General features: G+C 38.3%; 3 protein-coding genes across 9 annotated transcripts; 2 read left to right on the plus strand and 1 right to left on the minus strand.

Annotated features, from left to right (window-relative positions):
* LOC109833190 lies at window positions 2941-21196 on the plus strand. Its single transcript, XM_020400772.1, has 7 exons — window positions 2941-3221; window positions 14233-14274; window positions 14898-15020; window positions 16674-16906; window positions 18715-18751; window positions 20126-20183; window positions 20449-21196. The coding sequence occupies exons 1-7, from the start codon at window positions 3111-3113 to the stop codon at window positions 20526-20528; spliced, it is 684 nt and encodes a 227-aa protein (XP_020256361.1). The 5' UTR covers window positions 2941-3110; the 3' UTR covers window positions 20529-21196.
* LOC109833188 (squalene epoxidase 3-like) lies at window positions 22017-27476 on the minus strand. 2 transcript variants are annotated; one of them, XM_020400770.1, is made up of 8 exons: window positions 26949-27476; window positions 25669-25780; window positions 25356-25530; window positions 24657-24825; window positions 24266-24484; window positions 23505-23780; window positions 22767-23045; window positions 22017-22263 (listed from the first exon to the last, which is right to left on the minus strand). In XM_020400770.1, the coding sequence occupies exons 1-8, from the start codon at window positions 27363-27365 to the stop codon at window positions 22150-22152; spliced, it is 1761 nt and encodes a 586-aa protein (XP_020256359.1). In that variant the 5' UTR covers window positions 27366-27476; the 3' UTR covers window positions 22017-22149. The 2 variants fall into 2 exon arrangements, with proteins under 2 accessions (XP_020256359.1, XP_020256360.1); XM_020400771.1 differs by lacking the exon at window positions 22017-22263 and having other exon boundaries at window positions 22818-23014.
* On the plus strand, window positions 46453-49396 carry LOC109833191 (probable replication factor C subunit 1). Of its 6 annotated transcripts, none has more exons than XM_020400773.1 (11): window positions 46455-46711; window positions 46877-46938; window positions 47028-47089; window positions 47198-47872; window positions 47951-48026; window positions 48114-48212; window positions 48314-48415; window positions 48493-48561; window positions 48637-48708; window positions 48796-48881; window positions 48986-49396. In XM_020400773.1, the coding sequence occupies exons 1-11, from the start codon at window positions 46555-46557 to the stop codon at window positions 49188-49190; spliced, it is 1665 nt and encodes a 554-aa protein (XP_020256362.1). In that variant the 5' UTR covers window positions 46455-46554; the 3' UTR covers window positions 49191-49396. The 6 variants fall into 6 exon arrangements, with proteins under 6 accessions (XP_020256367.1, XP_020256362.1, XP_020256368.1 ...); XM_020400775.1 differs by having other exon boundaries at window positions 46457-46711; window positions 48496-48561; XM_020400774.1 differs by having other exon boundaries at window positions 46457-46711; window positions 47954-48026.

The following is a 61187-nucleotide window of genomic DNA, read 5'->3' on the forward strand; positions in this document are numbered from 1 at the left end:
CAAGTCGTGAGTGTGGGCCGTAATTGGTTTCAGGGTCTACTGCCATTATACTGTCAACTCAACAACTCAGTGGGGTAACAAAATTTTGATGGATATGAGAAAATTGTCATTCATTTCAACACGACGACAATTTCGGTTATTTCATACAAATGTTCTTTTATTACAGTGTACATTATAAGAAGATATAAACATGAAGTGATAAAGTTCTTTTTTCAATATAAATAAATATAAAAAAAACCTAATAAATAATACAAAAAACAATAATTAGCATTTCCACATATTTCAATGTAAATATTATGAAAAGTGTATATCTAAACATTTAGCTTAAACATAATTAAATAAAATAGTTTGAATATGAAATATGGAAAAGACTCTTCTTTATGGCATATCTAGGTAACTCACATCATTACACAAATTAAAACACGTGTTATTGCCAATTTCGAATAAGATAAGATAAAATACCACATATTAAATGAACAAATATCATAAAAAATATCTTAGACATATCTATATCTATGATGATACTATAATGTATTAAAATGACCCTTCTAAATAAAGATTATAATAATTAAGTTTTAATGTCGATTGCATGTGCATTTGCACGTGCAATAGTGCTAGTTATATAAATTTTTTTAAAAAAACTTAGTGATGGTAGTGAAATTTTTTTAGGAATGGAAGACATTTAGCCATCCTTAATGTAATCATGATGATAGAATTGTAATTTTATAAGAAATATTTTTCACTTTTGTTTTTTTCCTAGAACATTCTAGATTATGGTATGTGAATAAGATTTGAAACTTACATAATTGTAATATTCTAATAATGCGAGTTCAAATCTTATTTTCATGTCAAGATTTAGAATATTCTAGAAACAAAGAAAAGAAACAAATTATTTCTCTTGTAAAATTACAATAAGAGATATCATTATAGATGTTATAAGAGAAATAAATATAAAACGGTAAGTTAATTTTTTTCTTAAAAAAATTATTAGATATATATCAATGTAAAATATAACAATTGTAAATTTGACTATGACCAAATTTAAGTGCCCTTTTTAATTCGAAATGATAGAGTTTTTAAACAACTCCTTACAGTTCTTTATTATTAGGAACAAGTATTAGCCATATATTGATTTTAGTTGATATATAATAAAAAAAAGTAACCTTCTCATGCTCCAATAACTTCATTCTCTAGTCTCAAATTTATAAGAATATTACATCATTATATTTTTTTAATACTATATCTTAGGAACATTGGTGTATTTTTTAGCAAACTCAAACTTTAGGAAATATAAACTTAAAAAATATGAAACCTTTGGGTATTTAAATACAAGTAACACTTTTTACATAAAATTTAGAAATAAATAGGATGTAATAAATTTTATTATTTTTAAATTTTAGTGGGGTAGGAAAAGTTCGAGGGATGTTGGAAAATTGTCCTTCATCTCAATAAAGACATTATGACAAATTGGTATTTTCACTCAAATTTTTTCTTTACTTTTTATGTCCTTATTTATTTCTAGAATTTTATAAAGCACATCATAGATCTTACTAATTAAATATATATTACATTTTATATTATAAAAAGATATAAATATGAAACGATATAGTTCTTTTTCTTCTAAATAAATGCAATAAAAGTAACAATTAGAACTTTAACATGCTCCATTATAAATGTTATCGAACGTTCATATCTAAATACTTAGCTTGAAAATAATTAAATAAAACAATATGAATATGAAATATGAAAAAATGTCTCTTATTACTGACATATATAGGAGACTTACGTCATTACCCAAATTGAAATATAAGATATCTACGAAATTTATGTCATTACTCAATTTAAAATATAAGACATAATCAATTCGGAATAACATAAGATAAAATATTGCATATGAAATGAACAAATATCATAAAAAGATCTTAGAAATATTAATGACAAGTTAGGGCATTAAAATGAATTTTTTATATAAAATTTAGAATAATTAAGTTTTTAATTTTAGTTGCGCATGCCATAATTCTAGTGCATAAAGAACCATTCTTATTGTTTGTATGAGTTTCATTTCTAGGATTCCGAAAATGTCCTCGTAATTGGTTAAAAATTTTTAATGGATTCATTTGAACAAATCAACCAAAAAGCAATGAAGCCTTAAAAGCATAAATGGAGATGTCCTCGATTTTGGAAAAGCTGAGAAAATTTATAAATTGTTAGCAGATTATGTGTCATGCACACATTGCGTGCGCCAAAACACTTGTATGTATACTTTAAAAAACTGAGCATTTTTGTCAATAGTCTTAAAATATTTTACTGTCTACAACACTACTTTTTGTTCAAAATTTATTTTTGTTAATGTGTATGAAGAAACTGAGTTCACGCCTATCATCTTCAAGGAGAGATTAGTTAATTTGCAAATAATTACTTCCTTAGTGTTGTTGTTGGTATTATATCTAATAATGTATATATCCAAAGTTTTCCTTTTTGAAAGAAAAGATGACTTCTCAAAGTTGAAACTCCAACCTTGTGCATGAAATATCCAATAAAGTAAGGTGTGGGGTTCAATATCAAGAGTCTACCCTTTTATCTCTTGCATAGTAGTAGTAGAAAAGTATAGTATATTTATCATTCTTCTTTTTGTTCATACAAAAGCCGAGTGTTTCTTATTTCTATATCAATGTACACATACTTTTTCATGTTTTGATTGATGTCATTACAAAATTTAACTAAATTATTCTACAGAAATCATACTCTGACAGATAACTATTTTAATTCAACATTCAAAGGGATAAATGACAAAAATTCCATTTGGTAAAGGATCATATTTCAAACGAAGAAGAAAATCGAAATATTATCTCGAACGAGAGAGACAACATTTTTTGCAAAAACATAAGTCATCGAGGGTTTATGTGCAAGAAAAGCTAAAGAAAATCCTGAGGCGGTGGGATACAGCAAATTTCTACACCCGGCTTCCCCTCTCGTCGTCGATCATCGACCGAAACCCCAACTCAAAGCGCATCATTCCCTCAAAAAATAGGCATATGTGCTCCTCCTCCTTGATTTCGATCTCAACTTCTAACAAAAAACTAGAAAAAATCGAAAGAAAATAAGCAAAGATGGCTCCTTTCGATAGGAGCAATCGAGAACGAGAGCAGGGCGACGATGAGCCCTCGATTTTGGGCGTTCTCTTCTTTGGTTTGATCGGCGCAACCGCGACCACTATTGCGGTAACAAATTTACCCTTTGATTCTTCCTTTTCTCTAGGAATTTGGTATTCTTTGATTATTTTCTTTTTGATTTTAGATATTTGCTTCTACATTTTTACAAGTAATACAAAAGTTCTTTCATTCAACTACAGTGGTTTGATGATGGATTTTACTCGAAAAAAGAAAATGAGTCTGTAAACATTGACGAAGGATGTTGGTTTCGGGAGTGTAGACCCAAACCTGGAACAAAATCAAAAGCTGGAAAAAAACCCCAGACCGGTCGACCGAAGGGAACATCAGTCAACCGATTCGAACACCAGGAAAACAGGAAAGTCTCTATTCGGTCGACTGATAAGTCGACCGATAACGTGCACAAGTAGTCCTGAGAAAAACACGTTCTGGTCAGTCGACCGATAACTCGTATCGGTCGACCAATAGTGGTTAAAACAGAATCCTGGCCCGTTTGAAAACCTGTTTGAGTTAGGATTATATATATATATATATAGTACATGAAAAAGAGTGTGTTTTGAGACTTGAGAGCACTTTGAGATCAGAGATCTTAGATCTTAGAGAGAGTGGCGTATTGCATGCTTTGTAATATTTTTCAATAATCAAAGAATTTCTGGTGTGGCTCCCGAGGACATATGCACATTTGCCGAACTTCGTTAAATCTGATGTTCTCTCTTTCATTTATTCTTTCCTGTAAGTTTTTCAATTCCGTACGATTTTTTGCTTGCTAATTGTTCATCACAAGATCCGGAGGGCATGAGTTGTCGATTGTTCAATTGTAACTAGGGCTGAGCACGGTTCGGTTTGGGTCAGTTTTTACCAAATTTTGAACAACCGAACTGAACCGCATATAGTTCAAAACCGAACCGAACCGTTGCAAGTCGGTTCGGTTTGTTCGGTTCTAAATTTATTTTTAGAATGACTTAAATAGTAGACTTGCTAAATGCTAAATTAAATAGAATATATTGTGATGGGTAAGGGATCCCATGAATATTAAATAGTAGTATTTCAGGGGTTGCCGACTTAATTTGGAAAAACAAGAGAAAAAAAGGAACAAAATCATCATTCATGAAAACATATATACCAGAAAACAAATTAAGGATCGTTATCAAAGCACAAACTCAGAAATCATAAGAGAATAGGAGTGCATAAATAAACAGGAAACTGATAGTCCGATATCTCAACTTACTAGCTGATGTATCTAAGGAAATAAATCAAAATTAAAGAATAATAAAGGTTATACCTCGGCCTCGGTGACGACGACGGGTGCGGGTGTCCCCCCAAAGCCGGAGACAGATCCTGAGTCTGAGGAGATGTTTCGGTCTCGGCCATGAAGACTGCGGAAGTGAGGAAGAGGAAGAGGAAGTGAGAGAGGTGGACCTTAGAACTGAGGATTGAGGAGTGAGAGAGAGTGAGAGAGAAGAACTGAGGAGGCGGCTGAGAAAGGGGGAAGGGAAGTTTAGGTTGAGGAGTGAGAGAGAGTGAGAGAGAAGAACTGAGGAGGCGGCTGAGAAAGGGGGAAGGGAAGTTTAGGTGTTTAGGGTTTGAGAGTCTGAGACTTTGTACTGAGGAGGCGGCTGAGAAAGGGGGAAGGGAAGTTTAGGTGTTTAGGGTTTGAGAGTCTGAGACTTTGTTTTTAGGGACGGGTCGGGTTTGAGTAGAATGAATATTTAGACCATGGGGTATTCGGTCGGTTCGGATTAAAAAGTTTTCAACCCGACCCGAACCGCCCTACTCTTAAAACCTATTTGTTCGGGTCGGTTCAGTCGGTTTTTTCGGTTTGGACCGAACCATGCTCAGCCCTAACCACAACAACTAATATCAGAGCTTCGTTCGACAAGTATGAGAGCTATAGCAGAGGAAAGCAAATCGAAGATTGAGAAGTTTGACAGATCAGACTTCGCTTACTGAAAGTTGCAGATGGAGGACTATCTGTACCAGAAATATCTTTATCGTCCGTTAATGGGAAAAACTAAGGAAAAAAAGGATGAGACTGACGATGACTAGGAAATACTAGACCGGAAGGTTCTAGGGCAGATCTGGTAGTCGCTCGCAAAGTCAGTCACCCACAACATATTGAAGAAGACGACGATGGGGCTTATAGAAGCGCTCGCAAAGATGTACGAACAATCGTCAACTGTAAACAAGGATCATTTTGTTAAGACATTTTTTGACCTCAAGATGGCAGAAGGATACTCCTTCACGTTGCATCTCAGCGAGTTTAACATGATTGTTCATCAACTCATCTCCGTCGACATTACGTTTGATGATGAAATGCAAGTCCTATTGATACTATCGTAGTTACCAGATAGTTGGGCAGGTTGCGTGACCGTAATTAACAACTCGACAGGAAAGGAGAAGTTAAAGCTGAGCGAGGTCGTCAGTATGATTCTATCTAAGGAGGTTAGAAGGAAGTCGTCTGAATCAAAAGGCTCAGGTTCAGCCCTAAATTTTAAACAAAGAGGCCGAAGTCAAAACAAGGGTAACCAGAACAAAAAGCGGTCGAACTCGAAGGTAGGACCTATGAAAGAAAAATATTAGAACTGCGGTCAGGAGGGTCATATGTCTTCAGTCTGCAAAGCGCCAAAGAAGGATGTAAATGAGCATGAGGTTGATATTGTACAAGATCCCTTGATCCTTACTATGGACAGTGACACTAATTCATAGGTTATTGATTCGGGAGCCTCGTTCCACGTTATTGCTAATAGGAAGCTCCTTCAGAACTATGTAGCAGGTGACTTTGGGAAAGTGTACTTGGGGGACAACGAGCCTTGCAATATTGTGAAAATAGGCGATGTACAGATTTAGATGAAGGATTCTAAGTGGTCTCTGAAGAACTTGATATATGTACCGAAGCTGAAAAGGAATCTTGTTTCACTTGGCTAGCTTGGAGCAGAAGGCTATGTTTCGATATTTACTGAGGATTTGTGGAAGATTTTTAATGGTACTATGATGGTTGCTTGCGGCAACAAAACCAGAACTCTCTACTTAACTTCACATGCGAGTGACACCCTCACAATTACAGCTGACAAAAAAAATGTAGATTTTTGGCACAATAGGTTGGGACACATTAGTGAGAAGGGCATGAAGATTCTACACTCTCAGGTAAAGCTATCCAGCATCGATTCAGTGAAAATTGGTGTTTGTGAAAACTGCATCCACGGGAAGCAAAAGAGGGTTAGCTTTTAGAAGAGTGGAAGATCACCTAAAGCTCACAAGCTAGAGCTTGCTCATACAGATATATGGGGTCCAGCTAGCATGTCTTCTTTTGGTGGTTCGGTGTACTACATCATCTTTATCGACGATTACTCGAGGAAGATGTGAGTATACTTCATGAAGCACAAGTCAGAGATGTTTGAGATCTTTAAGAAATGGAACGCCATGATAGAGAACAAGACATATCTGAAGGTGAAGTGTCTGAGATCGGACAATGGTAAAGAATACGAGCTGGAAGAGTTAAAAAAGTTGTGTTCTGAATGAGATTCGCTTAGAGAGGACTACTCCAGGAACACTGTAACAGAACGACGTTGTAGAAAGAATGAACAGAACATTGACAGAGTGTGCAAGGAGCATGTATTTACATGCAGGTCTACCTGAGACGTTTTAGGCGGATGCGGTGCATACAACAACTTACTTGATAAATCATGAGTCTTTAGTTTCATTAGATTTTGGGATTTCAGAAGAGGTTTGGAGTGACGAGAAAGTTAATCTCTCACATTTGAGGGTCTTTAGTTGCGTGACATATGTTCATATCAGTGATCATATCAGAGACAAGCTAGAAGCTAAGTTACAGAAGTATGCATTTATTGGATACGACATTGATGAGTTCAGATATCATCTGTGGGATGATAAGAACAGAAAAATCATCAGGAGTAGAGATATCATATTTAATGAAGAGGTGGTGTACAAGGACAGAGACAATGTCAAGGATAGCCAAAACAGTGAGAGCAGCACTAATGATGCATGTGGATTCAAGTACATGGATTTAGATGAACTTTCAGATGGGGGAGACAATGCCAGTTCTGATCGAAGAACGGAGAAGACTCTAGGTGTAGAGACATGTACCCAGGACGAGGAGCTTAGAATGTCATCCAGAGTACCCAAACCAAATCTCATATATCTTTCGTCACTAGATTACTTGTTTTTAACAGATAGTAGAGAACCAGAGTGTTATGAGGAGGCAATGCAAGTTGGTGAATCTTAATAGTGGGAGTAGACGATGCAAGAAGAGATGGATTCTTTCTATTCGAATGAGACATGGGAGTTAGCCCAACTACCTGCGTAGAAAAAAACCTTACATAACAAGTGGGTCTATTGGATCAAGCAGGAGAGTGATGGAAGCAAAAGATACAAGATCAGATTAGTTGTGAAAGGATTCAAACAAGATCAGAGTGAATTATATATGGGAGTTAGCCCAGCTACCTGCGTAGAAAAAAACCTTACATAACAAGTGGGTCTATTGGATCAAGCAGGAGAGTGATGGAAGCAAAAGATACAAGATCAGATTAGTTGTGAAAGGATTCAAACAAAGAGAATGAGTGAATTATATAGAGATATTTTTTCCATTGTGAAGCTTACAACCATCAGAGTGATGTTGAACTTAGTAGCTGCTGAAAATCTCTACCTTGAGCAGTTGGATGTGAAGATTGTCTTTCTTCATTGTGTCTCGGATAAGAAATCTATATGAAGCAACATGTTAGCTTTATAGAGGAAGAAAAGAGAGATGGTGTGTAAGCTGAAGAAGAGCTTGTACGATTTAAAACAGACTCCAAGACAGTGGTACAAGAAGTTTGATAACTTCATGCAGAGCAATAGTTATGGTAGATGCAATTTACATTATTGTTGTTACTTCAAGAGGTTTGAGTCCAGCTATATCGTGTTATTGTTGTACATAGATGACATGTTAGTTGCAAGACCATGTTTACATGAGATAAATAAGTTGATGCAGTTAGCATAGGAGTTTGCCATGAAGGATTTGAGTGCAGCCAAGTAAATTTTTGGGATGCGACTCAGTCGGGATGTGGTTGAATGGACGTTGAAGTTGAGTCATGCTGAATATATTGAGAAGGTACTTCGAAGATTCAACATGCAGAATACGAAGATCGTTGGCACGCCCTTTGGAAGTCAGTTCAAGTTATCTAAGGAGCAATTGCCCAAGACAGACACAGAGAAGGAGTTCATGACCAGAGTGTCATACTCATCAGTCATTGGTAGTCTTATGTATGCGATGGTTTGCACGAGGTCGAATATCCCCCATGCAGTGGGAGTTATAAGCAGATTTACCAACAATTCAGGGAAGCAACATTAGGAGGTCGTGAAGTGGATATTGCGATACTTGAGAAGGACTACAGATATACCATTGTGTTTTGGGAGAAAAGAGTTAGTATTGCAGGGATACGTGGATGCAGACTTTATCGGTGATCATGATACGAGGTGAAGTACCACGTGGTATGTTTTTACCCTAGGGTCGACAGCAGTGAGCTGGGTCTCACGTTTGTAGAAGATAGTGACGTTGTCCACGACTGAGACAGTATGTCTCTGTGACTGAAGCTAGTAAGGAGATGATTTGGTTGACCGGATATCTGAAAGAGTTGGGTCTGAAGCGGGGGAACATAGTTCTTTATTGTGATAGCCAGAGTGCTATACACCTTGCCAAGAATCCAGTATATCATGTCAGAACAAAGCACATCGACGTGTGTTACCACTTTATACTCTCGCTGATAGAAGATGAGAAGTTACTATTGGAGAAAATTTTGGGGAGCCAAAATCCTGTAAATATGTTGACTAAGGCAGTGACCGTCGAGAAATTGGAGTTGTGCACAACTTCAGTTGACCTTCACGCGTAGGAGATGAGAGTGAAGCCACACTAGGAGGACAAGTGGGATCACCGAGAATAATGTTGATTAAAGAAAGAAAATTTTCCAGGGAGGAGAAGTGCTTGCGAAGATGGCTGAAGTTCAGGAGAACTTATTGATAGAGGTTTGGTCTCCAAGTAAGAGATTGTTGGTTTCGGGAGTGTAGAACCAAACCTGGAACAAAATCAAAAGCTAAAAAAACCCAGACCGGTTGACCAAAGGGAACATCAATCGACTGATTCGAACGCCAGGAAAACAGGAAAGTCTTTGTTCGGTGATCGATACAAATTATCGGTCGATCGATAATGTGCACGAGCAATCCTGAGACAAAACACCTTCTGGTCAGTCGACCGATAACTCGTATCGATCGACCGATAGCGGTTAAAATAGAATCCTGGCTAGTTTGAAAACCTGTTTGAGTTAGGATTATATATATATATATATATATATATATATATATATATATATATATCCTTAAACGTTTTTAGGGCTGTATGTACAAAGAAAAGAGTGGGTTTTGAGAGCACTTTGAGATCAGAGATCTTAGAGAGAGACCTATTGCAAGCTTTGTAATCTTCTTCAATAATCAAAGAATTTCTGGTGTGGCTCCCAAGGACGTAGGCACGTTTGTTGAACCTCGTTAAATCTGGTGTTCTCTCTTTTATTTATTCTTTCATGCAAGTTTTTCGATTCGCTGTGATTTCTTGCTTGCTAATTGTTCGTTACAAGATCCGGAGGGCACAAGTTGTCGATTGTTCAACCCCAACAAAGGAATCATCAATGAACTGTTCTTGTTAGAATCATGAAGAAAAGTGTGTTTTTGACACATCATATTGAGTAAAAGGTGACATGCTTGACTGATTCCTTGTTCAACTCTGCTGAATTTGTTTTTCTACTGTGTAGTTTTTGTTCAGTGATGGAGATGCAGTAAGCCAAAAACTAGATTTATGGGATGATAGGTTGGTGTTACATATCTCAAGACATCATGTACTTTGTAGAAGTCATGAGGATAGAACTGCTTTTGTTAAAATTCATGGACTACTGCATGATTTGATTAATAAGAAATAGTGCCAGAATAGTTATCAGTGAAGTCATTTATCTAATTCTTTTGACTTCTTACTAGAGTTCATTAGTCGGTTAAAGTTCTTTATTCTTTCCATCTTTCAGATGGAAACATTTCTTTGCAATCAGATAGCAGGGTGCTACGACACCTCTGTCATTCAAGTTCTTTATTCTTTCCATCTTTCAGATGGAAACATTTCTTTGCAATCAGATAGCAGGGTGCTACGACACCTCTGTCATTCATACCGAAACATGTGTTTGTTCTACAGAGAAGAAAAAGATATCAATGATAGTAAATTGCAACCACTTATCTTATAGGAGGCTGTAGGCATGACTGGATTGTTTCCTTATAGGCTGGGATGTCAGAATCAGACCAGAAAATCTGCAGCACTAAATTTGAAGTGAGCACATTCGATGTTTTGAACCCCAAAAGCTGAATTCTTAACAAGAAGCCTCAGTCAGTTTTTTACTATCATTAAACAGAACATCTGCTTAGTCGTATTGACATTTACAAATTTGTTCCGTAGTCAAATCTCATTGAGGCTGAGTTGCATTATTCTTAATCTCTCTTTATTGTAGGTCATGTTTCTCTCTGTCACAATTATTATCACGCCCCAAGACCTAAACGGCACGTGACTAGGCAAACAACACACCGCTTGGAGGACAACCGAATCCAAATGATATACTTAATTCTCTAATCTGCATAAAACTTCTTTTCACAAATGGATTTGCGGAATATATAAATTCATTTAAAACGTGGTCTTGTGTGAAAAATATTCGAAGCTGTAATTTATTTCTAAAACCAAAACCAAACAACATATATCTGTATATCCATTGTTCCTAGCTCCACCAACTCTTTGCTCTAGAATATTCTAACCACCTAAAAAGGATAAGAAAAATGCAAAAACAACAAAGGCAAATCTGTGAAAGTATATAATAGCAAGTACCTCCAAAGGATAGGATCCGAAGGACGTATTAGTGACAATGTAATTCGCTATACAAATAAATCAAGTGAAAGAAAGCTCAAAAGTGATATTCATCAGCGATTAAAAAATTGAGATAATATGATGGATTGAATAGGAATACAGAAAGGATTGAATAGGAATATAGAAAGATATACATGATAGAGCAAGTATAAATCGCAGAACATACTCTCAAGTTCATGTCGGGACATTCCTATTCGTTGTATCTCTCAAAAGGAACATGTATCAAAACTCATAATGAGCTTAGGGTGTTTTAGAAATCTCAAAACACTGATACACAGAAACATAAACACATTACGTTAACATCATGTGTATATACCTATATCATACAAGCATGCGAAATCAATTTGCAAAATCCTAACATACTTAAATTGGTTTTACGTTGTTTTAGATTAAATAATAATATTGGTGAATCTAAGGCGGACGACAAACTCACTACTCGGCAATATAATATGAATTCTGAAAACAAACTCATCAAAATGGCCAAAATAAATCCCACACCTTAAAAAGCCAATTTGTTATTTATTCTCCCCAATTAAAACCAGTACTTTTATATAAGCCATTTTTATTATTTATGCATCTTTGATTGAATATATATATATATATATATATATATATTCAAGTATCACAATTAAAAAAAAAAACATTCAGAAACCGCTTAGACGCCCGCCTAGACGACTAAGCGCTGGGCGTCAAGTCCGACGCCTAGAAGCGCCCAACGTTTAATGTAACATAGGGAATACAAAAAGATAAGCAAATAGAGCAAGTATAAATCTCAGAACAAACTCTCAAATTCATGTCAGAACATTCCTACTCGTATCTCTCAAAAGGAACATGTGTCGAAACTCATAATTAGCTTACAGTATTTTTGAAATTTCAAAACATTGATATATAGAAAAACACATTATATTAAATCAATTTGCAAAATCCTGACATACTTAAATCGGTTTTATGTTGTTTGAGATCAAATAATAATATTGGTCAATTTAAGATGGACGAGAAAATCACAACTCGGCAATCTACTACAAGATTCCGGAAACAACCTCATCAAAGTGGCCAAAATAAATCTCACATCTTAAAAAACCAATTTGTTATTTATTCTCGTCAATTAAACCCAGTATTTTCATATCAACTCATTTTTAGTGTGATTATACACGATGTTGTCTAATCTCAGATTTTCTATATTACACACCTAATTATCGAGTGAGAATCAAACACAAAAGCATGGAGGATGCAAATCCCCACACTCACATTTTACACATCATCACTCAATACTTAGCATTTAATATACAAATTCGAAGAGTTCGGTAAAATTAGGTTTTAACTATTCGACGATGTTTTCACTTTTCAACGTATCATATCCACAATCTCATATGCAACAAGTTCCCGCCTCTTGCGCCCACCACCATCTCAGTTAAAAGCTTACCTCGTTGATCGAGGCAAACATTTGATATTTAAACTTCTAGTTCTCGTGGTTTGCATGTGTAATCTAAACGGGCATAGTTATTATCATCAATAGCTGAACGATTTTCACAAGAGTCACCAAATCATATAGCCCTTGCACAGAAACTCATTGTCATATTAATAACAACTTCGTAATGAGTTTAGGCTAGAGATTCAAATTCAATGAAAAAAATTATATTTTCAGACTTTTTGGTTTAGCCGGGTAATTATCAACACGTAATTTAAAATACCAAATAAAACTTTGAACACACTCAAAACATAATAACAAATGTGTTCACAAAGTCTCATTACCATTGGAAGTCATATGAAGAAGTTACAGGGTCAGACGACTTATAAAATAAAACAAAACATGCTATGCACGTTTTCAGGCGTCTGAATTATCTCACCAGATGTCTGAAATTCAAACCCGACGTCTGACATCTTGTCCACGTCTAAAATTCGAGCCCAACGTCTGACGTCTGAGACATATCTGATCTCAAAATGATAGAGACTCAATTTTTAGAAAATCGATACAGAGACGTCTAAAAAATCCATCCAAACATCTGAACTGGACACCAGACGTCAGAAACTGGGATTTCAACAGATTTTTTGGATTTTAACATAGGGTTTACTTGTATCTTTCTCGTGTCAACCTAGAGATATTTATCTACACTTTTTCAACGTGAGAACACAAAACTAACATATATGGCATACATATCATGATTATAGATTTGATAAAAAAATGAATTTGTCATCTAGGTTTTGTAAAATCTTGCTGAAACATCGTCAAAACTTGTTATACAGATGTTGAACGAAATTTGGCACAGTACTTAATCAAAACCAATCATATGAAAGATGGGCTACAAGTTTTCATTGGAGTTCTATACCTCTAGGGTCGAAATTATATAAGTGCATGTTTTTCACCGAAACATCGATATAAACTCGATAAATATATCACGATAAGATAGAACAATCATGATGGATCAAATACGCTTAACGTGAGGAATTCGAACATATTTAGTTACCAAAAGGCGGAAAAAGCAAGTTGGTATTTGTCTGTGGGTTTTTCTGAAAGGATGATCTTGAAGATGAAGAACGGACATTGAAAAAACTCTCCTCTTCCTTCTCCAAGCTTGGCCAGCCTTGTAGGTGTTAAAATCTGAAATTTCTGACCTTTAGGGTTATCTAGGCCTTATACAAGGATTTTAGGCTTAACAGGTTGACCTCTCTTGAGTTAAAACTAATTTAGGTGTTTTAACATATAAACCCTTGTAAATATTTTAATAACTAAAACACAGAGATATGTCTAAACTAATAAACAAAAAGGAACCTATTCATCTCTCTTCATTGGAAATCGATTACGGAATCATTTTCTGGTCTCGACGACATGGGGTGTTACAATTAAAGTCTGATGGACAACTTAATTTAAGATGACATGCTCTTGCACACAGCAATTAAGCAAAACTAGATGAAGAAAACAACATTAAGGAAACTCCACATTTTAATCGAATAATGCATTGTGCATGATCTTGAACCGAGGGTTTTTAATATTCTATTGGTTCATGGCTTTGTGACTTACTTTACAAGTTCTGTAAAGTTTGAACTTCTTATTGTCACTGCTTATATGGTATACAGTTATTGCTTATGTTTTTTATTTTGTTTTATTGGGCAATCATGCAGGCTGGTCGGCTGCGGACAACTATTGATAAGATCTATAATCAGGTAAATTTTGACTATAGGCCTTTATCATGTACTTCTGTACTTCTATTGTTAGGGTCTTCCCAGTGTCATATGAAGCTAATTCACATGTAATGGTTTATCAATTAATGGTGTGGCAGTAAAGTTCATGGACTGCAATCTTATTACTGTATTATAGAAATTGATTTTGCTTTGACCATTGACTATATCCTAGATATTCTTGGTCTTTATATGCTTTCAAAAATGTTAAAAGACCTTGGGTCCTAGACTGCATGATTTCATTTTGAAATCTTCAAATCTATTTCTGCAGGCTTCCCTTTTGGAAAATTTTCCAGTACAACATTAATCTTATCAATGGAAATATAACATTACCATTGCTAAAGATCAAAACCTCGTATCTGCGTTACTATAAACGTGACAGATTGAATAGTACATCTAAGAAGGACACATGTGGCAGATACAATAGTTCATCTGAGAAGGACAATCACCTACATTAAATCACAAATGTCGAAACTAGTTGGAGCTTAGCCTACTTCTTGTATTATTGTCTTGTTGTTGGTTTTTTCCCCAAGACATATATATACTATATTTTATGCCTCTACAGTCTTACAGTGTTGCTGAATAATCTTTTCTCTCCTTCTTTACAGCTCAAGTCACACACCTATTCATCACGGACTAGCGGAGCAAGTACTTCAAATCGGGGTAGTAACGCATGGAATAGATACAACAGACGGATGCAGGAGGAGTATGAGGAGGAAATGGAGCGACTGGTTAGTTTGCTACATGCTCCTTTATTGAAACTTTATGTCTCTGTTTTACTTCCACTTTGCAGTTTATCATTCATATATTTGGCCGATGTGATAATAATTTAATTATTTAGTCATTGTACACTCATCAACTGATTAATGTATGATAATATTTATCACAAAATGGAGATGACCTTGATATAAGAACGTTTGTCTGTATCTGCAGTTAATTAAACATAAAAAAGAGTGTTTTTGTTTGTATCTGCAGTTAATTGAACATGTTGTGTTGCTTCCGGGGTATATGTGACCTGTCAATGATGTGATGAGTCTTATCCATTTATTCGAGATGTAGATGACACATTGTACGATATCCATTTAAGAAAAAAAGTTTAAAGTTATTTTAAGTGGTTGATGCACACATAGGTGTTATAATTGTAGGATAAAGCCTCCAACAGAAATTGTCAATACGTTCCATTTTTGGGGCTAGAAAGGCTACTTTACCCAAGTTTTGGTGTGCAACATCAATGACGAACATCTCTCGTGAAGTCATATAAGAACATCTCTCGTGAGCTCATTTCTCAGGTGCTGTGGGTTTGCATTTTGGTAGAAGATGTTGGGATTCTCATCATCTATATGATTATTGTTTGCAAGTTATTTTAGTTCCATGTTTTTCTTTATTATGGTTGTAGCAATCTGAAATGAGTTTCTATTTCATGTTTTCATGTAAATTTTTTCATTTAATAATAGAATTGTGAAATAATATTATATTTTCACGTGGTTTTACACTTTATGGTGAAATTGTGAAATGGGGTTTTTCCAATTTCATTAAGTTTACATTTAAAAAATAAAATATGTGAGCTTGAATGATCTATAGTATATTGTCAATCTATCAGGTCTGAATGTACTTTGTGATTAATAAAAAAACTAACTACAATCAGTATATTTCTCAAAAGAAACTTTAGAATATTGGAGCATGTTGATTCATGATGTGTGATATGTTGAAGTGATTCACATATTCACGAATATATATGTATGTATGTATGTGTGTGTGTGTATGCACATACATATGTATGTATGTATGTATGTATGTATATGTATGTATGTATTGTAAAACTTCTAAACCAAGTTCTTCGTTCACCTACTTACATATATGACTCTTTGTTATAAATTTTCATATTTGAACACTTTTTGTAATATGGTAGCTGTATTTTGGCCTCGCCAGAAAGAAAATCCTGCCTCCGCCACTGCATGTTAGTCCTCCTAACACCTTTAGTAAGTAGCCTTCCTACCCACAATTCACCTCATCTTCCTTTTTTTTTTAATTGTTGAACTGCTCAAGTATGGATATTTTATGTCCCATGTGGAAGATTGGTCAGATAATATTTATTGCTGGACAAGGCCTGAAATTGTGAAAACTTGATTTCACGAGTCTTGACGATACTTGACTATGACACTTTTTATTTACCACTTTGGACAATCTTGGATGTGCTTAAACTTGACCTTCACCAATGCTGATTAGTATGTTTTTATCTCCCTCTCCCTCAATGTTATCTGTTCATTTCTAGAGCTACCACCACAGCATTGAACTACAGATGAAGGCTACGCTTATTTTGAATTTATTTATTTATGTATATTCCGTAATGTACAAAGTGTATACTGATGGCTTATTTTGTCCAGGAGCGTATAAGGCGAATGCAAAATGTGTTTAACAGAGGGAGAAGCAAACAGAAGAAGACCTATGAAACTTGGAAGGAGCATGGTCCTGGTACATATCAACATTTCCAAAGGGATGACTGGTACTGGAAGACTGACACATCGTACAAGGATAGAAGAACTACTTACGGGTCCACTACTAGTGGCAGTGGGAACTATATACTGTCACATCACTACTCAGTTTTGGGTCTCGACAGGTAGTACTGGTGATTTTTCTGCATGTCCTTTTCCTGTATAACTATCATTTCGAACTATCGCTTAATTATCACAGAACGTGATGTTTCATGCCGCCAAGGATTGATTCCTTTGTTAGTCAAGAGGGCTTCTTTTCAGTTGTTACCCTTCATATTTCTGCTCCTACAATATTTAGTTTGCACTGTGCATACAGAGTTTTGCTTTATAGCTTAAGCCTTATGCTATTGACATAACAAATCAGGGAACCGTCTACCTATCTTTGTGTAGTTAGCTAATTTCCTAGTGACTACTAAATCTCAATTTGGTTGTCTAGAGAAGATAGAAGCTAAATTCCGTTCACTTAGGAAAAAATATTTGTCAATTCATCTAAGGTTCTTCTAAGGCATTGGTCATAAGATGGCATTACGTTGACTTCAAGCTTCAGAAATTGGTATTTTGTCTTGCATGTAGTTCCGTGAACCATACTTTTCCCATGAATATGATTTCCCTTGTTTCCTGTCAAGTTTTACATTATTTCACTAATGTAAATTTTGTGATTAAATACTCAACAAAATTTAAACATTGTGTATATTCTCACAAAATTTGTGGTTGTCTGATTCATCATCTACTGGCTCCAAACCTTATACTGAAAAAGAACTCTAGACTTATTCCATTCATTACAAATGAAGACAAGCAATAACAAAGAAGCAATTTATTTTGATGCAATTTATTTTGATGGTAAAGATGAATGTGTTACACATATTCAATAGTTCTTTGGAAGAAGGGAGGGATGTTGAATGTAGATAAATGTTTGGATTTGAAAATCTGCAGCAGAGAATTGTGAAGATGGATGCACATTTGAATCAGAAAATCTACAGTTATATATCTTATCAAATTATATCATGTAAGAATAGCTAGTTGATAGGAATCGTGCAACTTTTTTGGTTTAGAATATCATCGGTTATGTTTCCGTCGTCGTTCCTGATAGCTTAAAGTTGAAACAAGTAAAGCTGCTAACCAGAATATGCCATGTGTACCTAAGTTCGAAAGAAACTTGTCATAAGAACTATGTAGCTTCAATTGACAATTAGCTAATTAAGGAAAAAATAACAGGTAACGTGGATATGGCAGTTAGGAGGAGCCATGGATCTGTAGTTGGATGAGCAGCTTGATTAGAGATAGACCAAAAAGATATAGATTGAAGCCGTAAAGATGAATATTGTCTTTTAAGAACTTTTTAACTGAATCTCTGCATCTGGATTGTTTGTTATTTCTTTACCCAATTGTGACAGCAGCCCCTGTCTGCAGTGAATCCTCATGAAATTGCTTGCATAAGCAGAGATTAAGCAGACACATAATGGCGATCTGTATATATATAGACGCGCGCGCACACACATGTGAAAAATTGTAAATTTTGGGGGTGTTTTATCTATCAAAAAGAGAACTTCATGTTATTTGTCTGAAGAAAGTGGTGAAACTTTGTGGTATAGGAGTACCCTACAGAGGGATGGATGGAGGGATTATATGTAAAGATAAAGAATGATTTTACTTTCTGTTGACTTTCAAATATATGAATGAGATATGATTGTCACCTGCAACTTATATCAGTCACTTGACTGTAGTAAGTAATAACTTGAGTTATTCTAAATCTTTAGCAAGTAGTAACTCCTTCAGCTAACTCCTTCGACTAATTTAAAATGTAGCAAATCGTAACTTCTTTCTTTCACTTTGAACTATCAGTAAGTCTTGAGTACTGTCCTTTATTACATGAAACTGTATTATTGAGCTTTAGGTGTTTGATTTATCTAACTTTCTTCTCCCATATATGTAGGTGTAGGACGAAACCGTACTCTGATGCGGAGATTAAGGTAACAGTTCTATGTTCTCTTTCTCCATGTTGCTGTACTTTCACATATATCATTTATTTCTTACTTCATGGTCCTATGTTTTGATTGTTGGTAATGTCTTGGGAAAACAATGTCATATCTTGAGTATTGCATAATAGCTTTTTTGTTTTGTAATAGTCAATTATATTATCAATATAAGGTTGTTCAGTAATTATAGTATGAATTAAGCTAGTCAGTTGCCTTGGTCCTATGAAATCAACACTCTGAATCGGTTGCTGTGGCTTCAAGGATTTTGAAGGATGTGATTTAAGAACATTAATTACGTAAGCTATTTTTCTTGTTCTTTTTTAATGGTCAATAATTCCCTTGTCTTCATGCTGTGAACCTGGCACTAAGGACTGTTGACACGCCTAAGGACATTTATTACTGATATTTTCTTCTACTTAGACACTGGTAAGGCACGTACTCTATCGTTGGACATGTATGGGACATGGCAGATAGCTGATGCTACCTTCATAATAAAGGCTGTTCCTGTAAAAGCCATAAGTCCCTTACTAGTTAGTTGGAGTGTTATTTTTGTTTCAGAGGAAAGTAGATGAAGCCTTTATAGAAGAGTACAAGCAACTTTCTTGCACACTTATATAGCAAAATTATCATCCCTTAATCTACCTTTTTTACAGCACGGACGAAGCTGCCAACCCCTAGTGAATTGTTTTACGAATGATATTTATTAATATTTTCCATTTTATATTGTGCATCTCTCTTTTTACATGCATTGATAAAACATGTGCTTATAGAAATGCTTTGTAGCAGGTATGTTTTGATATTAAAAAATCCTAAGGTTTTATCCCGAGTTCTGTGATTTGAAGTGTCTGAGCTCTATACTCTTGGTCTTTGAGAGTTTCATGAGCTGTTTTATAGACATATGTGGTGGTTAGAGGAACTAGAAACTTACCCCTATGTTTCTCATGTATATATATACTATTCACTAATGTTTTATCTTCGGGACTATGGTTTAGCAGTTATATCACGGCTTGGTTATGCAAAAATCTCCTAGTTGTGGGGCAAAAACAAAGTATCACTTTTTCCATTATTGTGCACGGCAGAAAATATTCTCTAGTGATGCTTGCGGTTATATTAACCTGAATGTTCCTCTGAGTAGGTCCTGTATAGAGAAGACAGGCGTAGATCGGTTTGCAAGGGTCCCAACTCTACGACTTAAAACATATAGGATTATGGCCCCTATTGCTGATGTAAATCACATATGATGTATTTTATGATTAGCCCGTTGATTGCATTACTTAAGCTGCTATCCCAATTGTCATTTTCTCAAGCCATCAACTAATATGTCAACCATATGGGCTAAGCTGATTAGTATTCCAAAATCTATTGCAGACAGCTTTCAGAGCCAAGGCAATGGAATATCATCCTGATCAAAACCAGGGTAATAAAGGTGAGTACTCAGACAGCTTTCAGAGCCAAGGCAATGGAATATCATCCTGATCAAAACCAGGGTAATAAAGGTGAGTACTAAATTGATGTTTTGAGCCAAGGCAATGGAATATCATCCTGATCAAAACCAGGGTAATAAAGGTGAGTACTAAATTGATGTTTTTAGTTTATTTTTATTTCATTTTATTTTATTTTATTTTCCTTCTCCCTCTTTTGTCCTACCTAGTTTCCTCCATTTTATGACTCAATGAGTATTTCTGTTGCAGAGGCTGCCGAGGCAAAGTTTAAAGAAGTGATGATTTCTTATGATGCAATAAAATCAGAGAGGAAAAATGGACGGTCCTAAAGTTATTGTTGATTTAACATTTTTCTTCTCAGTGCCAATCAATTTTGACGGGATCATGCACGCAGTGGCTAAAAACCATAGATAAAGTGATAGATGATTGTGCCTCCTCCCTATATATGAGTGCGAGCGGCGTGGATTCGTTTCCATCTAGAGTTTTCATGGTGATTGGAAGATCCCAATGAAATCGTATATGATATGGTGTATATATTACTCAATTCTTTGTGGCATGTGCGTTCCTATAAAGCTCTCTTTCATTTATCAAAAGAAGCTCTGTTGTATACCCTATCAACTTGAAGTTGGAAGGCACAATCCGCCAGCATTTATCTTGCACTGGAGAAATAAGCTTCTGGTAGTCTCATAGATGGTGATACGGGAGACTCTCCCTGCTATAAATATGGATACATTTGATTTTCACATCTTGCTTATGCTCTTGATTCTGACTGACACGTGTTAAGTAACAGTCAACTGCATTTATTATTTGAGATGTATTATATTCTGACAGGGAAATAAGAATGAGTTGAAAATATGAAGCTGATGTTGCGTCTTGTTTCATGGGTAGAGTTACCTGATCAAAAACTGTTGTAGGCTTTTGCCAAGCGTGATAAACATAGTAACGCAAGAATGTATCAGCAAAGTATGATTTTATCGACGTATTTGTTTTTGGCTTTCTTGCAATTATCGTTATTATTCAAGCAGGGGGGAATTAATCCTGAATATAAGTATGTGGTCATACTATATATTTATGGGTGTTATAGGATGTTGCAACTCTGGGGGAATTAATCCTGAATATAAGTACGTGGTCATACTATATATTTATGGGTGTTATAGGATGTTGCAACTCTGGTGCTTCACAATATGAGCCCCCCCACCCCTAAAACAAAAAGAAGAAGAAACACCCCCAAACCAACCCCCCAAAAAACTCCTTTGTACCTTCATTTTCTTTGATAGAAATAACTTTAATTTTGTCTTCTTTTATCTTTCTTTTTAAAAATATTTTTCTAGTAAATATTAGTGTGCTTATTGCGAATGGTCAACTGGTCCCATTTCATCAAATCAGCTTTGATATACAAACCTGTGGTGTCATCGTTTATAGCTTGTCCACCCATACATTAATTTAGTCTATACGCTTGAGGGGAAAATCAAAAATTTTGATGAAAACATTCGAATGCGACCATTTCGTAAATAATCGGCTGGAAGTTCCAGAGCTCCTTTCCTATCAAATGGGAGAGTGGTAATGGAGAAAAGTTTTCAATGTCAGCAGCGTTAGGCTAGCAGAAGAGTTACGAATATTGATAATTTAAGCAGAACTAAATTCTATTTCTGTAGGAATTCGGTCTGCTGAATAGTACGACACCGAATGATGCCTTGTACCTTAACAGAATAATTGAATTATCACCGGTAAATGTTTTACAGCACTAGCAATCAAAACAATTTACCAGCATTATGTAACAGGTTATCTACAGTATGCAATATGTGCAATCGGGTGCATATTCCAAACAATACCTTACCCAATCTCTTCTTTTAATCTGTCATGAAACAACAAAGAACTTTTGCTCTAATCTACTATGTACATTTGAGATATAACCTGTCAAAAATACCACCACCAAACTGTTCAATACTGTTAAGAGTTCATATGGGTAGGTGGAGATCTATAATAAGCAGGAACAGTTGCAGGGAAGAACATCTGCCGAACCCCTTCAGCTCTTATTATGGGGAGAATGATTGATGATGCAACCTGCAACAGAAGAGCCAACAAGTTGGAGACGATGAAAAAGAATATCCCATGCATTGTATGGAAAAGAATGCTATAGTTTATATCATGCTTCTGTAAATTGACATTTTCTATCAATTAAATAGTGACAAAAATTCCATACAAGCTTCACAGCTTATCCTTGAGATGTTGTGCAAGAAATTCTGTTCCAAATGTTGTCCTTTACCTTAAGTGTGAATTGTCAAAAGTTATAGCAGAGCTAATTCCACATTTCTCAAGGTCTCAAATGTCCCGCTCATGCAATTAAATAGTATATGCATTATATACATGATAATAACACCTCAATACTAGCCCAATACACATAAAAAGATTAGTGTTTACTTTGAAAGGGAAATCCAGGGAGATTCTTGTTCAGCTGAAAAATTCAGTTCTCTGGAAAATTTATCAATTTAGCGCTTGAAATTTTCAGATCTTCAAACGTTTATGGTAGCTATATGTAATGTGATAAATTTAAATAAATTACTTACTGAAATCAACCTAAGTCCAAGCCATAATTGCTTAAATGAAGGAAACGGCAACAGTAGACGACCAACGCCATATAAAGCAACAGCGAAGAAATGGGCAACCAAGCTCAATGGACGAGGGTTAAGGCCTGAGAGTAGTGACACAGGCCCATTTGAAAACACACCTCCTAGGCTCAGGTAATCAAAACAAGCTTCACGCATTTCAATCCTGGCCTGATCAGAAGATGCACTGAAAACTTGATACAATGCTCCTGCTAATGTGTTAATTGTAGATGAAACGGGCTGCAAAAGCCAAGGAGATGAAAACAAAATAAAAATGAAATGAAATAAACTCACAATTACTTCTGGCATTGGAAATCCCTCTTATAAAAAATGGATTTATTGACTTATTGCACATAGCCCAGTTGTAATATTGCTGCTTTAACTTACCACCCCTATAGTTTCAATGCTGCGGATAGACTCCTTGGGTTATAATTTTTTGACTCTTTTACCTTCAGATAGAATCACTAATTCAACCCAAGAGAAATATCTGCCAAATTTTCACCAAGGATAAAAGACTCCAAAATTTTTTAACCCAGGGGGTTTATCTGCAATAATGAAACTACAGGGGTATTATGGAGTCTATGTGCAATTAACCATAAAGTAATCATGCATTGCCTATAATAAGACTACAGGGGTAGCAAGGGGTCTATGTGCAATTACCCATATAAAAAATCATGCATTGTCCAAAATATGACTAACCTTGCGCAAAGTGTAGAAGGATTCCAAGTACTTGCACACAGCAGCAGCATCATGTAGATCATGCAGAGGGTTAATAAGATCGCGGAGAAGAACAATATCAGACAGTGCCACTGTCATTCCTCCACCAGTTAATGGATGGCGCATGTTAAATGAATCTCCCAATAAAAGGGCTCCTGGTGTGGGTTGAGGAGAAGCTGGCATGCTCCTATTTGGCATACTTTTTATGTTTCCTCTATCAACGCTTAATATGAAGGCATCATACAACTGACTCGGAAGCTGAAACAATAAAATAAAGTATTCCATAGTAAGATTCTAATTAGTTGCTCGTATGATGCAGATTCTCTTTCCCAATTGTCGCATAAAGTGACGCCTATTGATTGTTATAAAACAGGGGTTATTCAGATATTAGTCCCTAAAATCTTCAATGATCTCATCATAGTCCAAATCTTTGAAACTGCTCATATATCCCTCAAATCCTAATGGTCCTTGCAATCTGGTCCCTCAATGACCAAAATACCCCTTAGCTATGTTCTTCAAACGTGAGGGGTTTTAGGGGAATATAAGCCAAGGGGTATTCTGGTTATCCAGGGACCAAATTGCAAGACCCCAAGGGATTTGAGGGAATTATGAGCAATTTCAAAGATCCGAGGGACTAATATTTAAATAACCCCATAGAATAATAATAGTTATTATTTGCAACATAAATGCAACTTTAGGCCTGTGAAATTATCATTCAAATCCAACATCAAGGTCAAGTATACCTGTGGTGCCACCACAGTCTTCAGATATTTTGCCATCTCCCCATTAGTGATAGAAGGTAGCTTGTTTCCGGGCACATCAACCAAGCAGCGAACTTCTGCGCTGCTTATAGGGTAAAAGAGAATTGGCGATGGATTTGCCAAGACAACATGCCCATGGTTTGCATATGGCAGCTGACAGTTCTCCAATATCAATGCAACAAAACAGGACGGCACATCCACCTGAAGGAAGAAATTTTCATAGAATTAGAATTGAATGTAGTGCCTAAAGGAAAACAAAAATCATCTGCCTACATTTATACTGCATAATAGACAATAATCATCTCAATCTGAGAAATACTTCCAATTTTGGTTCTGCAAAAGTTGTTTAGGACTATGTGAGTCATAGTGATACCTTCGGCGTGCAAAGAGAACGACGCAGATTTGAAAAGCAACCATCGCATACGATTGTAAGCGGTGCGTAAGTTTTTCTTAATTCACCAGCTTCGTTCTTGTATGATACCCCTTTGACAACGCCATTATCTTCAAGTAAAGTTGTTACAGTTCCCTGCTCCAACCTAACACTAAAAATAGAAAGAGAAACTATGTCAAATATCTTGTGTCAAATTCCTAGGGTAAAGAAAGGAACAACTGTAAAAGTTTAATAGACTACTACAGAAATTCATGAATAAGAATGTGGCGACAACAGGGTCCGCTGAGTACGTGTTTCGTAGGTTGGGTTTTGCAATTCAGAAAGGATTAGCGGTGTAGCTTGTTGCCCGCTTGTCATCATCACATGTGTAATATTTATTCTTAATAAATTATACTTTTAAATAAACTTTTACATGATAATAGAGAATGAAGAGATCATTTTACCAATACCAAAAGTGCCATATATTTTCTAGACTAAATAAGCTATAGTCTATAATTTATTTTATAGAAAATTCCCGCAAGATGTGTAAACAACACTGTTTTATGGCTGATCCATCAGAAACATCCTCTGTACAATGATCAGAAGCCAAAAGCCTTTCACAACATATAACTTGTTGCTGAAATTTGTTTAATAGACTACTACAATAATAATAATAACTTTGGATATAGACTGTAATATTACTTGGAGATAGTAGCAGCTTTCTCTCGCATCCTTTGTATAAACTTTCCATTATGGAAACTTCTCCCAGCAATATCTGAATGATATTTCTCCAAGGGATAAGTGAGTTTAGCATCCTTTCCATCTTTAAAGAGTGCATATCCAAGGATGCGCTGAGCATCAATTTTTTCCACACAATCTGAAAGGGAAGCAAGAATTTTGATATCAATGAGATATTTTAGTGCAAAGGAAATATCAACAACAAGATAATAGAAGTGAATATTGTAATTATGCATAGAAGTTTCATAGATGCAATTAAACATAACTGAACTTTTACCTGCAATGCCTAGTTCAATCAATTTCATATAGCCCCCTGGTTGTAAAAGCTCTCCAACGATTCTGTCAGGCTCTCTCAAATCCCTCTCAATAACATGTACTTGGCGCCCATCCTACAAACAATAAGATGGTATGTCTCAGGCCCTTGCCAAACAAACTCCATGACTGCAGCTACTACACTTTATGCAGAAGAAAATGCGTATGAAGTTTTAGTATGAATGAACAATCATCTGTAATCCCTAATCATATTTTACCCAAAAAAATGTGATAATAGAAGTACATTTTTCTCATGAAGTAAAGTATTAAATCTACTTGATTCTCAAGAAAAATGCAGCAGAGGGGTTGAAGGGTGGTGGGGGTTGGAAAGGAACTGTTTTTGTTTTCTTTTCATAATAACTTCAACAACAACAGCCCTCTACGTCGTCTAACTGACAGAAGTTTTGGTCTGTTAATGGATGCATGCAAACTATCCCATAAGGAATGTTTATAGTTATCCTCATTTATTTGAGCTTTGATAGGAACCTCTTTTTTACAGTAACTCATATCTCTTTTCCAAACCAACAGATCAAAACAATTTTAAATACTTAAATCTAAGCCATATTTTATTCATTCCAAATTCTAAAATGATCCGGCTTCTTCCATTTTTCTCTATTTTGTCTTGGACTGATTAGGATTTCTCAGCATAGAAAATGTGCATATGGACAAGATTAATTTGTCATTTTGTCTTAATATCCCAGATTTGGAAGAAGACCAGGGTTACAACGACCAGTTTAGACCAATTAAGAGAATTTAATGAAAAAGGGATGATAACATTTCCTCTCCACAAGCACCAAAGAGGAGCACACAACAATGTTAAACTTTTACTAGATGGATTAGTTAATTTAAAACGAAATGGATTAACTAGCTTTAAAACTTTTCCATAATCCCTTTCAAACCTTAGCCAAACACAAGCTCTAGCTTGCAATATTAGAATTAAAAAAAATATTGCCAGAAGAATGCTAACCATGCACATTGAATAATTCTTCTATTGCCATGCTTCTGTGATTATTTAGCAATAGGAAACTCACTTCAATACCGAATCCATAGTTTCCATTAGAGAATTAGTCACTAATTTGTGCAAATCAATTGCATTAACAAATCCTAAAGAAATTAATACAAAAGGTTATTTTAGCTCAAGGGGTTAGAATTGGGGTGAATTCGCAGATGCAGTAGATTTTGGGGGTGCATATGTACGTGAAAAAAAAGAAAGAAAGAAAGAAATATCAGTACAAAAGGGGTCACCTTTCCAAGCGTGTAAGCAAGCGCGGCCCCGGCGACGCCAGCGCCGACGATGATGACGTCAGGCCCACCGCATTGCCCTCTCACCTGCTCCAAAGACCCCCCATTTCTTGGACTCCCCTTCTCCTGCTTCTTCTTCTTGGAGAGGAGGAGAAACCCTAAGAGGGAGGCGACGATCCCAGCGAAAAGACACTGTAGCATCAGCATCCTCTCCTTCGTCGAGATCGACCTCCCTCTTCTCTCTCTTTCAAGATTACAAATTCGCCCTTTTCCTTCTTTTTGTATTGGCTCGCTCGACAAATAAGAGGAGGAGGAGGAGGAGGAGGAGGAGCTGCTACGAGAGTTTCTCGGGGTATATTTTCGGTGGCGGGTGGGGATTGGTGGTGGACTGGGGTTGAGTTGGGGATGGATGGCGAGCATGAGTTTGGCTTTGAGGAGCGACGGACGTTTGATCTTGGGCCTCTATTTTCTGATGGCATCGCGAGTTTGGAGGAAATGAGAGGGGGGTCTTAGCTCGATGATGCGAGATCCACGCAGGTGCGTATTTAACATTATTTTGACTTTATATAGGTAGCTAGTTTTGTTACAATTTTCCAAGATTCTACTCCAACCCTGAGGTCTTAGGTGAAACCACCTAGACCTTTGACTATCACAATATAGGTTTTTTTTTCGATAGTAGTCTTAAAGATAATAATGAGTTTCAAGATAATATTTAGGATCTTACGTGTTCCATCTTTGACCTTTATATTGGTACGGTATGTAAGAATTGAAGTAACCGGAGATTCTCTAATTACCATATAACTGGAGAGAAACCCGATTAGAGAATTCTCTCTGTTTATGTTGCAAATCACGCACTCCTATAGGACATTAGATAGGATTTCCATTTGTTTAGTTAAGAATTCTATTGATAGGCTTTCTACTTGTTTAGATTAAGAATTCTAGTTACTTCTGTCTTTGTTGCTAATTACTCACTCCTATTGGAAGTTTGATTGGATTTCAGTTCGTTTAGATGTTTTTTTACAACGGTAAAACTTTTGGATGTACAGTTTCTCTGCAAACAAAGGGGCAAAAAGTTCGATGGTGGTAACGATGTACCTAAAGAATGTCTGACTTTTACTAATCGGTTTGAACTTTGTACGCTGATATAAGAATATACATCACTTTTCCTTAATAAATATAAGGACAAATTTTGAAAAACACCCATATTTAAAATTTAAATAGTAAAAACGACCGCTTATCAAATTAATTAGCAAAACCGACCCTTTTCAGATGAAAAGGATCGATTTTACTGAGCGGTTGCCAAACTAAAATGAACGGGACTAGCAGTCCCGTCCATTTCATTGCCCCCTCACACACCGCTTCTCCACCGACGATGACTTCTTCGCCGCGCTCACCATGGGGTAAAAGGTCCCCATAAGACTCTCTTCGTTCGCTCCAGTTGCGGATGTAGCAACTGCCATCAGGCCAAGTGAAGCCCCCATTACCCTTAGGCACCCCATTCTCCCAGAACCCATTCGATTCCCATTGGCCCAGATCAAAAACCCCCTCCCACACATAACCCCACCCCTCCACTCGCCAATGTACTGATTCCCATTCCTCTAGATGTAGTGACCGTGGACGTCCTGCAAGTTCATCTTCCACGTGCCCTGCGCACGGCCGGAGCGGAAGCAGCCCTCGAAGGTGGCGCCGGAGAACCAGTTTGACAACCGCTTAGCAAAACCGACCCTTTTCATCTGAAAAGGGTCGATTTTGCTAATTAATTTGATAAGCAATCGTTTTTACTATTTAAATTTTAAATATGGGTGTTTTTCAAAATTTGTCCTAATTATAAGGACTGAGATCACTATATATTTTCGCGATCTCTCTCTCCATTGTTGGTCGGTTATCAATAAAGTTTCCTTTGACCATTCTATTTTGAATATTGTCAATTTCTTTTTAAAAGATTTTAAAAATGAAAAACCTAGAATGTGCTATGAAGCGATCAAAGAATGAGCTTAGGGAGCGTATGGTTAGAGCAGTTATCCTTGAACTTTATCAAGACAAAGAAACAAGCCACTATGAAACAATGGAGATCAACTTGACGCAAAATTGTTTCAAGAATTTCTTCACCTTATTCTCATTTATCAGCCTGTCCTACTTAGAAACATGATTGTTGCCCATGAATCTACACCGTAAAATTTGAAGCTTTTAGTTTATCGCATATAAACGACATCACTTTGGGCTAGATGGGGGGCAATGTTTAACATATCTCAAGCCATATACACTCACTTAATGATCATTTTGTATATCCATCACTCTTTTATTACTTTGCGAACGCTATGCAATTTTGGATTTGTGGAATGACAAACAAACATTTTGTAGTTGTGCATCATGAGTTTTAGATACTAGTCCATTAAAGCATCCGTATTTTTGTTGTGCGCCATGCGGAAGCGTGCTCGCAAACCAAACGAGTCGATGAGCGACGAGAGAAGAACCAAACACGAGTATAATTCCCAAATAAATACTAGAATCCAACACAAACACAGAGATTTACGTGGTTCAGCAATTGCCTACGTACACGGGGAGAGGATGATAAAATTTCACTATATGGATGAGAAATACAACGGGTTACAACTCACACAAACTCTCAAATATAATCCTAACCAAAGATCTCAACTCCCACACAATATCTCCCTCTCAAAGTGCTCAAAAGACTCAACAAACTCTCCTCTCACAACCCTAGAAATCGTGTTTGTATTTATATCAAACACCAAACCAAAACCGAACAGGAAACCAAAACAACCCAAGAAACCCAACATCGGTCGACTGATGTGAAACATCGGTCAACCGATAACATGAACAAAAAACTGCTCACGGTTCCATTAGTCGACTGATAGGATTATCAATCGACTGAGCGAGCTCATCATTTGACTGATCACCTATCAGTAGACTGCGCAAAAACTTTTTCATAATTCCAGGGCTTTTCTTCAGTCGACTGATCTTGGCATCAGTCGACTGATGACACTGTTCACCGAAAACCTAATTTTTTAAACAATTATCCATCTCGGCGAAGTGTTCCCAAAACTGAGCCGACACCAACATGAGCACCAATGCATCGTCTTTCTAAATCTGACTACACCAATGTAGTTGCCTACGTACCCCCTCTCCTAAGGGATCAAGCCGCCCGTAGTTCATCAAAATGACCGCGAACGACCTCAACAAGCGCAAATCCGTAACAAGCTTATACAATGATCAAACTTGTTACTCGGGACCACCTTCGTGAGCATATCCGCTGGATTGTCCTTTGTGTAGACCTTCACGAGCTCCACATCCCTATCTTCAAGAGCATCTCGAACGAAGTGATAACGAACGTTGATATGCTTCGTCTTCGCATGAAAAACATGATTCTTTGCCAAATAAATAGCACTCATGCTATCATAATAAATGATGACGGATCTGTAGGCTATCTAAAAATCACTGCAGATAGCTGATCCCCATCAAATACCGATGATGGAAGTTACAATTTGACGGCTTTCAAAAGGCTATAATTTAAAGACTTTCATGAGATCGATGAATGTTACAATCTGACGATCTTCACAACAACTGATGAAAGCTCTAATCAACAGCCTTCACAATCAACATCGGGAGTTACAATTTGACAACTCTCACATATTAAAGAGCTAAAGCAAAGATTATAAAATAACGATCTTTGCAACGCTTTGACAGAAAGAGACTATAAATCGACGGTCTCTTCAAATCAAGATGCGGAAGTCCTCCCCGTGTACCAGCATCAAGACGCACCGCATTCGTAGCCGCTGATGCAGTGCAAACGCAACTCACATTCAGCTCCAAATGCTACAAACGCAGCTCAGATCCAGCTACCAAAGTAGCTCATGTTCGACCGTAAATGCACCCTCCGAAACCTGCCAACACAGCTTCCAAATCGCTACAAACGTAGCTTCCAATTGCTGCAAATGAGCTTCCAGACGCTGCGTTTAAGCTTCCAGACACTGCGTTTGAACGCAGAATTCACGCCAGAACGCGGATTTTGCGTTTGACTCATTCAAACACGAGCTGAACGGTTTCAAAACTATTTTTCACGATCTGAGGGGATCACAACTCCACTCAGGAGTGATTTAAGGGGTGGTTACATCCCATAAGCCCCACCTAGGAGCGTATTAAGGAGACGGTTACACCCCTTAATCCCCTATAAATAACTAAGAAATCAACTTAGTTCGGATCCTTCGGCTGGGCAGCAAAGAAGAGATCTTTTGATCTTTGGAGGAGGGGGGGGGGATATCTTTGGATCTTTAAGAATTTTGGAGATCTAGAGATCAGCTTCTTCGGATCAGCTTCTCGGTAATAGATTCTTGGGGCTATCTTCGTGCTTGGCTTGTCTAACCAATTACGGTTAAGATCAATCAACTCTTTTGTAAGAGTTTAAACTCGCTTTGAGTTATCAATTCGTTCAGAGTTTCAAACTTGTCACGTAAGTCCTCCATGTAGGCGTCTAAAAATACTTGTAGGTATGAATGTCACTATCTAAGTCATATAGGATCATCACAAGCCAAAAGAAGCAAAGGAACAGGTGAAACAACATAGAAGAACAATATGAACACCCGTGACAAGGAACACAAAAGAAGCAAAGGAACAGGTGAAACAACATAGAAGAACAATATGAACACCCGTGACAAGGAACATTGACGCGTATAGGCACGATGAACACCCGTGACAAGGAACATTGACGCGTATAGGCACGGCAACGGAAGGTGTTGCGCACACAAACAGAGTGGTGCACCTATGGAAAGTTGTAGATCTCTTCTCTAGATTTCCAACACATCTTGGATCACCTCATTCCGAGATCGAACGAGGAAGTTAGAGCCAAAATACTCGAGATAACGCAAACTGCCTCAGAGGTGCGCGATAGTGTACACTGACGCACATAGGCGCGACAGTGGAGAGTGACGCGCAACTAAACAGAGTGATGTTCCTATGGTAGGTTTGTAGATCTCTTCATTATCTTTCCAACGCATCTTGGATCACCTCATTTCGAGATCGGACGAGGGAGTTAGAGCCAAAATATTCGAGACAACGCAAACTGCCTCAGATGTGCGCAGCAGTGTACACTGACGCGCATAGGCGAGGCAGTGGAGAGTGACGCGCAAGTAAACAGAGTGATGTGGCTATGGGAGGTTGTAGATCTCTTCATTAGTTTTCCAACGTATCTTGGATCACCTCATTCCGAGATCGGACAAGGAAGTTAGAGCCAAAATACCCGAGACAGCGCGAACGGTCTCGGAGATGCTTGTCAGCGGCGACTGCCGCGACAATGTATCGCACATTTAAGACATGATATGATCCAAATCTAAAGAAGCTTAAAAAATAAAAGTTGTATATCTTTTTAATGCATCTTGGATCACCTTATTCCGATATCGGATGAAGAAGTTAGAGCCAAAATACTCGGGAGGTGCGCGGCAGTAGTAACTGCCACGGCAATGCGCATCACCGCCCACTGCCGCGCCCACTGAGAAGCTGAAAATATCATTTTTGACAGTTTTCTCGATTTTTTTGCGGACCACATGGTTTATTAACTGCTAGGGGTTACTTATGAACGTGGGAGAAACAGTTACGAGCGAAAATCATGCCCACTACCCACGAAAATCGTAGCATTTAAGGAGTTTAAAGTCGTGGGATGACAGTTACAAACTAAAGGGGAACCACTCCTTTGACCGCGCCAGCGGCGACTGCCGCGTCAAAGGAATTTCTTCAGCCGCGTCACCTATGGTTGCCGTGTCAAAGTCACTTCTTCAGCCGCGTCACCCCTGGTTACCGCGCCCAAAGGGACAGTTGCTGATCGGTTATTTTTTTTAGTTATCATCCAAGGAGGCTATAAATACCCCTAGGGCCATCATTGACAGAGAGCCAGGCAGGGAGAGCAATTAAGGCAGAGAGACTTGAGCTTTTTGGTGAATTGGAGCAAGCGAGAGAGTCTTCATTCTTCACAAACATCCTCAAGAAGCTTTTGGCGATTCCTAGAGATCTAAGCTCTGACTTGATCTTTAGAAGAGTGAATATCTTACATCGATAAGATATTCGCTTCATATTCTTACTTCGATAAACGAAGGAAGAATCCCCAAAACCTTCACGATTCAACCAGAATCTGTGATTTGGTGGTCCACGGGCTAACGCACCCCCGGCACAGGCAAAGATCCCACAAAACAAGAATCGATAAACAATTTCTGTGTTATTTTCTAGAAAGTTGTAACCTTCCTTTTATTGTGTAAAAGAGGTCTTATAAAAAGACTAGTTTCTTTTGAATTCATTGTAATCGACCGAAGATATAATGAATTCCACAATAACGTCAACTTTCGACGAAAACACTCCACAGCGTCAAATCGTGAGGAGAAGATATTGTTCCAGTGAAACAAGATGTTCGGATCGTCAACGATAAGCAAACTCGACGCGAGTATTCGAGGGAAGCATCTCATCGCTACCGTGAAGAATCTAGAATTAAACAAAGGGGAGAATCCAGATCATTCTCCTCTCTTTTGTAATCGAAAATCTAAATTGTAATTAAGATCAAGAGAATACAAGTCAATTTTCTTTCATTCTTTTTACTATAAATTTTCCACCAAACAGGATCGTTGCGAAACACTGAGATCCTCCAAAAGTCCTTGAAACCAAATTGACTCCTTAACAATCTCTGTAATTGCCATATATTCTACCTCTGTCATTAACAAAGCCACCATAGACTGCAAGGTGCATATCCAACATACCGGCGCATGGGTCAAAGTGAACACATACCCTGTCGTTGGCCGGCGTTTATCCAAATCTCCAACGTAGTCCGAATCTATGTATCTAATACTTAGCTGCCCACCGCTAGTGTCCCACTCAAAAACCAAACTAACATTGAGAGTACCTCGAATATACCTCAAAATCCATCTCACGACATCCCAATAACCTGAACCCGGGTCGTGCATGTATCTTGAAACCATGCTCACTGCCTATGACAAATCCGGCCTCGTACAAACCATGACGTACATTAAACTTCCTACTGCGCTCGCATACGGAGTCTTCGACATTAACTCTTTAGCTTTAACTGTCTTTGGTGAAAGGTCAGCTAAAATCTTCAAATGGACTCCCACTGGTACACTAACTGGCTTCATCTCCATGCTCACATTGAACCGTTGTAGCACCTTCTTCAAATAAGCCACCTATATCAAAAAAAATTCTGCACCTATATCTATCTCTGTCGATCTTCATCCTCAAAATACACTCCGCTTCATCCAAATCCTCCATCTCAAACTCTTTCGAAAGTTGTACATTCAACTTATTTATAGCGGATCTGAAAATAGAAGCAACCAACATATCATCGATAAAAAAGCAACAAGTAAATGTATGCACCTCTATTCAACTTGTGATAATAGACGCAACGATCAAACTGGCTCCTAATGTATGAATGACCGAGTATAAACCTATTGAATCGCCTATACCACTATCGTAGAGGTTGCTTCAACCCGTATAGCAATTTCTTCAACCTACAAACCAATTTCTCCTTTCCTGTAGCTTGAAACCCTAATGGCTGAGACATATAGATTTTCTCATCAAGATCACCATGAAGAAATGTTATTTTCACATCCAACTGATCCAATTCCAAACCATATTGTGCCACCAAAGCTAGCAAAATCCGAATTGAGTAGTGTTTCACCACCGGAGAAAAGACCTCGTTATAATCAATGTCTTCTTCCTTTGCATTATCCCTTTGCTACCAACCTAGCTTTGAACCTTATGGGAGTTCCCTCAATTCCCTCCTTCTTCGTATACATCCACTTGCAACCAATAGCCTTCCGTATTTTTTGGAAGCTCAACAAGCTCTAATATGTCATTCTTGTTAAGAGACTCTATCTCATCCTGCATCGCCTCCTGCCATAAATCAGCCTCTGAACTCTGCTTAGCCTCTTTGAATGTAGTAGGAATCATCTCATCGACACTCTCCACCGAAAGTGCATACGTAACGATTGTGTCTGTATACCTAGCTGGCAACCGTATGTCTCTCCTCGGCCTTCGAACTGTAATAGAATCCTGAACCTGAGTTGTCGGTCCCTGATCCTGCTCAACTATACCTGTATCCTCCAAATCATTGTTGTGCTCGCCTGACATCATCTCAATCAGCACTCTAATGGATACAGTCTTATCTAGACTATGTGGAGCTGTATCAATCTCTATCATCTGTGATGTCTCTAATGTCGGGGTGCTCTCCACCCGATGAGAGCTGGGAAGTATTAAGATCGAAGCCTCATCGAAAGTGACGTCTCTACTCAGCACAATCTTCTTGTCAACTGAATCCCAAAGCTTATATCCTTTCACACCACCCTTGAATCCAACAAATATGGTATTTCTAGCTTGAGGTTCCAATTTATCAGTTTTTACATGATAAAATGCAGGGCACCCAAATACATTGAGCTGATCATAATCACGTGCTGGTTCTCCCGACCACATCTTCATAGGGGGTTTTCCCTCAATCGCAGATGAAGACAGCCTATTAATGAGGTGGCTCGCATATGAAAGTGCCTCAGCCCAAAGATCTTCTCCAAACCACTCTATGATAACAAACATCGGACCTTCTTCAGTAAAGACCAATTCAATCTCTTTGCCATCCCATTCTGCTGTGACGTATGACTAACTGTGAAGTATCTCTCTATGCCATCGTCTCGACATAGCTACTGAAAGAGGTCTAAAGTGTACTCGCCGCCGTTGTCGGATCTTAACGTCTTGATCTTTCTCCCAGTCTGTAGTTCTAATATCCTCTTCCACTCCACAAATAACTCTAGGACTTCATTCTTATGCTTCATGGAGTACACCCAATAATGCTTAGAATAGTCATCCACAAACATGACGAACCAATATCGACCACCAAGTGATGCCGTCTTGGTGGGACCCCAAACATTTGTGTGCACGTAGTTGTAGGCGTCAAAAAATACTGAAAGATATCCAAATACAGCCCAAGAGGAGATCATCAAAAAATCAAAAGAATACAGATATGAACTGTCTCGCCAGTGAGACATTCTTTACTGTCTCACAAGTGAGACAGTCTTTACTGTCTCGCAAGCGAGATAGTGTTTACTGTCTCACAGCGAGACAGTCTTTTACTGTCTCGCCAGCGCCAGCAAGACAATGTTTACTGTCTCGCCAGCGAGACAATGTTGAAATGGTCAACAACCACCTTGATAACCAGCCGAGACAGCAAATGCTGTCTCGCGAGCATCTATTCATGGAGACTATAAATACCCCTTGAGATCGATTTTTGAGGGGGCTGATCATTTTTGAGCACTTTGGAGCAGAGAGAGCAGAGTTCTTGAGCTTCTGGCAATCCCTTGAGATTCGAGCTTTGACTTGATCTCAAGAAGAACAACTATCTTACTTTGATAAGATATCGTTTCAAATTCTCACTTCGATAAATAAAGGAAGAATCATTAAACCCCTCATGATTCAATCAGAATCTGTGATTTGGTGGTCCACGAGTCAAAGCGTTCCCGACACAGGCAAAGATCCTACACAAGCAGTGATCCAAACAACGATCCTGCGTTTGTTTCTAAAAAGTTATAATTTTTATTTTGTTGTGTAAAAGAAGTCTTATAAAAAGGCTATTTCTTTTGAATTTATTGTAATCACTAGTGGAAAAGTGCATTTTACCTACGGAAAAACGACTTTTAGTGACGGATTTGTCCGTCGTTAAAAGTTGAAAATCCAGCAGTGAATCGATCGAAGATATAATGAATTCCACAACGAAGTCAACTTTTGACGAAAACAAACTGGCGACCACAGTGGGAGCTAACGGTGTCGCTGTCGAGACCATCGTGTCGCAGCCAACCATCAAGATCTCGGTTGAATCAATGGTCGAGTACGAGTTCGACCAAGCGAAGTTTGAGGAGTATTTGTCATCCTTATCTGTAAAGTCTTCCTCGCCTCGCAAATGCAGGAAGATTTCATCTTTTTTGAAGTTGTCAAACACTACAGATGAAGACCCTTGCTTGATTGTTACTGAGGATTCTACTCGCAACCTCTCTGCTCATAATGACTCTTCTCCAATTAAGGAGTCATTAAATCAAAGCCCGCCGGTATTGACGAAAAGAGCTCGTCAGAGACAACGCCAACGCCGCGCTCGCCAAATGGCTAAGGCCTTGGAACAACCCGACGGAGTTCGTTATCATGCGGACTTAGAGTCGAGGAGGCATCGAGTGATTCAGTTGTCTCAACGACCAATTACTCATGTCTCTGCTAAACTCACGACGGAGGAATGGACTATTATCAAGAGGGCTCGTTCGACCCTCAAAGAACGTATACAAAAACGTCGTGCAAACGCTGCTCATGCCCGTGCTCTCTTACAACAAAGACGAGAAAGAAACAAGAAAACAGTGGCCAAAGAACCGCCAAAACTCTGTAAAGTTTGGATTCCAAAGTCTGGAGTTGTGCAAAATCAGCATTCAGAGCCCGTTAAGACTCCACACCCGCAAGGGGGTGGTTCTAAACGTATGACTCCTAAAATAATATTGGATCATTCAAAGGCAACAATAATTTGTCCTGAGAATGCCAACAAGGTTTTACACCCCCAGAAGAAGACGTGTTTGCCAGAAGACATCGTTATACCTAGGAGGTCATGCCAACAGACGATACGATTTTTTGGCAATCATACCGATGAATCGTATTATCAAGTTGGGGGTGTGAATAAATTTCAAAAGAGAATTATTCGAGAAATAAGCCCTCATTGTTCTTGTGCATGACTCATTAGAGCAGCATTGTCGGAATATAACTACACAAAACGAGAAGCCATCCCATGAAGAGTCTCGGTATTCCACAGTCTTTTCACCGAAATGTCGAAGCCTAAGCCGAGACATTTCCGCAAGAGAAAATCAGCTGCCCAAGATGATGAATTCCCTGAAGTCACCATCAACGTGGCTAATAAAGGAAAATCTAAGTAGTATTCAAGTGAATCAAATCCTGACTTTTCCCCAGGAGGAAAAGTCAATTCAAGAATTGCCCAACGGATGTCTAGACTCCAGTTAGGAGCTATCAGACGTAGAGACTACAAGAGAATACAGGAAGGAATGTCTTCGGAGGATGAACTCTCGGACACTTGTTCTGCAATCGCTTCTGATGATACAGTGTCTAGCACGGGACAAACCAAAGAAGTGTTCACAATCACTTCTGATCAGTTTGCTCAAATGCTTCAAGAAGCTCTAGCCAAACAACGTGAAGAAATTAGAGCTGAGATGAAGACAGAGATGGAGTTGGCTATCCAACAAATAAGGGAATTGCTAGCTCAGCGGCCTCAACCTCCAGAGTCCAGTCAGTGAGCTGAATCCAGTCGCCACATTCAGAATGTTGTAAATGATAGTGATCCAGAAGTGGATGAAGTCATTACGGATGATACTCCTCCCAATAGCAATAACGCTGGGGGTGGTTTAACAGATCCTCCCAATAACGATATTGGGGGTGGTTCAATAGCACCTCTTACAGGGGGTGGTCTAACTCATTCTCCTCAATGTCACGCGAATGAAGACATAAACGATGACGGGAAAATGAAAGAGCTTGAAAACAAAGTCAACGCTTTGATGACGGCTCAAGAAGTAAAGAAAACGGGTATTCCGTGTCCCTATCCAAGAGAATGTGATTCAATACCGTACCCGGTAAAATTCAATATGATTAACTTCACGCCGTTTGACGGGAAAAGCTCGCCTATTCAGCACTTGATTTATTTCAAGTCTCATTTAGGCATGATCTCTGGAAATGAGGCTTTAATGGTCCGGTCATTCGTTGGCACCCTTCGCGGGTCGGCCTTCAATTGGTACCGACGTCTTAAGCCAGGGAGCATCAATTGCTAGGATGACATAGAAAGTTTATTCCTCAGCAATTTCTTCGATGATGACACCGAAGTATTGATCGGAACCCTTCTAGATGAGAAGCAAAAAGACGGAGAGTCAGTCGACAATTTTTTCAAGCGCTTCCGTAACAAAGCAATGAATTACAGGAATCCTGTTACAGAGGAGTTCATCCTGCAAACATGCCACAATAATCTCTCCATCGATGTCCTGGAAGCCCTGGGGGTCGTACCATCCAGAACTTGGAAAGAATTAAAACTACGTGGCGAACAAGCTGAACACTTTCTTAAAAGAAAGAAAGCTGAGAAAAGCCAACCGACGACATCTACAATCGCTGTGAACGATTCTTCATCCCACCAATATTTGCTTTGGACTCAAAACCAAACTCCAAGCCTTAATTGACTCCGGCGTCATAAGGGCGAAACAAGCCAAGTAAAAACGACTCCAACTCCATGGGATACACGAGTATAAACTGTTTTTCCTAACTCCGAAGAGTATACGAGTATAAACTGCTTCTTCATGTCACTCCGAAGAGTATACGAGTATAAACTGCTTCTCAATACTCCATTGGATACATGAGTATAAACTGTTTTCCCTTACTCCATTGGATACACGAGTATAAACTGTTTTCCCTAACTCCGAAGAGTATACGAGTATAAACTGCTTCTTCATGTCACTCCGAAGAGTATACGAGTATAAACTGCTTCTCAACACTCCAAAGAGTATACGAGTATAAACTGCTCCTCGATACTCTAATAGGTATATGAGTCTAAACTGTTTCCCACTCTTGACGGAAAGTTCCTGGAGAATTTTTACATGTAATATTCTTAAGGATAGCCCGATCATGTAACTCAGTATGATGTTAGACCCAGTTTCGCGAAAGAAGCTGGGGGTGGATGGTTCATGTAACGGGAAGTTCTCGGAAGAATGCTTAGGGATAACCCGATCATTACAAACAAAGTGATAAACACTATATCCCCATGGTGATTTCCGAATACTCTTTTGCTGAGATGAGATTCGATCACTTCGTTGGATCAATCTTCCCTCACAAATTCCCATTTGGTCAAACCGTTAAACAGTTAGGACCAAAGACAAAATCCCCTCTCGATTCCTTCCATGAACGAGAGGTCCACTCAAATTGAACGATCAAACCTTTAAACAGTTAGGATCGTCTCAAACCCCTATTTGGTCAAGCCTTTAAACAGTTAGGACCAAAGACAAAATCCCCTCTCGATTCCTTCCATGAACGAGAGGTCCACTCAAATTGAATGATCAAACATTTAAACAGTTAGGATCATTTCAAATTCCCATTTGCTCAAACCTTTAAACATTTAGGACCAAAGCCAAAATCCCCTCTCGACTCCTTCCATGAACGAGAGGTCCACAAATTGAACGATCAAACCTTTAAACAGTTAGGATCGTATCAAAATCCCTATTTGGTCAAACCTTTAAACAGTTAGGACTAAATACAAAATCCCCCATCGATTCCTTCTATGAACAAGAGGTCCACACAAATTGAACGATCAAACCTTTAAACAGTCAGGATCGTATCAAACTCCCATTTGGTCAAATCTTTAAACAGTTAGGACCAAAGCCAAAATCCCCTCTCGATTCCTTCTATGAACGAGAGGTCCACAACTTGAACGATCAAACCTTTAAACCGTTAGGATCGTCTCAAATCCCTATTTGGTCAAACCTTTAAACAGTTAGGACCAAAACCAAAATCCCCTCTCGATTCCTTCCATGAACGAGAGGTCCACAAATTGAACGATCAAACCTTTAAACAGTTAGGATCGTCTCAAAACTCCCACTTGGTCAAACCTTACTACAGTTAGGACCACAACCAAAATCTCTTCTCGATTCATTCCATGAACGAGAGGTCCACTTTCAGTTGAATAATCAAACCTTATGACAGTTAGGATTATTCAAACCCGTCCATATTCTTTAAGTGGAGATCCCACTTTGAGTTTCCTTTACACCTAGGAGATAGAATATAAAATTCTTCCTCTCCGATTTCAGGTTCATCTCTACCAACAAACAAGAGACCAGGAGATAGAATATAAAATTCTTCCTCTCCATCATTGGGTTCATCTCTACCACCAAAAAAGAGAGATCATGTTACTCCAATAGGTACACGAGTCTAAACTGTTTTTCTACACTCGACAGGTAGTTTCTGGAGAATATTAATCTGAATATTCTTAAGGATAACTTGACGAACTCTCAATGGACATACAAGCATCAATCTGGAAAATACCAGCCTCGATTCAAGATCTCAACATTGGTCAAGCGATAAACGCAGTGCCGAAGAAGCATTAGCTATTCTACAAAGAACTGAATAGACTAATGGATGAAGAGATCAAGGGCTGGAACCATTTTATAGATTCTTCTACACGATCTACTCAATCAAGTATTGAAAGGATCGCAAATAAGACCTGTCTTATCCAAAGTGTCCCAGACTCCTCTATAAAAGAATAAGTCTGGAACACTTTGGAGGGGGTATCTATAGGCGTCAAAAAATGCTCAAAGATATCCAAATACAGCTCAAGAGGAAATCATCAAAAAATCAAAAGAATACAGATATGAACTGTCTCGCAAGCGAGACAGTCTTTCCTGTCTCGCAGCGAGACAGTTTTTACTGTCTCGCAGCGAGACAGTGTTTACTGTCTCGCCAGCGAGACAATATTGAAATGGTCAACAACCACCTTGATAACTACCGTACACGTGTCCATTAACTGCCAAGGATGTGGAAAACATCGTGGGCGAGAATCACGTGGATAACTATCAAAATAACGGAGTTTGAAACGTGGGAAGGCAGTTACTGCAGAAACCACTGTGCAGTTGGGTTTTCCGAGACAACGTTTACTATCTCAGAACCTGAGACAGTAAACTCTGTCTCGGCCGCCGAGACAGCAAACACTGTCTCAGCAGCCGAGACAGCAAATGCTGTCTCGCGAGCGTAACTGTTCATGGAGGCTATAAATACCCCTTGAGATTGATTTTTGAGGGGGCTGATCATTTTTGAGCACTTTGGAGCAGAGAGAGGAGAGTTCCTGAGCTTCTGGCAATCCCTTGAGATTCGAGCTTTGACTTGATCTCAAGAAGAACGACTATCTTACTTTGATAAGATATCGTTTCAAATTCTCACTTCGATAAACAAAGGAAGAATCATTAAACCCCTCACGATTCAATCAGAATCTGTGATTTAGTGGTCCACGAGTCAAAGCGCTCCCGGCACAGGCAAAGATCCCACACAAGCAGTGATCCAAACAACGATCATGCGTTTGTTTCTAAAAAGTTATAATTTTCATTTTGTTGTGTAAAAGAAGTCTTATAAAAAGGTTATTTCTTTTGAATTTATTGTAATCGATCGAAGATATAATGAATTCCACAACGAAGTCAACTTTTGACGAAAACAGTAGTCCATGATGCTCGTCGTTCTATATACGGCTATCCCGAACTTCACCTTAGTCTTCTTGCCAAGAACGCGATGCTCACAGAATTCTATCTTTCCACTCTTGGCTCCCTTCAATAGCCCCTGCTTGCACAAAGTTTGTAGTGACTTTTCACATGTGTGCCTCAATCTGTAGTGCCAAAGTCTGCTCGCGTCCGCCTCTAAAACAGCTGAAGATACCTAGCCAATCTTGGTGCTTCCCTTTAGATAATAAAGATTCATACTGTGGACTCCCTTCATCACTATCAAATATCCCTTAGTAACTTTTGCTACAACATCCTCAAAAGTCACCTTGAATCTATTTGCCTCCAAAGCTCCAACAGAAATAAGATTCTTCTTCAACTAAGGAACAAATCTCACTTTATTCAGCTCTCAAACAACTCCATCGTGCATCCGAATCTTGACAGTACTTATCCCACAAATACCACATGATTGATCATTTCCTATGACTACCATGCCCCCATCGAGCTTCTCGAAAGATACAAACTAATCTTGTCGGGGAGTCACATGATAAATAGCACCAGAATCAAGCATACAATCTGATGCATTCGTATGGTTAACCTCTAGAGTAATCAATATAGAAAATCATGAATTGTCGGAATCGTTACCACTCTTAGTAACATTTACTTCATTGACCTTCGGCCCCTTCTTCTTGCTATTCTCCTTCTCTCTGAGCTTCGGGCAATCTCTCTTCCAATGTCTTTGTTCTTTGCAGAAAGCACACTAGTTCTTCGCTAATTGGTAGTGACTGACTTTGACCTGCTTTGATTATCACCTCTCGAATAGGGACTCCTTCCTCTCGTCGATAAGGCCTCTCCTAAAGTGCTAGCCCTTGAAGTCTCTTTGTCCTTCCTCCTCATATCGTAATTCATCAACGTATTAGTCACTTCATTATAGGTGATGAAAGATCTACTGCTCAATAAAATGAGCACAAAGATATCATACTCCTTATCGGGTAAGGAGTCTAACAAAATAATCACATTGTACTCATCCGATATATTCTCATCCACGTTCGTCAAGTCCGACAATAACTTTGTATAGTTGTTCACATGAGCCGCAAATGAGGTACCCATGGACATCTGGAATCTGAATAATATTCACAACAAGTGTAAACGGTTCTCAACACTCTTTGTAAGATATTTGTTGTTGAGAATCTCTCACATCTTCATCGTAGATATCATGCTAATTCACATCATATTTCAGCTCATGTTTCAAACAAGGCCTGATCACCCTACAAGCGTTTCGATTCATCTTATCACATATCGCCTCATCATATTTCGGTGGCCTCTCATGGACCATAATGACCTCTTCTAAATTTTGAGCATTCAGAGTGTCTTGTACGTTGCTCATCCACAAACCAAAATTGATTTTGCCGTCATACTTCACAACACTAATCTTTGTATTCTGAAGTGCAACTTGAACTGTACTCGTCATCACCTTGCTGCTTTCACCAACTTCTTCTCTCATTGCAAACTAACTCCAATTTAAAGAAAGACTCAAACTTTGAAAGAATTGAGAAATTACCCAACTGAACCCTTAGATAGGATTCCAACATAATCTCCTAACCACATGGGGAAAGCGAGATCTCCAACGGCAACTCCACAATGTTATCTCTACTTAAGCCTAGATTTTCAAACCTAAGCTTCTAACAGCGAATCTTCCTCCACCCAATGCAAAATCCTAGATCTGAAATCAGAGTTCTGATACCAATTGTTACACAATGTGCGGAAGCGTGCTCGCAAACCAAACGAGTCGACGAGCGATGAGAGAAGAACCAAACACGAATGCAATTCCCAAATAAAGGCCAAAATCCAACACAAACACAGAGATTTACATGGTTTGGTAATTGCCTACATCCACGGGAAGAGGATGGAGAGATTTCACTTGATGGAAGAGAAATACAACGGGTTATAACTCACACAAACTCTCAAATATAACCCTAATTAAAGATCTCAACTTCCACACAATATCTCCCTCTCAAAGTGCTCAAAAGGCTCAACAATCTCTCCTCTCACAACCCTAGAAATCGTGTTTATATTTATATCAAACACCAAACCAAAACCGAACAAGAAACCAAAACAGCCCAAGAAACCCGACACCGGTCGACTGATGTGAAATAACAAGCACAAAAAAACTGCTCACGATTCCATCAGTAGACTGATAGAATTATCAGTCGACTGAACGAGCTCATCAGTCGATTGTACAGAAACTTTTTCACAATTCCAGGGCTATTCTTTAGTCAACTAATCTTGGCATCACTCGACTGATGACACTATTCACCGAAAACCTGGTTTTTCAAACAATTTTGATATTAACCCCTCAAATTTTCATATTTTGATATTAGTCTTCCAATTTGCATAATATGTTGATATTAGTCCCTCTGTTAGTTTTATTGTTCAAAACTCTCAACTGTGGTCATATTTAGACTAAATATAGATCATTAATTACCAAAATGTGTTGAATCTGGGATGCAAGTTTAGAGAGGGGGTGAAGAGAGATGCTATCATTGTTCGCTAAAATTACAAAATATGTAGTGGAAAAGCTCAAATAGAAAAGATCAACGATAATCAAACACAAATAGCAGCCAACTAAAAATACACAAGATTTTATAGTGGATCAAATAACAATCCTACGTCCACTCTTCTTTCTCACAAAGAGGCTTCTGCACTATGCGAAGACTTCTCGTGAATCACAAACCCGATTCAGTAGGTTTACAAGACCACACACTAGAATCTATCCGGAACTAGTTGTCTAACCTAACTCTACACAATGAGTAACATCTAGTCCTAGCTAGTACCAACCCTCAATTAATCCGGCTTGAGTACTTCGTAAGATAAGTTCAAAGCAAAATCAAACTAATCAATTAAACCTTAGAAAATCAAGAAAGATCTTACAGTTCTTTTGTTAAACAAACTGTTATTCGATGAATATAAATGTAGCTTGCTAAAAAATGGTGTAGAGAATCATGGCAACTCACCTCACTAAAATAATCCAAAGATGTTGTATGTGATAAGTAAGAGTTTGTCGAGGCTCTAGGGATTAAATCCTCCAATAAAATATCTCATAAATCAAAACCATAGAAATTTCCTCCTCCTCTCTCTCTCTCTCTCTCTCTCTCTCTCTCTCTCTCTCTCTCTCTCTCTCTCTTTTTTTTTTTTCTCCTTTTGTTTTTCCTCTCCCCCCCCCCCCTCTCTCTCTCTCTCTCTCTCTCTCTCTCTCTCTCTCTCTCTCTCTCTCTCTCTCTTTTTGTAATTATTATAAACTCGTGAATGGGTCATGAAAAAGATATCTTAAAGTTGGTAGAGATTGGAGAGATATAAAATAATAAATGACTGATTCATGAATGGGTCATTGATGATGAACATTTACCATTGATGAAAATTTACCATTAATGAGCTTAACCTACCATCGATGGTAAGGAGGCTGAAATCAGCATTTGAGCTGATTTTTGTGTTGTTTCACCTCGTACATTTTTTTTACGTGTATTATATTATCTTACACAAATATTAGTATCTAATAAAAGTTTATTATTACTCAAATAAGAGCTACTGTACGGACTTCATCCTAACAAAATGCTCACATTTAATTTTTCCTACCTAAGAAAAACTTTCCTCTCTTCCAGCTTCTCTCTCTTCTGCAGAAAAGTTGTTGAGGAAGTTGGTTTCACTGTTAATGGATTATTAGAGAATAAGAGAGGTGAAATGTATTCAGGTTTAGAACTCTTATCGGGTTTAAGTTTAAAGGATTTGTAGATTTAGGTATTAGGACTGAGGGCTATAACTATCAATTATAGAAAAAATTAAACATTGCAGAATAAGCCCTAGTATTTATAATCTTAACTAACCAGAGGGTATAATATCGACATATTAATATAAATTTGGAGAATAATCAAAAGATGAAAATCTGGGGGGACTAATATCAAAATCCTGATGCTTAAGGGATTGCTATCTAGAAAAACTCTTTTCCTTGTCAAGTTGATATGCGTACTCATCATTCTTTCATTGCTCATTCTCACTGAGCGCAAGTACAAAATAACGCGTACAGCAATAAGGGTGTGATACTATCAATCCTCGCGTCATTTCTACCAAAAAAAAAGAGAATTTCTCGACCGGGCACCGCACCAACGGCTAGTTCAGACCCCTCATTAACGGGTCTTAAATTTGAAGGACCAAAATGTCTACATTACCCTCATTCTTTTCCCAATCAAAAGCCATTGGTGACAGCCATTGTTCTCATTAGAGTCTCCGTTACACTCTCTTCTTGTTTCCAATCTCTCTCTGCTCTATTCTTCTAAATTTCCATGGAGATTCTTCCATCAGATCCAAAGGGAGAAGAACTGGCCGTGATTGAGGAGGATGACCTGTTCTATGAAGAGATTGAGGCGCCAAAGTTTGTAGACTTCACAGTCCCTGATCGTTCAAAGCCTGACGATAAATCCTGGTTCTGTCTTCGAATTGGTAAGCGATTTCATCATCAGATGAAAAACCCTACCTGGGTTTAGTTTAAGATGTTAATTGCGAGAACTTGCTCCTTGAAAGCTCCATTTTTAATGTTAATTTACTATCGAATTTATATTGAATCCAGTTGCCTGGATTTGAATTTTTCTCCCAATTGCTTTTCAGGATGTGATCAACAGCATGAGGAAGTTGATCCCGATGCTCTTTATCGAAGTTTCTTAATGCGGGTCTGTGACCATTTCACTGTTTTTTTTCCTGTATTTAATTTAATAAATTAATCTCACTGCATGCCAAACTAACTATGAAAAACTTTCAGGTCATGGCAGCAAGAAGCCCAAACATCAAGCTTCAAAAATCCTTAAACCCACAAGCTCCAAGGTACCATAAAATCTTTCATCAATTCTAATACATTTTTCTCAGATAAATTTTTAGACGGTCACCGGCAATGAATAAATACAAACTAATCAAAATGAAACTCAATTTCAGTTCAATTAAGAAATGCCCGCGATCTGCACCCGCAAAATCAGTCAAAGACAGAATCTCAAAAATGAGCAGAATCACTTCAATCCCTGATAAAATGGCAAATGATAAGCTAAGAAACCATCCAGTATCTAGTTTGAGATCAACCCCAAATAATACAAAGTCAAAATCGCAACCTTCGACTAGTGATAAGAAAGCATTAACGACTCCAAGGGCCAAAAAATGGCCGAGCATCCATGAGCCTTTCCGTAGTGTTAAGCCCCAAAAAGCTCCTGTTGAAGTCTCAAAGATCAAAAGTGCTGCAAAGGCACTATTTTTAGGAACTCCAAAGAAATATGACGAGGCTAGTAAATCGAGCAATTGTACCGCCTGTGGTCTAAATATCTTGGAAGTAAGTTGTAAGAAAGATGAAGGGACTTCTTCTATGAGTTTGAAGAAACCAAATGAGCCAAGAGAAGCAGATATCAATAGTATTTCAAGTGATCATAGTGCAGTAAAGCCAAACACAGAAGAAAATTTTCCAACTACATCGGTCTTAATTGTAAAGGAGGATCACTCTGAGGAGGGTCCTAAAGAAAATCTTGTTGTGGTGGAAGCTTTGAATGAAATACACACTCAAGCTGGAGTCAAGGAGAATGTTGCTGAATCTGATGATGATAAAGAAAATAATTCTAACACAAGGTATGTCTTTTTCTTCTGGTCTTTTATATTGGTATAATAAATGTTTAAATTATCACATTCCATATATTTGCTTTTTAGCAGAAATGTGAAGTCAAGCACCACAAATTCTGAGAATGGAGTGCAATTAGAGACTAATGAGAATATCCCACAAAAGGTACAAATAACTGAATACATGTCTTTGATTTCTACATAATTTCTTATTCCATTCTCTCGTTCTATGTACTCTTTTTATTTTTTTCAGGAAATAAGAGCTCCAAGCAAAAAAGGCCAAGAGCATGGCTCTCAAGCAGGAAAGGTCAAGAGAACTACAATTCTGAAGCCCTTCAGGCTGAGAACCGATGTTAGTTTTTTTACCTAACATAATTTCTTATTCTATTAACTCAGTTATTAGAATTAGATGTATTTATTCAGCACCATATATGATTGTTCTTTCTCCATTAGGAAAGAGGAATTCTTAAGGAAGCAAACTTGGAGAAAAAAATACAGCTCGAGGCTCTTAAAGAAACCACTATGGGCATCTTTAGGCATGGAGATGGGAAGCAGGTGAGTTTTTTTTCTTTTTTCTTTTTTTTAATCGAGTCATTGATAACTATAAATCTGAATTCCTTTCTCACTGTTAGCAGAATGGAAAGCCAACCCAAGAAAAGAAACAAAAAATTAGTCCAGATAAAGGACAGAAAGCTGAAACTGTAAGTTCATAAATACACCATCAGTTACTCTATTATGATTGTCTGCTTGCTAAGATTAGAAAATTTATTTGCTAGAATCAAACAAGAAAACCTCGAGTGAGATTTGTTGAATCCAGATATGCTAAAAGTATCCCCAAGTGCCATAAGGTGAGATTGTTTGCATTGCGCTACTCGAACTAGTGACCTGTACACCGAAATAGCATCTGATAATAGAAAAATTTGTGATAATTGCAGTCAGAAAATAATAAGGAAAATGAAGAATCACAAAAAAAGATTGTGAAGACAACAACATCATCAAGGCAAATTCTAAAGGCTAAAAGGTTATTCTCATAAGATATGAATTAGACCATTTATTTTTTGCATGCATTTTGGTTATATAAAGTTGAATCCTTATCTGACAACATCTTTTGTTCTCTCATGCAAGTGTGACAGCAGCAAGTAAGGTGCAAACTTCTCGGTTAATAGGGAAGGGAGCACTTGCTGCTAAGACTCAAGTTGAAGAGAAGAAAACGGCCAATGCAACATCTTCAAAAGGGAAGAGGCCTTTAGCTATTTCAAAAGTATCAATTTGTCACAGACTCGACGCACCAAAGAGTTCCAGAAGGAGGCCAGAGATGACAAAGCCATGAAAACCGGTGCTCTCTTGTGTTCAATAGTTTTATTGAATTCGTTTGAGCTATTTCTTGTGTGAAATTTGTGTGCTTCTTCACTTTTTGTGTACTCGGGAATAGCGATGTGCTTTTTCATTTTCCTCTTTTGTTGTAATGAGATTGTGTTTTGAGTTCATAGAATCAAAACAGAAGTATTTTATAGAGATATGAAGTTGCCTTTGTTTGTAAAATTGTAATTATCAGTAACTCATGGTTCAAATTTAGCCATTACTACGGCCGTTTCAAACATACGTGGATAAAGAAAAAGCTATGATGATAGACAGAATAAACATCAGTTCAAGGCCAATCAAGTAGAAAATATTTTGTAAAGTTCAGGTTTGAAGACTAACAGTTATATATAGGGATTAAGAGGATTAGAATCCTCTTCATATTAAATGAGTCAGGCCCAATCACATTAGAGAAACAATCCTGAGAATCTCTATTGCAGTTTCCAGACTCAATTCATATGGGCCTTTGTCCTACAGAAGAACACTGAATCTGGCCCAAGCATATGAGACACAACTGCATCAGAGAGGAATGGAAAGAACAGTACAGTCCAAGTTACTACTAGAACTGTTATCTATGTAATTTAGGAGGGGAAAAACAATGAGGAGGTTAAGATACTTATAAGTTTAACAGTAAAAAGTTCCGATGTAACACAGGCAGTAATTGTAAGATATAACGTGAGATTCTTGATGAGAGCTTGATAGCAACGTTGTTAACTGCAAAAAAAAAAAAAAAAAAAAAAAAAAAAAAAAAAAAAAAAAAAAAAAAATCAAGCCAAATATAATTTTGCAGGTGTCAATGTAGTTTATAAAGTTGAGTTATATATTTACTCAAGCCAAGATTTCTGACTAGCACTTGAGCTTGGATTAAGACTCGCTAACAAAAATCCAGTGCCAATTATGCAAGCAATCATTTTAAATTCAATCTTTAAGATTGTTATAAATGAGTTGGCAGAATGTAACATTGTGAGCAGTGTTTTGATACATGGAAGAAATGACACATTACATTAGTTGGATGTTCTCCTAACATAAAAATTTGAGAGCATCAATTTTCAATCTCCATGTAGAGTATGACAATCCGTTTGTCTCATTTTTGAACTATTTCTATGGTATCTTGGCTAGGAGGACATTAAGTATTTTTCTACATCTTAATAATGTTGCAACGAAACCATTCGAAAAAGTATTGTTAAAAAGAATGTCTTTACTTGGGATGATTGTTGCACCAACCAGACTTTAGTAAGTAAACAAAGGCATCATCATATTAGTATCTAATGACTTATATATAATCACTCCAATAATGTACCTATAGAAAGTTCCTTATTGTTTGTTTGAAACCAAGCTGGGGACCAAAACTATAAAAAGACCAAGAATCTAGTAAAGGCATAAGCCTATTAGAATGAAACCCATAGCAAAGAATATGACATCAGCTCTAATATAGAATAACTATCTATCTACATTTTTTTTCCTCCATAAAACTGCAGTTCTAATGTCACATCAGTTCAGTATCACAATATTGGCTGAATGCACTCAGAACTCATCTCATAATGATCTGATTCTTAATTTTATACTGGCTAGTACCACTAATCTGTATGCTACATTTGGCTTTTCCTGTGTTTATGAGCAAGCTTGTTGCTTTTGCATCCATTCCACTGTCTGTTAGTGATAAAGTAAATGTGTTGTTAGCTTAAGTAGTTTGTGGCTATGAGAATAATTCAAATGATGAGAAAACAAACAAATGGTAATGTTAGAATTAATATAAAACTATGATCATTGATCCTCACCATAACTTTAGAGTTTTGGTGTAATGGTTAGAGGAGCTAAATTTAAGATGGTATCAGAGCATGTTAGAATTAATATAAAACTATGATCCTTGATCCTCACCATAACTTCGGAGTTTTAATGTAATGGTTAGAGAAGCTAAATTTAAGAGGTAACAAGCTTTAGCTATTTGTAAAATAAACTACCAAGTACTACTATAATATGGGAATGCATTTTGTATTATTTGTATCCTTAATTACTTAAAATAATATATGTTTACAGGTTTAAAAATGTTTAGTGCTAATGTGACAGATAGAAATGCTGCTAAGATGATTCTGTTGAACTTTGGTCGCACGAGCAGTTAATTAAGTGAGAGAATCATATTATTAGTTCAAAATATGTTGTCAGATGTTGCAATTTTACTATTCAAAGTTTTACTTCACAAGTCGAACTAGATTAGGGGTCTAACCAATTCATGATTCTGCATCTAATCAATGTTGTTTTACGTTGCAGTATACTTTCTCAACATTTCGATCAATATTTTTTGAAGAATTTGTCTCGTTCCTATTTTTCCTAAAGGATTCGGAAATAATAGTTTTTCCCTTTGTCCATCTCTAACATCAATCATAAACAACAATTTGATACGGGAATCATTCGCGATAACTGGCTGTATTGTCTGCTCGCTTCACTTTGACATGCTTATGATAGAACCTTGAGAGAAAACAAGTGGAGATTATAAGATCCGTGCTCTTTCTCACTTCTCTCTTACAACACTAAAAATTCTCTTGCACATGCTATCAAGTACTCTTAATTGACACTTTTAGTGGGGACAGCCTGCAATGCATACATCTTGCAACGGTGATCACATTAATGTGGCACAAATCATTATTAATGCATCTTGTCATCAGATTCTATGATAAAACTGCTGCTAAAACTCAATAGAAAAGTTTTATAGGGAAATTTTCCCATCATGCGACTAATTTCTTCGATGCTTCGTTTTAGTTCTCAGTGTCGGTGTCGGCCTTGCAGGGTGCTTCTATTTCTAATACAAATTCAACCAACTTGCAAAAAGTGTTTAGATCTCATATCAATCTTTGACCTGTTGGGGATTCGAAACAATCAAATCGAATCCGTACCCTTCCGGATCTTATATTTAAAAGTTAAGCAATAAAGAAATTCACCACAAATCAAAGATAAAAAACTTGTAGGAAATAAGAACAAAAAACAACACACGGATTTAACGAGTTTCGGCAACGTGCCTACGTCCTTGGGAGTCACACCACACAATTCCTTTGATTAATTGAAAAAGGAATACAAACACTCAAACTAGGGTTTAATCTCTCTGAGATTCTCTCTCAAAAGCTCTCCTTTTCTTGTCTTCTAACTTTTTTTTTCACGTTCTAATTAGCCCTAGAAACATATAGGTATATGTTTGGTGGGAAAATTCGAAGAAGACAATTGACAATTGAATTTGTTTTATTCTCTCTAACAGACATAGAAAAAGAAATTACTTACAATTCTCTCGATACAAATTCTCTCTAATAAACTTAGGAAAAAATATTACAATCTTCTTATATCGGAATCCCGATTTACAAAAGAAAAGAAGATCAACGGAGATCCTCCCATTTGTTTAAAACTAGGTTCTTCACAGTAGTGATGAGATGCCTCCCTCGGATGCTCGCGTTGAGTTTGCTTCTTGTTGACGATCCGAACGTCTGAACTCGTGGAACACGGTTGAATGCTCTTGATTGATGTCGAGGATAACTTACGTGGCAAGTTTGAAAATAACTCTTAACGAGTTTAAGAACTCAGAGCGAGTTTAAACTCTGTAACAAAGTTGATTTGAACCGAAAATCGGTTTTAAGCCAAGCACCAAACTCCAAGATTACTGAAGGACGCTCCAAGATGATATGCTCAAGAGATTGCCGATCTCTCCTTTTGCTATCTTTTTGATGCAAAATGCTGATCTTTTGATCTTTTTGCTGCCGAAAGAGGATGAATTGGTGATCCTCTTTGCTGATCTCTAGATTCGGAAATACTAAAAGATCAAAAGATCCGAACTAAGCCGATCTTTCAGCTATTTATAAGCGATTAGGGGGTGTAACCGCCCCTAAAATCACTTCTTTATGGGGTTTATGGAATGTAACCCCCCCTCCCCTCCTAAATCACTCCTTAGTGGAGTTGTGATCTCCTCGGATCGTGAAAAACGATTTTGGAACCGTTCGACCGAGTCAAACATAGTGATTTGTGTTTTGGGCCCGAACTCTGCGTCTTAGACCTGAAACACAGAGTTGGACATTTTCAGTAGGCTCAAAACGCAGTGGCCACACTGCTTTAAGAGCCTGAGACGCAGGAATGAACTCTGTGTTTGGATCTGGAAACACAGCAATGAAGACTGCGTTTGGATCTGGAACGCAGTGATGAACCCTGCGTTTTGGGCTGAAAATACAACAGTGAGCTCTGTGTTTGGATCTGGAACTCTGAGTTTTGACTCTGGAACGCAGAGGCGAGCCTCATGCGAGCTTGGCGAGCTTCAGGCATAGTCCAATGTTCAGGTGAAGTCTAATGTTCAGGCGAAGTCTAGTCTTACAGACGGACTTCAAAACATAACTTTGGTTTGAGAGATGTCTGTGTTTTGATTTGAAGAGACCGTCAATTTGTAGTCTCTTTTGCTAGAGAGTTGCAAAGAACGTCATTTTATACCCTTCGTCTTGGCTCTTTAAAAATATGAGAGTCGTCAGATTGTAACTCCCAATATTGATTGTGAAGGCTATTGAACTAGAGCTTTCATCGGTTGTGTGAAAGTCGTCAGATTGTAACGTTCATCGATCTACGTGAAAGTTTTTAAATTATAGTCTTCTGAAAGTCGTCAAATTATAACTTTCATTATCGGTATTTAATAAGGATCAACTATCTGTAGTGATTTTTAGACAGCCTATAGTATATATAAGAATCCTAGCCCAAACAGAATTCAAAACAGTTTACAAAATTGCCAGCTCGACTCACGGTCGATCACCGAACCAGTCGCAGTCGATCGGATAAACGACAGAAACCCAAAAAACTCCTACATGGTCTCACTGTCGACCGGACCATCTGCTGCGGTCGATCTGAAAAAGTCCAGAGACTTTTCCTATCTCGTGCACGTTCGCGATCGATCGCACCAACCGCCACAGTCGACCGTAGCTTGTCTTGACTATTTCCTTCGTCTTCCTGATTCCAACTTCGGCTTCAGCTTTGAGTGTGCACTTAGACTAATAATCTCCCACTTGGAGACCAAAGCGTTATTAACGAGCTCTCCTAATATCTCTCCTCCTTCGCAAGTATCTTCTCCTCCCCGGAAAAATCCTTTTTTCAATCATCATCATCTGGTGTTCTCGCCGACCATCTTAGTATGGCTCTGCCTTCATCTTCTACTCGTGAAGGCCAACTGAAGTTGCGCACAACTCCAGTTTCTCTATGGTGACTATCTTTGTCAATATGTCTGCCGGATTTTGACTCCCCAAAATCTTCTCTAAATGTAACTTCCCGTCATTGATTAGGCGAGCGTATGAAATGGTATCGTACATCGATGTGCTTTGTTCTGGCATGATATACTGGATTCTTAGCAAGGTTTATAGCGCTCTGGCTATCACAATAAAGAACTCCTCTCTCTTGCTTCAGATCCAACTCTTCCAAACATCCAGCCAACCAGATCATCTCCTTGCTTGCTTCAGTCACCACGGCATACTCAACCTCGGTTGTATATAAAGTTATAATCTTCTGCAGACGTGAGACCCAGTTCACTGTTGTTGACGCTAAAGTATAAACATATCCCGTGTTGTTCCTCCTCGTATCATGATCACCGGCGAAGTTCGCATCCACATATCCCTGCAGCACCAACTCCTTCCTCCTGAAACATAGTGGTTTGTTCGTTGTCCCTCCTCTCAGGTATCGTAATATTTACTTCACGGCCTCCCAATGTTGCTTCACTAGATTACTTGCAAACCTGCTCACAACTCCTATTGCATGGGCAATGTCCGGTCTCGTGTAAACTATCGCGTACATGAGACTCCCAATAGCCGAAGAATATGGTACCCTACTCATATGCCATCTCTCTGTATTTGTCTTAAGTGATTGCTCCTCAGATATCTTGAACTGGTTTTTAAGGAATGTGCTAATAACCTTAGCATTCTGCATATTGAACCTCTGAAGTACCTTCTCGATAAATCCAACTTGGCTCAACCTCAACATCCCTTCAGCTTTATCCCTACTAATTCGCATCCCTAGAATTTACTTCGCTGCACCCAGATCCTTTATTGCAAACTCTTTTGCTAGCTGCTTCTTCAAACTGTTTATCTCCTTTAAACACGGTCCTGCTACTAACATGTCATCAACATATAATAATAATATGATAAAACTGGACCCAAATCTCTTGAAATAGCAATAATAATCCGAATTGCATCTTCCATAACTGTTGATGTCTGATATCACACAGTCGAGAGGGTTGCGGTTCTGGTCTTCGCGCTGGCGACGAATAGGAAGAGGATGAGAGATGGGGCCGACTCCTCCTCCGACTTTATGCCCAATTCTTAGACTAAAATTCATGATCCTTCTGCACAAACAAGGAGAAACCCGTGGGAGGGCGGGGCTCATTTCCCCCATGGTACCTCCGACGGTCAAGTCAGCTAGTGGGCTTGAGTAGGGTTTGAGGGAGAGTCCCTGGGTCATTGAAGTCCTTAGAGGATACTCTTTGAGAGTTATTAGTTCTTTTTTACAAAGGTAAAAATCAGAGCTTTAGTGAAGTAGCAGCAGAAAAGATATCGCTCCCCTCGTTACCTTCTTTTCCTCCTTTTATAGCCCATTGCCTCTGAGAGTTTGATCCTTGGCTTTGACTATGCACAGGAGGCGGTTGAGGGGTGAACAGACAGGTTTGCTGAGTTATCCTTCTCCTTCCAGATGTAGACTGACGATTGGAAGGGAAGTCATTCGGGTACAGGAGAGAAATGTCTGCTCAATATCCTAAATTTGACAGATGAGGTATGACAGAGGATAGGCCAGCTACTTGGTCGTCCTCCCCCCTCCAGATGGTGGTTGGTGATTGGAGGGGAAGCTATTAGAGCCCAGGAGAGCATCATGGCGATCTCTGGGAAGTGACTTGTGAGGAGAATAAACGGCTTATGTATGCTATTTGTCAGAGCGGAGATCTCGATGGGACTGAACAATGTTGTAGTGCTGATTGACATCTGAAGGAGCTTATTCAGATCTTATCCCCTTAGTCGAGGTGGGTTGATCTTGTGAGTCATCATTATGATTTGCCAACCTTATAGTCGAGTGAGCTTTGGGTCGAGTGTATGATCGAGACGTCTGCTCGAGGAATCGTCTTAATAACGAGGGACCGACTAATCCCGCACTTCGAGTCGGAAATGATGAACCTTGGTCGAAAGATGACTCGTCTGCTCGGCTGGCCGATAGACTTGCCCTTGGCTGGGATTTTGGGCTTCTAAGCTGGTTTGGACCATGCCCTTTTTAAGTTTATGCAGACAATCTCTCGACATCTTCATCTTTAGATGGTAAATTACCATAACAATAACTATTGCTCTGCATGAAGTTGTCGAACTTCTTGTACCACTGTCTCAGAACTTGTTTCAAACCGTACAAGCCCTTCTTGAGCTTACACATCATATCTTCCTTTCCTTCTTCAATGAAGCCAACAGGTAGCTTTATGTAGATTTCATCATCCAAGTCATCATGAAAAAAAGGTAATTTTCACATCTAACTATTCAAGGAAGAGGTCTTCTACAGCTACCAAGCTCAACACCACTCTGATAGTTGTGAGCTTTATAACAAGAAAAATATCTCTGTGTAGTCCACTCCTTCCCGCTGCTAGAACCCCTTTACAACTAATCTGCCCTTGTACCTCTTGCTTCCATCACTCTCTTGCTTGACTCGGTAGACCTATTTGTTATATAAGGCTTTCTTCTGTGCAAGTAGCTAGGCTAACTCCCATGTCTCGTTAGTGAGTATAAAATCCATCTCCTCCTGCATCGTATGCTCCTACTGCTGAGATTCACTCACTTGCATAGTCTCCTCATAGCATTCCGGTTCACCATTATCTGTCAACAATAAGTAATCAAGAGATAAAAGATATCTAGGATTCGGTTTGGGGTACCCTGGATGACCTCCTAAGCTCCACGTCCTGGGTAGTTGCTTCTACACCTGGAGCCTCCTCCGTTATTCGGTCAGAACAAACATCATCACCCCTATCTGGAAGTTCCTTTAAATCCATGTACTCAGATCCACCTGCATCCAAAGTGCTGCTCCCATTACTTTGGCTATCCTTGGTATTTTCTCTGTCCTTGTACATCATCTCCTTATTGAATATAACGTCTCGACTCCTGATGATCTTCATGTTCTTCTCATCCCAAAGACGATACCCGAACCCATCAATACCTTATCCAATGAATGTATATTTTTGTAACTTAGCTTCGAGCTTGTCCCTGACATGGTTACTAATGTGAACATAAGCCATGCAGCCAAATGCCCGTAAGTTTGAGAGATTAACCTTCTTGCCACTCCAAACCTCCTCTGAAATCCCAAAATTTAATAAAATTGATGGCCCATGATTAATAAGGTAAGCCGCCGTATGCATCGTATCTGCCCAAAATATTTTAGGCAGACCTGCATGTAATCGCATGCTCTTGGCACTCTCCGTCAAGATTCCGTTCATCCTCTCTGCATTGTCGTTTTACTACGGCGTCCCTGGAGTAGTCCTCTCTAAGCGAATATCATTCGTAGCACAGAACCTCTTGAACTCCTCCAGCTCGTATTCTCCATCATTGTCTGATCTCAGACACTTATCTGTCTCGTTTTCCACCACGGCCTTCCACTTCTTGAAGACTCCGAACACCTCTGCCTTATGCTTCATGAAGTAAACCCACACCTTCCTCGAGTGATCGTCGATAAAGGCGACATAATATTTCGAACCGTCAAAAGAAGACACACTGGTTGGACTCCATACATCTGTATGAATCAACTCTAGTTACTGAACCTTAGGTGGCCTTCCACCCTTCTAGAAACTAACCCTCTTCTGCTTCCCAAAGATACAGTCTTCATAAACCCCGACTTCCACAGAATCGATCCCGGTTAGCTTTCCCTGTGAATGTAGAATTTTTATTCCTTTCTCGCTCATGTGTCCCAATCTGTTGTGCCACAGATCCGTACTCTCTTTGTCAGCTATAATTGCGAGGGTGTCACTGTCATGTGAGGTGAGGTAGAGTATTCTTGTTTTGTTACCTCGGGCAACAACCATCGTACCGTTGGAGATCCTCCATGAATCCCCGATGAATGTCAAAACGTAACCTTATGCTCCAAGTTGTCCTACTAAAATAAGATTTCTCTTCAACTTCGGTACGTGTCTCACGTTTTTTATGTTCCATTTAGAGCCCTTCATCTAAATCTGTAAATCACCCTTTCTAACAATATTACATGACCCGTTATCCCCCAAATACACTTTTTCAAAGTCCCATACTACATAATTATGAAGAAGCTTCTTATTAGCAATGGTGTGATAAGAGGCTCTTGAGTCGATGACCTAAGAATCTGAATTGTTGTCCATAGCAAGGATCAAAGCATCCTACACAATATGAGCCTCCTGCTCACTCGTATCCTTCTTTGAACTTTTGCAGACTGAAGACATATGGTCCTCCTGGTCACAGTTCCAACACTTATCTTTGATAGGCCTAACCTTCGAGTTTGACCTCTTCTTCGACTTCGACAGATTCCTATTCTGGTTCCCTTTTTTCTGGCATCTGCCTCTCTGCTCGAAATATAGAGCTGAACCTGAACCTTCTGATTTGGACGATTTTCTTCTAACCTCCTCGGATAGAATCATGCTAACAACCTCAATCAGCCGCTGAATTGCTGATTGTCGTCACACAACCTACCCTACTATCCGGTAACTACGATAGAATTAATAGGTCTTGTACTTCGTCATCAAACATGATGTCCATGGAAATAAGTTGATCAACAATAGTGTTGAACTCGCTGAGGTACATCGTGAAGGACCGTCCTTCTGCCATCTTGAGGTTGAATAGAGTTTTGACGAAATGCACCTTGTTTGTTACAGACGGTTGCTCGTACATCTTCGCAAGCTCTTCTATAAGCCTTACCGTCGTCTTCTCCTTTAATATATTGTGGGTTACTATCTTGGCGAGCGACAACCGGATTTGCCCTAAAGCCTTCCTATGCAGTATCTCCCAATTATCGTCTGACTCCTCTTTCTTCTGCCCCTTATCCTTGCCCAATCATCGTCAAACTTCTCGATCTTAGATTTAATTTCCTCTGTCATGGCTCTCTTTCTCACAAATTTGCTGAACGAAACTCTGATACCAATTCTTAGGGATTCAAAACAATCAAATCAAATCCGTACCCTTCCGGATCTTGTGTTTGAGAGTTGAGCAAGAAAGAAATTCACCAAAAATTAAAGATAAAAAACTTGCAGGAAATAAGAACAAAAAAGAACACACGAATTTAACGAGGTTCGGCAATGTGCCTACGTCCTCAGGAGCCACACCACACAATTCCTTTGATTAATTGAAGAAGAAATACAAACACTCAAACTAGGGTTTAATCTCTCTGAGATTCTCTCTCAAAAACTCTCTTTTTCTTATCTTCTAACTTTTTTTTACGTTCTAATTAGCCCTAGAAACATATAGGTATATATATGAATCCCAACCCAAACAGAATTCAAAACAGTTTAGAAAACTGCTAGCTCGACTTGCGGTCGACGGTCGAACCAGTCGGGTCGACGGTCGAACCAGTCGGGTCGACCGGATAAACGACAGAAACCTAAAAAACGCCTACAGGGTCTCGCGGTCGACCGGACCATCTGCCGCGGTCGACCGGAAAAAGTCCATAGACTTTTCCTGTCTCGTGCACGTTCGCGGTCGACCGCACCAACCGCCGCGGTCGACCGTAGCTTGTCTTGATTGTTTCCTTCATCTTCCTGAATCCAGCTTCGACTTCATCCTTGAGTCTACACTTAGACTAACATGACCAATCTATGTTCAAGTGATCAGCTAATTTCTTCTATGCCTGGGCGTGCATTAATCTACTTGTTAATGGGAATCACGATCTGTCCTCCTATCGAAGATCTAAATGTGGATGCTTTTGACTAATGAACTGACTAATTATTTATAATTTGGACAACCAAGCATAATCAATGCCTTGAGTATAAATTATAAATAGTGGTGACACTACCTGAAGTCAATTTGTGTGACGCGTGAAAACGCTAGCGCTGATGTTCTCATTCATTATGGATCACAGACCTGCACATGAGATACACGCAATGAGCATAGAAGAATTTAACTAAAGGGGAGGGGGCATAAATCTGTACACGTTTGCGTTATAAAATTTCAGTTCCTTTGACTAGTGACTGGAAACGAATTCCTACAGTTTCTACTATATATCGGAATTTAACCTGCATTAAAAGTTTTACATCCGTTGAAGCCATAGGTTTACTGTAAAATTACAATATTTAATTCAAGAGTAGTGATAACTATATTATTCCAATCAAACTTTGATTTTGCACCAGAGATAAGCATGGGGTCCAACTTCTTCAAAAAAAAAATCAGAATTGATGACTCATAAATGGAGCTCACACTCTGTTTATAAAGTTATAGTATAGTTAGCATTATTCTTACTCCAAAATACACCGATAGTAGATGCGGCTACAATTCAGAAGCAAATGCTTTTGACTTTGCAGCAAATAAATAAAAACGACTGCAAGAAATAACTCTTTTTTCTTAATAATCGACATAAATATCTGCCACCGGCAACCAAGGACGTTTCCTTCCACAAATCTGCTTAGAACAAAATATTGTCTATTAACAAACTCAAAATTTAAGCTAGGCGACACGTTACAGATAATTTTCTCCATGCATTGCCCTCATTCTTTTTGTTTAGAAATTCAAAACGCGGTAAAGCGGCGGGCACTTGGTTTTGACTCGGACCCTGAACTCCACTTGGGTGCATCGAATCGCCAAACAGATTTTGTATTTCTATATTTAAAAAAAAATAAAAATAACAATAAAATAGAATTAAGAATATACGCAGAAGCACATGGGTAGTTTAAAGCGGAGCGGAAGTTTGGGTCGTAGATTCGGGGTGCACCACGTGGATATGATTGGTCTGTGGTCCCCAGCTGCTCACTTAGTTGGACATGGACAGCTGCCGG

This window comes from Asparagus officinalis, chromosome 3 (genome assembly GCF_001876935.1).
Source record: "Asparagus officinalis chromosome 3, Aspof.V1, whole genome shotgun sequence".
In the NCBI taxonomy this organism is placed as follows: Eukaryota; Viridiplantae; Streptophyta; class Magnoliopsida; order Asparagales; family Asparagaceae; genus Asparagus; species Asparagus officinalis.

Coding starts and splice junctions, on each gene's coding strand:
- LOC109833190 (XM_020400772.1), top strand. CDS start 3,111: ATGGCTCCTTTCGATAGGAGCAATCGAGAACGAGAGCAGGGCGACGAT. Junction 18,752..20,125: donor ACTCTGATGCGGAGATTAAG/GTAACAGTTCTA, acceptor AATCTATTGCAG/ACAGCTTTCAGAGCCAAGGC. Junction 20,184..20,448: donor TCAAAACCAGGGTAATAAAG/GTGAGTACTCAG, acceptor TTTCTGTTGCAG/AGGCTGCCGAGGCAAAGTTT.
- LOC109833191 (XM_020400773.1), top strand. CDS start 46,555: ATGGAGATTCTTCCATCAGATCCAAAGGGAGAAGAACTGGCCGTGATT. Junction 46,712..46,876: donor CTGGTTCTGTCTTCGAATTG/GTAAGCGATTTC, acceptor ATTGCTTTTCAG/GATGTGATCAACAGCATGAG. Junction 48,882..48,985: donor CAAATTCTAAAGGCTAAAAG/GTTATTCTCATA, acceptor CTCTCATGCAAG/TGTGACAGCAGCAAGTAAGG.
- LOC109833188 (XM_020400770.1), bottom strand. CDS start 27,365: ATGCTCGCCATCCATCCCCAACTCAACCCCAGTCCACCACCAATCCCC. Junction 24,826..25,355: donor AAAGCTGCTACTATCTCCAA/GTAATATTACAG, acceptor TTCTATTTTTAG/TGTTAGGTTGGAGCAGGGAA. Junction 23,781..24,265: donor AGACTGTGGTGGCACCACAG/GTATACTTGACC, acceptor TTATTGTTTCAG/CTTCCGAGTCAGTTGTATGA.